Here is a 71,312-nt window from a genome sequence, read left to right as displayed (position 1 = left end):
AGGAAATAATAATAATTTTATTACCTTTTATAAGTCTTTAAAAACAGGAAACTAAATAAAAATTATGTGGCATTTTTATATTTAAAAATGAAATAAAAAATATTTTCTAAAATTTACAATCTCTCTTTTTTTTCTTGTAGTCTTTAATTTGAATTTCATTATATGTAGCTTAATTAAATAGTTAAAAAAATAACTTCATCATTGATAGTGTTTTACTCAGCTCAAACTCAAACATGATTTACTTCGCGAAAAGATTTACGTAATTTTGATATAAAAAAATGAATCTATTTTTCAAAAAGATTTGTTCTTTTTCTGTCAAGCGTGTTAAACTTCTCATGTCAAACGAGATCTCCCTACAAATTGAATTTGAGATTCTTTTTAATTGGGCCAAATCAGCTCAACAAAAAATCTTTGTCAGGCCTAATGGACCAGCCTCTGTATCGGATCAAACTACATGGGAAAAGTCGACCAGAGATCATCTCCTCGTATGTGATTTTCTAGTTAGGTACTCGATTCAAAGCATTTCATATAACAACGCAAAACTTACGGTAGCTGATCATTTCGTTGCTGCCTCCAACTTTGGGGGAATTAACAATTAAAACTACCCTCAGATTTCAGACAACACCATCATTTCCATGCCATGCAATGCAATGCATCCAATCATAAAGCCAAAACGATGTCTCTTACTGTTCCACAATCTTTTCAGATTCAGAATCACACCCAATTCTTCTCATCCATTCCCATCACTGCAACAACCGTTGAAACACGTGACCACTGATTCCACAGACCCAACAACATCTGTTCCTATCGATGCAGGTTCTTCTAACCGCAAACCCGTTTGTTTATGGCCAGGGAGGTTCCATTCCCCTGCCATACACGCTCTATGGGAAGCCAGAGCCTCCATTCGTCCCAATGGCAATGGTTATGGCCCCTCAGATCCCAAAACTCCCTCCCAGAGCAGGACTAGTATCTTTTACAACTTCTCTTCTGACTACATACTTCGCGAGCAGTATAGGAACCCTTGGAATCACATTAGGATGGGCAAGCTCGTTGAGGATTTTGATGCTCTAGCTGGAACCATTGCATTCAAGGTCTCCTTTTTTCTCAAATTAAATTCTGGGTTTTGTTTATTTCGTGCTTATAAATATTGGGTTTTGATTATTTCAATGAAACTGATACCAAGTTCTTCTTTTTTTTCTCCTTTGTTCTGCTAGTTGTAAAGTTCATTAATTGTTGTGTGTGTAACGGCTTACAGTACTCGAGAAGATTTTTTTTTGTAGAGTAAGCCCTGAGATCCTTGAGATTACATGACTCAGACATTTTAATATGTTAGTCTCTTGCTTGATAAAAAAGAAAAATCATTCATTTTGGTCTGTCTTTTTTTTTTTTTAACTTTACTTTCCACTGTCGCTATGTATTAAAAAAGACTAAGGTAAATACTCCCACATTCTCTGAAAAAGCAGTCTGTTTAGCCAATTTGGTTTTTCTCAAGTCACTTTACAATTTCAAGAATTAATTATTTTTTCCAATTTTATCCTTAAAATAATTATTATCTCAAAACTCATATTTATCTTCACTTTATTCATTTATTCTATAAACAAATTCCAAAACGGATATAATAAGAAATTTCATGATACTTTTAATAACAAGATAATTAAATACATTTATTAATTCTTATGCCACAATCTTAAGCGATTGTTTTTGAGATGGAGGAAGTATGGTTTTACAAAGGCAGGAACTAATGACAGATTTTTAAAATTCAAGATTAAAATGTCTAACTTATACCATCACAAGGAATAATATGAATGTTTGCTCATTTTTTGTATTTGTGAGTTTTGGATATTGAAGTTTATTTCCTCTGTTTTGAACAGCACTGCTGTAATGAAGATGGCACAACAAGGCCTCTTCTATTAGTCACTGCTTCCGTGGACAAGATGGTTCTTAAGAAACCAATTCATATTGATGCTGATTTCACCATTGTTGGTGCTGTTACCTGGGTTGGCCGGTCATCCATGGAGATTCAACTCGAATTGACTCAGTCGGCAGGAGGTACTAAAGGATTAGTACAAGTTGATTTTGCTTTCTTTAACCACTGTTTTTATGTGGGATTATGGTTTCTATTCTGATTATACTAGTCATTAATTGCTTAGAAGTTAGAAGCAGACAGAATATATATACAGAACTCTAAATGACCCTGCGTACTGCATATCAAATTCACTGTATCATGTTCTGCATATCAGGTTTTATTTAAAGGAGGTCTAGTAATAATAACGTAAAAAATGACAAAACTGCATGTACCACGTATTTGGTAACTGTAGACCAGATGATATGTTACTGAATGCATATTAGGATTCAAAAAAACTTGATAAGGGGAACACATGATAGCGATGGAAATATAGCATAGCGTTCGGGTTAGCTTCCATTATGATTGAATTAGATAATCTGACACAAGAGAATACAGCTTCTACTTATAGAGCAAAGGTAGTGAGAGCTAGTATTTGCCTACAGCTGGCTAACCTATACACACACTAAACTCACAACAATTCAGTTGCAGCAATTATTCACTTACAACTAAAATACATTAGCTACTAATTAGTAACTACGGCTATCTGTATGATTCTATAAATACATGTATTGGGTGTCATGAATTTTACATAATTTTCTTTGGGTGTGTCCATGATTTCTTTCAATGCAGCATGTATTGGTTATCAAAGTGTGGTATTGTAAGAATACAATATGTAAGAACATCAAGTCATCAACAGCTTCATAATTTGATCCCTAAATAAACATTGGCATTTTTTGTCACTATAAATATGGCTTACACCACGGACCTAATCAATAGTATAAAATAGTTGGATGTGTGTGCACTGCTAGTAAATAGTTAATCTGAAACATCAGAGTTTGGTTATAATTTTTTTCCATATTGGTGGTGCAATCCCTGCATAGAGGTAAATGTTTATTACAGATTCGTGTCTATTAAATTCCTCACCCTAGTACGCTGTCCTGTGTGGACATTGTGGCTTACTATTCTTACAAACTTATAAAGCTTGCTGAAAATAAAATAGAAAGAAACAGTATGATGGAAAATCAAATTCCAGTAATGGAATGGACAGTAGTTGAGCATTTTCAGTTTATACTGGATTGATCTCCTTGTCTCCTAATATAGTTCAATTTACTAGTAAGTAATAATTTAGTTCAATTGACTAGTAAGTAACAATATCAACAACATATAAAAATTGATTAAAAGCCCTTCATGATGTTTGAGTTTTATAAGCACAAATCATACCTTTTTAATGTTATGTCTCCTAATTCTCCCAATTCTGAATAGTACCTATTGGTCCCTGACCTGACACTGAAACTTGCTGACAGGGAATCCAAATATCTCAAACTCAACTGCACTTGTAGCTAACTTCACATTTGTAGCTCGTGATGCTGACACCGGAAAGGCAGTGGCAATTAACCAGATCTCACCAGAAAGTGAGCAAGAAAGATTGCTCTGGGAAGAAGCAGAACAGAGGAACAAATTTAGGAAAAAAAGGAAAGAAGAACAAAAACATGGAGAGAGTGGAGACACTGCTAGACTCAATGCACTATTGGCTGAAGGGCGAATCTTCAGTGACATGCCAGCATTGGCCAACAGAGAGAGCATTCTGATGAAAGATACTTTCCTACAAAACTCTTTTATCTGCCAGCCACAGCAAAGAAACATCCATGGTCGTATCTTTGGGGGGTTTTTGATGAGAAGAGCGTTTGAACTTGCCTTTACAACTGCTTATGCCTTTGCTGGTGCAGCACCTCATTTCTTAGAAGTTGATCATGTTGATTTCTTTAAACCTGTAAGTAGCCACCAAGGACACTATTTATTCCAATAAATAATGAACCGAATTTCTTGCACAGTATTGATGTTAAAATCAGCACTAACTTATTACTTATTTTATGTGATTTTCTTTTTCTAATGATTCTCTTTGTATACTTTCATATTATCATCACTTTGGAACATGGGCTGGGTAGAAATATTCAGTAGTTATCAGTAGAGAAGAACAATGATATTGAGGACATTCAACTGAAAACAACTTGATGATGCAGGTGGATGTTGGAAATTATCTTCGGCTAAAGTCTTGTGTTCTGTACACGGAACTTGACAATCTAACTGAGCCCCTGGTGAATGTGGAAGTTGTTGCACATGTCACGAAGCCTGAGCTCCGCTCAAGTGAGGTGAATACCAATATAATACTTAAAATTTCTTGGTGAACGTAAATTTCCTTCTACCCCAAAATTTTAGTAATGAAAAGATATCTCAAAAATGTTATCTTTTATAATTTTTTCACAGACACAGAGAGAAAACAATAAGCTAATACGAACGGATTATGTATATATGATTTGATAGAGTACAAAAAATAACTGCCTCAATTTCACTTCATTTTATGCTTGTTCTTCAAGCAGGTTTCTAACAGATTCTACTTCACATTTGGTGTTGATCCTGAGGCCATTAAAAATGGGTTGAGGATTCGAGATGTTGTTCCTGGTACAGAAGAGGAAGCACGAAAGGTTCTCGAACGCTTGGATGCTGAGAACTTGACTTTGGTTAAAAAAGATGGTAATCTTCATGTTATCAAGGAGAACAAGTAAATAGAGAAAAGAAATGTCTGATAGAATGTCCGAAGAACTTTCTTGAATATACCTGAAGTATCATGGGTTAATGTCCAATCAAGCACGGATCCACTTGCAATTTCTGCATTAACCGTGATTTTAAAATATGTTCATTTGCAATTCCAAGGCATGCCATTAGTTGTGGATTGAACTAGAGAGTGAATATGAGTTGCATGCTTTATTCTGTTTGAGTTAACAAGATAGTAGCTTCTCTTGATTCAGTAGGGGGATTAGAGACTAACGGCATTGCCTAAAGGTAACGCAATGCTCATATATCTGAAATCAATATTAAAAAATGCCACATTTTTTGTTCTCATATTTTAGCACCTCCAACGATAAATAATGTGTCAGAAACGCCTAAAGTCTTACCACTAGCTATGAGACAAGTTGTACACTTGCATATGATGCATTACCACTCGCTGTCGCCAGAATACACTAAAATCCAAACTCTAGACAAACCTATATTTCACAATATCGGAGTCTAGCTAGATCAGGGATCTGTTTGATACTATTAAGCAATGATATTCATGCATTTACGAAATATTTTCACCTCTTTTACCTTATTTCATTTCTTTCTCCTTCAGGTACATAGCTTTACTTATCGTATTCTATTTCACTTTTTTCTCTTTCCTCTTATCTCATGAAATATACACACGCAATGGACGCATGCATATATTTTTTCATTTTTACATTAATGTTCTCTGCTTGGAAAAGTCATGGTAAAGATATGACCTCTTTCCGTGAACTATAGACATTTAATATTGAACTTGTATCATGGTGCCACGTGCCTGCACAACTACTGTACAAGCTTAAACTTCTTAATCACTAATCACAATTCTGAATTTACATCATAGTTTAGAAAAACATCCAAAACTTCTGTCGTGGATCATTTATGAAAACGAATATAGATCAGCAGCCCACCTAGCATACAAGGGAGGAAAAAAAAATGTACTAAACTTATTATATAATCTTGGCAGTAAAACATATACAGAGCTTTTTAGGCAGGAAAAGAAGTGCTTCGATTGCATGAGCTTTTCATCATCATAGGTAGGGGTAAACCTTGGCTTCAGCTCAGTCGTATTTGAGTGAATATGCCACATCACATGATAATATTTGTATGATAAAAATCTAACCCATCAATGACCAAACATGTGCAAACTACCTCAGCCTGTTACAACTGGGTCAGATCGGATTTGGGAGGTTAATCAGATTCAGAGGAATCAGATGGATGCTTAGTAACAATCTCAGGGAAAAAGGTTGGTGGTACGGGATTCGTAGGCATTACATATTGACGGGAACCAACCAAAGTTCTCTCATTTACTTTACCAACTTCTTTGCAAACACCATCTAGTATTGAAAGGAAATCCCTCACAACCATAAAAATTCTAAATGGATGGGCCTCTTCCTTTGCTGAATTTCCATGGAAATACTCAGTTATCTCCTTTACTGAAGAGAGAGCATTTTTCCCTTGGCCTTGGACTTCAGAAATCTCTTGCTCTCCCCTCTCCAAGAAACCTTTCATTGCCTCAGAAAATTTTTGGTTAGTTTCTTTCAAAGGTGATTCCTCATTCAATTTCACAACTTGCACAACTTTCTCAATTCCTCTGGCAAGTTTAGCAACATCACTGGTGAGCATATCAGAATCCATAGCAGCAGCTTTTTTAACATTGGTGAGCTCCCCGCTCAAGCCCGAAACAACTTGCAGTCCAAGCTTCCTAAAGTCAACTTCATCTTGAAGAGTAAATTGGTTGACATTTTCAGAGGTATGATGGTTATTAGAACCGGAAATATGAGAACCCTCAGTCCTGACAATTTCCTGTACAACGAAATGCAGGAGTGTAGTCTTTCCATCTGTTCCTTTGATATCAACTAACTTCAAAAGTGTGTCCAGTTTGAATGCATGTGCATCACCGCGATTAGTGCCAACATTCATTCGATTTCCTGTTCTCAGCACGGCTTCAAGTATCTTCAAAAACATTCTGCTATTCCTTAATTCCTCACAAGCCACCTGTAAAAAGGATGAAATATTAGAGCCATGCAATACATGGGTACAAATTACAATCAGTCAAGTTGCAGTTACGCATACTCTCTCACCAATTAAACGAGATTACCGATAGATAGAACAATAAGTTGCAGTTATTAGCTGATGTTCAGCTCTATCGATACTGAAAGGTCAATTTGTTTCATAATATCCCAAAAATGAAAAAGCATTAAGCAAAGTGATCAGATTGAGAGAGTTGGGAGAAGAATATATATACCTCCAGAGTTTCAAAGGACTTCCTAAGGTATTCTAATTCTGAATCAAAATTAGCAATGTAGAGCATGGCATCCACTCTCTTAAATGCAAAAGGTATATCTAGCACGACTTTAAGAAATTTCTCAGCTGGGCCAAGCTTGAAGGGCGATTCGTCCTGAAACTTCTTCAGCTTACATTCTTCATCTTTGGTTGGAGCCATCTTTAGTAAACTTTCTAGAAGTTCTGTTCCCAGTGTATCACAATTGCCTGTAGACAGCAAAAGGAAGCTTCAATATTTCACAAAAAAATAGAGCCTCTTACCACAAGAGAAAGAAGATAGACAGTATTATTGTTCAACTTACTTATGAGAGATAATAGGACAAGATATAGTAAGAGAAAGTTTGATGTTGTATCATAAGGAGTTGACAACTAATGAAGATTGAAGAACACTACAGAAGTGTTACATCCTGTCCTGTGAAAGATAATGAAGTTTGGAATGGTACAATTGCAAATACATCGCAGGTAACAGAGATTACTTCTTTCCTTTCATGCTCGGGCCAAACATGGATACATAAGCAATAATACAATAGGCACATATACATAAATGTTAATTCTATATCACAGAATTCAAAATCGTAATGTCAATAAAGCACAAGGAAGGGCAGTATGTATATTAAAAACAGTTTTTCTAACGTGAGGTTCGTGCTCAAGTACACATTATCTATAGTAAGCTTTTATTAAAAATCACAAAATTTCAGAAGATTTAATGCATTGATAAAATTAAATGTTACAATTTCTAATAAAAGCTTACTATTAATTAATTTCTTACAGCGTATCCTTCGGCATGCGATATAAAAACAGTATTTTAATTTGTGACATCCTTTTTGTTTTCCTAGAAGCTGAGTGCATGGAAGGCAAAATAGATCATTACCTTCCCTGAGGGCTTCACAAACTTCGTCAATAGTCACATTTAGTGCCCTAAGCAAAATGGCAATGTTCTGAGACTTCTTAGGGTCAAGCACCCTATTTTCCGGTGGCATTAAAGATGTGGAATGAATTACTTGACGGCGAGCACTGTCTCTAGGAGCAGCAAGACAAGAACTTTCCTTTGAATTATTCACCATAAAAAGTGTCTCAATCATGTCCTCGTTCAACCTGCACCGCAGCTCCATTAAAATAAAACACAACAACAACAACAATAAAAAAAAAAACACAAAACAAAACGAAATACAATACAATATCCCAACAACATAACACACGCAAGACAAAGCTAAACGATGACAGTAAAAAATTTCTTACTGAAAAGAACTTGGTCTCAAGCGATCCCAAACCATGACCCTGTCCGAGCTGGCCTTAACTTTATCCCAGTGTAAAGCTTTCAACTTCGGCTTCGGTGTCTCCTCATTCCCACTCCTAACACCAACACCTTCACCCAATCCACCCACCACCGAAGCCTCCCAATACCGCGGCGGCGGAGGCGGAGGCGGAGGAGGAGGTGGCAAATAATTGTTCCCCTGAGCTGAAACATCCCATTCTTCTCTGGGTTTGGGAGAAGAAGAGGAAGAAGAGAAAGAAGAAGTGGGGTTATGATGGGGTAACGATTTGGTGCTTGTGGGGCTGACATTGAGAGAAGGGGAACAAGAGAGAGAGTTAGAACGAGGGTAAGAAGGGGTTCTAGAGGTGAAGCTTCTGCTACCGAATTTATCGACGTGGAAAACGTGAGCACTTGAAGAGGCAAGAGCAGAAGGTGAAGGAGGACTCTGTTGCTTGTGCCCAGAAGATCCTCTTGGAGAAAAAAACTGTTCCTCTTCGTCTTCTTCTTCTTCTTTTTCTTTATCTTCTTCCTCTTCTTTCTTCCTTTCGTCAATTTTGTTTTCACTCTCCCAAGCTCTGAAATTATAACGTGGAAGCGGCGGCAGCGGGTTCAGCTCCGGCGAGTCGCCGAGTTTCTGGTACGGTGGCCGAAAACCGCCATTGTTGCTGCAACTCGAGTTTGAAACTTTTGCTGTTGTGTTCTCCGAACCCGCCACCGTGCCGAGGTAGAGTAGCTCCGACGTTGGGCTCGACTTGACGCGGGGTTTCCGGTCGGCGCCATCGGAGGTGGCGGTGTTGGGAGGGAACAAGCGGAGGTTGTCTGATCTAGAGGCCTTGTCGTCGTCGTTGTCAGCGGCGGAGGGGAGGGGATGTCTGCGGCGGCGGCGGTGGAGGAAGGCGGCGGCAGCAACGACGAGGGAGAGAATGAGTAGAGAGAGGGAGACGGCGAGGGCGATGGCGGCGGCGGCAGGGCCGTGGTGGCGGGTGTAGGGGCGGGGGAGGAGAAGGGAGGAGATGTTGGCGGGGAATGTGGCGAGGACAGTTGGGGATGGAGGGAGTGGTGGAGAATGGTAGGAAGGGAAGAATGACTTGTGTGGAGGTGAAGAGAGTGATGGCGACGACGACGACGATGATGATGCAAATGGAAGCTTTGGTTGTTGTTGTTTGGGTTGTGGTTGAGGAGAAGATGTTGGTGGTTGCGTTGGAGGAAGCGATATTCTTGGGAAGAGTGGTTGGTGGAGGACACGGCGTGGTTCTGAAGATGAAGAATTTGCAAAGGAGAAGAGTAGTAGTGAAAAGAAGAGGAGAATGGTGTAGGTTGTAGACATGACGGTGATGGAGGTGGTGTGTTAACACACGAAGGTGTTGTTACTTAACGAGTGGAAGTGAAAGTTAAAGTGAAAGAGGAATAAGAGAGAATGGTAGGAGAGTGAGTTAGTTCAATGTTGTTGTTGATCTCTCTCTGTTCTGTATTGGGGTGGTACAGGTAACAGGTAACAGGTAACAGGCTACTACAGTGTTCTTCATTTGGAGGGAGTGAAGGGAAACTGTTAAAGTAAAAAGGAATCGGAGCCATGCCATGCTATCTATGCTATAATCATATAATGCTATTGCTCTCTCTCTCTTACAGTCTAATCTGCCTGAAAAGTTGTGATCTTTTCCTTGTCCTCTTTCTGCTACCCTCACTTGTGACCACCAAAACTTCCAAACTCTTTCTCATTGCATTTCCTCTGCTTTTACCAACCTAACCAATAATATAATCAAACTTATTGAGGGTGGTAGACCTTTCATATACGTATAATTTATATATTTACTCTGTTTTTAGAAAATCATATATTCTGATATCAACCTTTTATTTTATATAATCTAAGTATTTATTCATATTACTTAATTAGTATTAACCTTGCATATCAAACTTTCATTGCTTGTAAGTACTTTTTGTTTTTATTATATATTATCTTAATGCAAATTGTTACTCTAGTATAGTTTGAAGATCTATTATTATAAATTTATTTTTAAAAAATCATGTAAAATTTATGTTCAAAGTGGAAAAAAAAACACTTGCTCATCTGATTTAATTATTACTATATTTCCATATTTTTATACTTGTTAGATATAAATATCCTTTACAATAACTTGGAAATTAATAATAATTCATGCATATATTTTTTATGTTTGAGTGATATAAAAATTTATTTTTTATTTTACATATTAGAATAGATTCTTATAAAAAAAAATTATTGGTACGAGATACAAATGTTTACACACGTTATTAAAACAAAACAAAAAAAAATCAGAAATCCTTTACCTTCATGTAATGTGTATACATTTAATATTAATTTAGATATGAATATAATTTAGCAAAAATAATATTTTACTTTCATGAAATAGAGTTAGTGATTTATATAATTTATTTATTACTTTGTTACTATTGCAAGCTTGGGGAAGCCATTGTTTTTAAAGTAAAGAGAGCATACAATACATACACTGCTTTTTCAAGCTTGACAGGACACTGAAGGCTGCATACGAATCATTACACTGAAGAATAATAGTAACCATATTTTAGTATTTTTATTATTATCAATTAAAATTTGTATAGACATTTTTTTTAATAAATAAATTATTTAACTATTTATAATGATTTTGCCATGGCAACAAGTAATATTAACCAAGATAATCCTTTTTTTAAAAAATAAATTTGTTTACTATAATTTTTAGCCTATCTCATTTAAGAGTAGGTTGATTAACTAACTAAAGACAACAAAAATAATAAAAACTAAGATGTGAACTAGTAGATTTACGGCGGATTCACTTTAAAAAGTTCATAAGAATTAAAGTGAAAAAGCATTAAATATAAACGTTAACATTATTATAATTTTAATAAATGATGAAGAGTGATTTACATGTGGTTTTTTATATGAAAAAATAATATTAAGCGTAAGTGTCAAATTTATAGCAATCCAGAGAGTCAATAATATGTGAGAAAATGCACGTACGATGAGTCAATGGGTAACTATGTTTCACACTTGCACTCACTTGTCCAGAATAAGTTTTGGATTTCTGCTTAAATGGGTGGGTCATAATTGGTTATACTGCTATATAGCTAGCGACTAGTAGTTGATGATTATAAATATGACCACATGGAAGTATAATATTTCACTTTTTTTTTATCTAAATAATACACTTTTAAAAACTAATTTCTAAAATAAAATTTATTTAAAATTAATTTTTATATTTAAGTAAATTTTTTACCTTACCAGCACAACTATCAGCCATGCATATATAATAATATTTTTTATTATTATTTAATAGACTATCAGTCATCATATACTATCGATACATAATTAGATATGATAAATAAGAAGTATATTCTAATACTTATTTATCATTTTTAATTATATTATTTTGATTGATAGGTGGATTAAAAGTAATACACCATTTCATTGTTTGACTTATTCACTAAATCCTAAGTAAAGTTACTTAATTTATAAGTTTTAATTTATTTTAATTATTTGGTTATAGTGAATTAACTTTAAGTTATTGATAGGTATTATTGTAGCAATGGTTTAACGAAGCACGTACCTCCACATGTTGTGAGCGAACATATATTATTTCATTTATCTCATGAGAAGAAATAGACTCAATCCTAAGAGGACTGAAGATTTAGTTTTTATATATACAAATCTTCGATTTCTCTTAAAAAAGAATAATAATTATTATGAGGATGAAACCAAAATATGAGATATTGGTGGTGATGAGTGGGATCCATTTGCAGCAGTTGATATTATTGAAATTGCTACACTTTTCCTTTGAACTAAATTTGAAAACTATGTTTTTTATTAATAATGGAGAAGGAAATGAGCTTGACCCTGTTAAAGTGTGAATACTTAACTTTTTATTGTTGAGTATAGAATAATTTATAAATTTATATTTTTGTTGGAATCTTATTTGTTAAAATGTGATTCACTTTATATTATATCACTTTTAATGAATTGTTAAACAATTTTATATTATTTAATTATATTTATGTTAAATTTTATTTATTTATTTTTATTATATATAGACTTATCCATACCTTAATTTTTGAAAAATTCGAATACTCTCGTACCTGTATCCATAGTCTGTACCGGTACCATACTTGTATCCATGCAACGTAGCCCTTCACAATTTTTTTGTAATTTTATGTTGTCCCTTAAACGCAATCGAAACTTAGGATTATTGTTACGTTGTTATTCCATTCTGTGTGATTTTTGTTTAAGCAATCCACTCACTTAAATAAAAAATTATTTTTTTCACTTAATTAAAATTAGATTCACTTAAACAAAAATAAAATAAATGTCACGTTTCCACATAAATTAGAGATAATCACAATCCGTTTGCAAATTAATTTTTTTGGTATCCACTTTGAGTGTTAAATGTTTTTTAACATGTTAAATTTAATTCTCATGATTGAGAATGGAAAATTTTAAAAATCATATTTTATAAAAAAAATATTGTATTACATATGTAAAATAAATAAATATTTTTAATAATAACTTTTAACTACTTAAAATTAATTCAATGGTTAAAAATAATATTCCTTTTCATAAATTTAATTAATAGTTGTGAATATATTAAGTATCATACCATAGGTCATGTGCCCAATTTCTTCCTCAAGGATTAGGATATACTTCTTTTCATTTCTTTTCACCTGACTTTCTTTACTTCTACTTTGATAATTATACCTCTGTTTAAGGCTTTGCTTAACTCTTTTTTCTTTTTTCAACCTTTTTGTCATGGCCAATCTACTTCAATTCATTCCTCGTCGATCACAATTCACGTATCTGAATCTGACATTGAAGGTTGCTTCACAATCATCATTTTGATTTATTGTATAAATCATATTCTCAAATATATGATAACATTCATCATGTTCTTTCTTCATTTTTTATGCATATTTTATAAGCTTTTATATCAAATTAATTTTTTACATTCTCAATTATACAATTAACGAATTTTCTTATTATAGTTTTTGTAAATTCGAAAATTTACATAAATAAAAATGAAAAGTTTAAAAATTAAAATAAAATAAAATTATATTTATGAATAATATATACATATATATAATTAGTTTATTCATATAAATACACAGAAAAAAAAAATGAAAATAATTTCTTCTCCTAGTCCTGAGGCCCACTTCAACTTTATCCTTTGTGCTGGCTCGGCCACACCACTTAGAGCAGAATCAAACTGAATGAGGTTGCCATCAATTCTGAACAGTTCAATTATTAAGACAAGATGGTTTTGACTTTTATGTTTCTTTGATCCCAAGTTGATCCCAATGTTAATAAAAAGCGGTTCTGTGTGATTAAAGAATTAATAAATAATATATTTTTAAAAAATAATGTTAAAATATATTAAATTACAGAGATAAATGTATTGTTATATTTTTTAAAGCTATTTTAATTTTTTAATCATTATCCTAAAAACTTTTTACTAACATTATTTAATTATTTTTAATAATTGTGTATGGTTCAAATGCAATTTCATTGGATTGTTTATTTCTTACTAACTAGGAACTAGTGTGAGTATTAGATAAAAATGAAAAATATGGTATAACTATAAGTTTCTTTTTTTATATTTAAAATGAAAAATATTTTTATTTTCTTAGCATTTTTCGTTCTATCTTTTAACCTCAAAGACAACAAAAGAAAGCATTTGAGCTCAATCAAGCTCACAAAGTGCACAAAAAGAGGTAGATAATCAATATTGGGATTTTCCTCAACACTGTTCTAATCCGTCCCTAACCCATTAAAACACAAGATCGCACATGGCAGGAGATTAAAACTGGCTTTGTGATAATTCTCTTTTCCTGTCTAATCATTAAATCATAAGCTAATTAAAAAAAAAAAAACTCTCTTTCTTCCAGTAATCAAACTTGTTTCTAACAGTTAAAATTAATTTTTTAAAGTTTTCTAGAGAACTGAAAAAAGATATAAAAAATAAGTTAATAAACGCCTGTGATTTTTTCTTAGCCTCTTTCACATTTGGAGAACGCAGTACACAGTGTTGAGCATTTGTCACCTTCTTCAACGAAAGATTTGAATTGTTTTTTAGTCCATGCTTATATTTGGGGTCAGTGTTTGTTGATCTTTTGTTTAAAGAGGGAAAGATTTGTGCATTAAATTGGGCAAATGGAGACAAATAATTGCAAGACATGGTCTTGTGAGCTGATCCCATTTGTCTCTTTACTGTTTATGTTTGCATTAGTACCCAAATAATTGCTACATCGGTATCCCTTAGCCAAATATAGCACTTGATGTTGTTCATAAAATTTGATGTATTGTATTCTAATAAACTCATCTTAAGCATTATTTCATTTTGGAGGGGAATGTTTTCTTTATTCGTTTTGCATATTTTTTTATCTTCCTGATGTTGTTTTATTTACAATTTATCTTAAACTTTTTTTATATTTTAAAAAGTACAGATGTTGAATGACTTGTGAAAATAAATAAACCATTACAAACAAACTATATTTTTAAAATCATAATAAGTCCTTTTATATAGGATAACTAATCTTTATATACAAGCAACTTCCTATTTCCGATCTTTAATTATAATCTTTTATTTTTATTTTTATTAATATTTTATTTTTTTTCACTTTTTCATTAGAATATATATTATTCAATTATCATACATGTAAACATAAGTATTAATATAATATTATATTATAATTATAATATTAAATATAAATTAATAAAATATTTATTTATGATAAAATATTTATAAATTTTATTCTAATATAAAAAATATTTTATGACATTAATAATTCAAATTTTTTATTATATATTTATTTATATTTTTATGCAAGAAAAAAAGATAGTTCCATATATATAATTAATACATTTTTATATTATAAAATTAATTTTATGATTGTTTTAAGAATTGAGTATTAAATAATTTATTAATATAATTTTGATGTATTATCAGTTTAATTATGTATATATATATATATATATATATATATATATATATAATATCTATTAATTAGAATAAATAACAGATATATAATATCTATATATATATATATATATATGCTCAAATGAAGTGTAGATATTTTTCATCTAAAATTTTAAAATAAAAAGTACCTAATATAAATGATTAAATTTTAACATTATTATTATTATTATTATTATTTCGATAATCAATAAAGATTTTTTTTAAGCATAGTTTTATATAAAATCCAAAGTTTAATTTTTTTTTCTTTTATATAAGAACTTGAAAAGTAAAATAATATAAATATAAAGACCAAATGTTTGATTAAAGAAAAAAATATGTTATTGAAAAAAAAATCAAAATTAAGAAATATTTTGCCAAATCTACTTCAATCATCAGCATTTATGGTTATATCTGTACAGCCAACGAACTTATTGATGGCGATAATGAAATTTTATGCATTTTTACAATTCAGGAAGGAATTAAAACGAAAGCCCACTCACAGGTCACCACTACAAAAGCAAATATTTTTTGCACATAACTAGAAAAAGCACATTTAAATCATTTAACAAAAGATTTTAAGTATAATGTTTTCTTTTCTACTAGTTGTCCTTAGCAAAAGGGTTAAATTAACCACCATATTTCACTTTAAAGAGTAATTTTTGTTATACATTTATCTATAAATTTTTAAAGCTACAGATATGGTTTTAAATTTATGATATTATATTTTCAATAATACTTGATCAATAGCTATATCACAGAAAATTATTCTATGCCTTTTTTCAGTAATACTCTGTTAATATTTTGCATAAATAACATGCATGAAAGAATCTCTCTTTTATACATCGAATTGAATGATCCCTATTTTGATCGACACTGTCCCTGTCTTTGAATCTGCATATCTCTGCAAATATATTAAAGAAAAGCCCACAAGCCCTAGTTATCTTTTACTTGTCCTTTATTGCATGTGAAAAATATAATAAATATTCAATAAAACAATAAAGAAAATACGATGCTTTCCCATTTCATACCATTTATTATCCTATCAAAAGATAAGACCTAAACATGAGTATGAATGGCATGCTTGTTAATTTTTTTTAAAAAAAATATTTATTTTTAAAATATTATTGACATATTAAGACAAATAATTATTTCTCTAAAATAAGAGAAATAAAATTCATACTAAATATAATAATTTGCTATATTGACCAAAAAAACTTGGATGAAAACAAAGGAAGGAATAACTTGGTAACACGGAAACCTACATCCAAACATGAAACCTGTAATCACGTCACGTGGTGGTCTCTAATTCTTGAAAGCCATGCTTTTGTTCCTATTGTTGGTGCGGTTACTCGAGCCATGCGTGGCAAAATTAAAATTAATTATTTAATTTTTTTTTTCAAATGTGTGCGTAGCATACAAAACTTGCCCAAAATTTCCAGCAAATATAACTATTATATATCTAAAAGCTTTATCTGTTCTGACATTTACAAACTTCATAATGCCTCGCGAATATAACGTCAATTTTTTTAGTAATACGTATATTATATCAATTAATTTTCAATGTACAATGGTGGAGTGTAGAAACCTGAAATAGCATTTTAAAAAAATAAATAAATTAAAAATATATTGTATGATTATTTTAAATTTAATAAATTTAAAAATAAATAAATTATGTGATTGTTGAAAATAAAGTTAAATAAAATAAAAAAATAAATTTAAATTTTAAATAAAAAATATGTATATAATATAAAAAATATACTTGTCATGATAAAAAAAATAACTATATTTAAAATTGCTACTATTTAAGAATATTCTTAAAATTATCCTCAAATACTCTTAAAAATGCTATAGTTAAAAAAATTAATACCCACAAATTATATTTAAAAATTAATAACACATTTCATTTAAAACTATAATGATTTCATAGGAATATAAAAAAAGCCTTAAAAAGATGGTGCTAATATGTTCTTCTGGACCAATGTGTGGTTTAGAACTGAGTGTTTAACCTCTTTATTTTTAAGATTGTACTCAATTTGTGCAGAAAAAGAAGACAAAGTAGTAAAATATGAAAAGTGGGTTAGTGAGAGCTAGATATATAGTATTAGCTAGAGGAGGGGCCTAAGAGACTGGGAGAGGAAAATTTACACTAACCTTTTGTCTATTTTTGCAAGAGATTCAATCTATATAACATTAAATTAATCATTGGATATGATTGGATGATTATTTAAATGGTTACTCTGGTAAATAAAGTATAAAGTACTTTAGTCTAGTATGACAGAGGATATCTTTTTATCTGATATAGAATTATAGACGTTGTAAAAAATGTGGAAGTCATGGTCTCCACATAAGTTTCAAATCTTCTCATGGCAAGTGATCTTGGATTCATTTGCATAAAAAATAAATCTAATGAAATGTAGGGTGAGACAACTTGAAGATGATATGTGTGTGCTATGTGAAAATCATTCTGAAAATGCATAACATCTATTTCTTCTATACTCCTTCACAAAACAATTGTGGGCAACTATTTTGAGTTGGTTAGATGTTGAGATATCGCTGTCAACATCTATTGCTAGTCATGTTTCACACTTTATGGGTATGATATCTACAAAAAAGAGGTGGAAGGCCATGTGAGTCATTCGGTCTACAACAGTTTGAAATATATGGAAGATGTGGAACAACATTATTTTTACACAGGCAATTGCAGATTCAACATTGATATTGAAGCATATTAAACTCAAGACTTGGCAAATTCTAGCTACACATTTGCCTACATAAGTGTTCTCATTTATTTTTTAGAGTTTAGAACTAATGTAAAGCTTAAAATTATTGTTTTCTTAGTTGTTGGATCAACATATTTACTTTATTTTGGAACTTTGTGAGTAACTTCTAGTACTGGAGTGTGTAAGTGTGTGACTTGGTGTATAATATTATCTTTATGTATTATTTTTGAACATCTTTGATGATCCTTGATATCAATATATGAGCTTTTATATATATATATATATATATATATATATATATAAACTATAATAACTTTCATTTAATTTTATAACCTAAAACAAATTATTTAAAATTGATATAAATCTTCAAGTAATGTATATGCTTGACTTTTTAATAAATTTCTTTTATCATAAATAATTTTATCATACAATTTTTTTTCAAATTTATTCCCTTATAAATAATGACATATTCAATGGGAGTGTCAACTAAGTTTATAAACTGAAGTCTCAACCAAAATTTGAACATTAAGGTTTAGGGATGTTTAAGGGAAAGTAGAATAAGAAAAGGAAAAAATTTTATAAATAAAAAGATATATTTATAATATGTTATTTTGAATAAATAAAAATAAGTGACAATAATTAAGAGTATATTTGATTTCATTTTTAAAAACAGTTTTTTAATTTTTAAAAATAAAATATAGTATAAATTTATACTATATTTTACTTTTAAAAACTAAAAATTATTTTTAAAAATATAATCGAACATGTTCTAAATTTTTTAATTTTTATTTTGAGATAATTGCAATTTATCACTTATCTAGTTAGATTGTCTTGTTACATAATAATAAAAACAACAATAATAATAATAATACTTTTTTTATATATAGAATCTTTTTTATAATTAGTGGAATTTATTTATTGATGGATTGTTATTAGTAAACAAGAGATATTATTATAGCAAAAATAAAAACCCTATATATGACAAAATTGCCTTTGAAGTTAGCCTAAGTTACTTTACTTTTATATATAAAGGTTAAGATACTATATTTATTTTTTATTTTCTTTCAAGACACACAATAAAAATTTATGTCAATAATGTATATCGATTTTTAATGTTTGTGGTATATTTTTCGGTCAAAGCAACGCATAACCTTGTCCTGGATCTAATGGACATCTTAGAATATGGGCCTAGGAGTTTTAAAAGGCCCATATAAGGTTTGTGAATGAGAAGGGGGAAGAAAGGGAGATTGGGAAATGAAACCCCTAATTTGAACGAATGGAAAAATCGTTGCAATAATCTGCATCTGTATGATCATAGAGGAAATTTGTGTTGTAAGAAATAAGAATGGGGAAAAACCAAGCCTACAAAGCTATGCAGCGAGCCAGGCTGGGTGGTGCCTCCGCTGGCCCCGACGAAATTGAAGATGGCATGGTTTGTACCCTTTCATACTTCTCTTTAGATCTCTTTCTTCACTCTTTCCCACTTCTCCACAATTTCATAACTAAGATTTGTAATCTTTCTTTGATTCAAATGCTTGATTGTTGGATCTCTATCTTTTATACCGTTATTGATGAGGACAGTCGCAGGTGGATGGTTCATTTCATTCTCCAGAATGGCATGCTGCTCGTTTGGCTAGCCTTAACACCTCTCACACTATTACCTGGGAAGAGTTCAAACAGAAGCAAAAGGTATTTGAAAATCCATCCATTCATTCTTGTTTGCTATTAAGGATGAGTTTTGATACACAACTTGTTTTAGAACTTCTTTAGCACCCTGTTTTTCAACGATGAAACTTATTGGGATAAGTTGTTTTCAACTTATTTTGATAAGCTATACCAAGTAACTTATTGAAATAAACTTAAAACATTTTATGGGAGTCATAAGCTGTTTATAAGCTCTTTCAAACAGGCTCTAAATTTTTTCTACTCTTATCTGTTATTTCAATACATGTCATTGTTGGTTTAAATTGTTCATAAATGATGTTCCGCTTTAACGCCTGTGCATTACTGTCTCTGCATTTAACTTTATTGTCTAGAATCATCCTCTTGTACCCTGCTGTAAATTTTAGCGAGTTGTTTGGTATCTCATTACTCCATATGCCTGTTAAATATTTTCACATCTGAAAAACCTGTTACTGATTGTTATATATTTCTATATATATTATTTTAAAATGTTTTAAAGATTATAATTTTATGATTTTTTCTTTACAAAACTAAATTAGCTTTGTTAACGCATAATTGTAGGATATATATGTTGAAAAATATTATAAAGGAAATATAATTCGTACAGTGTGTGTGTGTGTGTATATATATTAGATGTCAAACTTAGATACTTACACTATTTAATAACTTTTTATAAAATACGAAATTTATGAATCTAATCGTTTGTTTGAAAGTTCTTATTACATAGATTAAATTTATAAAATTTCATTAAAACCAAAACTAATAAGCACTTTATCATGATACTTCATTATAATGCTCAATATGTTATTAAAATATAAGTGAATATCAACTGATAGATTGTACTTTCAAATGTCCATATTATGTGAAATTTCACATTTTATAAAAAGTTATTAAATAATTTAAGCGTTTAAAATTGACACCTAGTGTCAACAGATTTAGACTTGTATATATATATATATATATATATATATATTTCAACAACTTAAAAACTACTAGAATATTACATTTAGTTGGTAAAAACTACTAGAATATTCCAGTAACCTCCCCAGAGATTTCATATGACACACTGCCTGTTTTTTTATTTCATAATGCGACAAGTATCACTTAAAACTTTTCTGTTGAGCTCAGATTCAAGTCTCTTAGTTTGTTAATTATCAATCTTTTTTTCCCAAGGCACTACTGTTACCATAGATGTATAATATTACGAGGAAATTTTATTATTTCTAGGTACAAACTGGTCACACTTGACTTTCAGTTGTCTCTATATGACAGAGTTAATGGGCAAGGGAGGTCGTTGTCATCTGATAATAAACAGTATGTAGAAGCGACTATAATGTTAAAAATAATAAGGAAGGTCTTTGCATTTGGTCATAGCTCGTAACTAAGAGTGGGTCTAGTGAGATTTGCTCTAGCCACTAGAAAAGCAAGCCATTAAGGACACTTGCAGTCCTGCAGCTAAGAAGAACTTTTTATCTATTAAACTAATTAAAGTGGCCATCAGGTACAATCTTATGTGCTTTTAATATATGATATTTCAAGTCACTTCCTGGTTCTCCAAAAGCCATTTCAGATTGTGCTCATTCCTAAGGGAGACATTTGCTAATGACATACCTCTTTAGGTTAATTATAACGTCTGTGTTTTGTGGCTATTATATTCTGGATTTGCATTTTCCCCTAGTTTACTAGTTATTTCCTAAATTTCAATGGATGCTATTCTATGTGTCAATTTTCTAGGTCAACATCTCTGTTTTAATTTGTGCTTCTTCAATATATAAAACATTTTACTTGATTTGTATTTTCTTTACCAGGAAGAAGAAATGAGAAAGGGGGAGTTGGAAGCGGATGCAGATAGGATGATGAGAGAGTACAGAGCTCAACTAGATGCTGAAAGGGCTCGTAAACTCTCCCAAGGAAGAAATCACTCGAGTAGTAAGTCTAAACATGCAAAAGGTATGTGTGGTAAATTTGCAGAAACTTGGTGTGGTCTCCTACCACTTTTCCCAATTTTAGCTTCTAATGATGACTGCTTATTTTACTCTGCAGATAAGAGGGACAAAATTTCAAAGAAGCACAGCAGCAAAAAGAGAAAGGTGCTCTTGATTTTTAAGACATTTACTTTTTTCAAGAGATGAAATGAGAAGTTTCATGTTAAATTTGATGTTCCGTTTGTGAATTGAAATTTAATAACTGTGTAACTATCTCTTTAATTTTTATGTAAGTAAGAACTGATAACTGTATTTCCTTGTAGCTTTCAGCAATCATACATGATTTTGCACTAAATATAGTGCTCGTACAAATAGTTTGCATCCTGTTGAAAACTCTCGTATAGGTTTGTATTTTTTTTCGACTGTCATGCAAAGAAGTTTTAATATCCCATAATTGGGGCTGGAAGCAAGTCAAGAGCCCACAAGCTCCTCGACCTATATTTTCTGCACTTGCTTCTCATGTGACATATAGGACACCAAAACTAACAGAATTTAACATCTTTCATTTTAACCCACACTTGAAAGGGCTTGTGTCAAATGTATGAAAATTGAAAATGGCTGAAACATTAAGGAGGTTAGCTGTATTTACTCTTAATATCTTTTTTCACCTTGAGGTTTGGACTGGAGGTTTCGATGAAAATGATTATCTTTTATTGAAAGAAATCAATGTTACATAGTTGCTTCCCCTTGCTTAAAAATGTGAGGTTTTTCTTTTATCTTTTATAAGTTTGAATGGATTTGAAGTCTTCTCTTTTCCAAACCTTTTGCTTTATATTGATGACTTTGCCTTAACATTAACTTATGAAAGTGTGCATCTGACCAAGTCATTGTCAAAACCTTCAATCTATGCTGGAAGTGATTAAAATCTTTGTATTTTAATTAATCTCTAGCTTCCCTTGGGTTGTTTTTTTTAATTTTTCAAAACAGCCTTGTTGATTGTTGCAGCAAACTGATTCAATAGGTGCCTTTGGTTTTATGTTAAATTGTTGGTTGAATGATATTAATATCCAAACAATGTTGATTAACAGATGTTGTATCTGATCATTTTAGTTGTAAATGTAAATATAATATGCATCCTCATTACCTCTACTCTTGTAGCATTCAAGAAGATCTTCTGCATCCAGCTCCTATTCGTCATCCTCTTATTCCTCCAGTTGTGACGAGGAAGAAAGAACGTCAAGAAGATCTAAGTCCAGGTCTAAGAGATCAAAGAAGGAAAAGAAGCTCAAGTCAAGAAGCAAGGATTCTGGAACCGATGGTGAAGATGATGGTCCGGTTCGTCTGTCAAGATTCTTTGGGAGCATCAAGAGTTAAAAGTGCTTGAATACTTGGTCGTGTATCATAAAATTGTTTTCTGCAAATAGTAAATTGTGGTCAGCATTACTTTCATGATCAACGTAATTTTTATTTACAGATTTGTAATTTTGTATGTCATATTGTGTTCTCTTGCAAAAATATTATTTCGTCTTGGATTAATGTGTGGGAGATGGAGGGGCCATTTTGTGTTTTGACGACTATAAATAGAATAATCGTCTGAGGTTCAACGGAACACTCCTGAATAAAGAGGAAATCGTATTCGTCCTGGACCAGTTCTGCCTCTTGTGCGGAGAAAGTCGATTACATGCTTCTTGTGGACTGAATCATCCATTCGATAAAAAATAAATAAATTCAGATATATGCTATCTTTCACTTTGAATGAGATTATTTCACGCTAACTTGAATTGTCTGATCCTTTCTTGGGAAGTGTCGAAGAGGAATATTAGAATACATTAGTTTACACAATTTTTTTTATTATTCTTAGTTATTGATTAAATTTTATTCAACATTATCGAAGTACAGGAGAAATTAATAATATTAAAAGTAAGACTCGTTTTGTGTTTCAGCAAATTTAATTTAATAATAAAAACATGTTTGAAAGAATGATAGGATTTACTGTCAGCATTTTTCAATGGGTTGAGAGCCCCTGCTTAATTGGTATTTTCTTTGGTCTTTTTTATAAAAAATAAAATAGAATATTTTTTGTTTCTTATTATAAAAAATAAATGATAAATTTAAGATGCATTAATTGTTAAAATTTTTTTTATACTCTTCTTTTATTAGTATTATTAAATATATATATTATTAACTATATTATTTAATATTATAAATATTTTTAAAATAAAATTTATATTTATAAAAAGTATAACATTTAATTATTTTTCTTGATAGTATTATATTAACAGAAACCATAGCTTCTTTGGGAGAGAGCACCGACACCTTCCAGTCTATAACTTTGGTTCTATCGATTTTCTCAGCATAATTCTATAATCAATCAACAACGACGTCGAAAGATCAAATGACAAAAGAAAAAGAATTACGTTTTAAATAATGGTTCCTCAACTACCGACTGAACTACATGCCAAATTCAGCCAGTGACAAGCAGAGAACTAGTAACTACTATAAACAGCCCAATTCTCTGAAAAGTACGAAGTAGTTTTAACACACACAAGTTTAGACAAAAAAAATAAAAAATACACAATGACTAGTGATCCATCCCTTTATAGAGTGGGGAATGCTGACAACATTCTTAAACATTCTCTTTGTTGACGAAAAAAAAAAAAAACATTTTCTTTAACACACTTGTGATTATATTTTTAAAAAGTCAGTAATTTAAAAAAGTACACCAATCAAAAAGAGTGTCTTAAAAGACGAGTCCGGAAGAGTTTTTTACTGCTTACATTTCTGCTTCTCTTTTAGTATTGCTTATTTTCAGGTTTAGTGGTTGAACTATAAACCACCATTCTTTTCATTTCCACCGGTTGGACTTAATTTTTAATGTCAAGATTAAAAACGTATTATCAAATTTTTACATGGTAGCAGAACAAATAATAACATTTAACGAGGTTCCGTTTTAGAGGGAGAGAGTTTCAAACTCAAAAGCACAAATTTGAGACGAAGAAGAGTTTTATCAGTTGGCTTAAAGCCAATGAATTAGACAATAATATGAAGCAAATAAGCCAATACAAACACCTTATGATTGTTCCAGTCTACCAATCATGCCTCTGATGGAAATGATTCAACTCCAAGGTCATCATCTGGTTTCAGATGATAGATATATTTACACAATGAAATCTCTTGATCTATGGACACTGACATCACACGATCCAAACCAACCCAATGACAACATGACTATCACTACTGCTGATACTCGGGATTAAATGCTAGAGCCTCTCGGTATATCAGTTCTTTCATCTGTTCCTCAGTCAAAGCATGTTGTTCGAAGTCAAAGTTGAAGGGAGTCATGCACACTGGCTCATCACTGATGTCATGCAGAGATGTTAAGTAGGGGTGTGCTAATGCATCTTCAACTGCAAAACAGCGTAAATGAAGGAATGTGAGCATTAGGACAAGACTTGCATTTCAGCATTTGAACACACATGCCTATGCTTATGAGACTAGTATGAACCATTGCAACAGTCAATCAAAACAATACTACGGAAACTGAGCAGTACTAACCCCATTATCTTATCAATAAACAATATTTGGCATCTCTAGTTTAAAGGTTAATCTTGCATTTTCCATAGGGTACTTATAAGTTAGACTCATCAATTATAACTGGAAATCATAATCGTTGAAAAAGTGACTCGGAAGTACTGTTTCAGTTAGCAAGGATAAAATTTAACCCATTAGACTACATAAAGTGCTCTTCCCGTGCTTGATGCCTGTGCAACCAAGCCTAAAATTGGGAAGAATGACTTCTATTTTTTATGCCTAAATGTTCAATAGGCGAGGAAATTTGAAAAAAAAAAAAAGAGAGAACCCAAAAAGAGAGTGGGATGAACAGAGACTCCTGAAAGTGTCATCTTTGTCCAGAGCCTCCTGATGTTTTGTTCTCCTAAGTGTCAAATGACGAATGGATTCGACCTAAATTCTGAGGGTAGGCTTTCAGCACTCTACTGTTTCTAATATTGGGCATGATGAGGTACGCAAGGCAACTTATAGTTGTCCACAGTGTACAAGCAACTGTGAGAACTTAGTCAACTACGTTCCATACAAGGAGTCTCGTTGAAACCCAAAAATCAATAAGGACTCTTGTTTGTCTTTTGCTTAGAAAAAACATTAAGTCAACCAATCTGATATAAATTGGTCCTCATTTCAATATCTATCTCTTTAAAATTTGTATCTTCTAGTTTCAATTCTTATGGACAGAGAAGCATAGTTAATAACTTGATCTCAAGTAATTTATTTACTTAATTTTTGAAGAAAATCTCCCATGACAAGGAGAAAACAATTTTTTTTAATTGAATAAATGAAAAATAGATATTGTAGGTTGACAAAATGACCATGTTTTATAAGGATGCAATTGGTTTGTGAAGATATTTTCCATTTTTCTTAATAATTAGAAAAAAATTCTACGTTATTTTCCCTTTATTTCCTGTTTTTGAAGTTTTTCGTATAAGACATGGGGAAAATAACACAACTCACAACAAATTGTTGTTTTCACCATTTCTTGTATAAATCTCTAGAAAGAGGAAACAAAGTAGAAAAAAGGCAGTATTTTTTGTAATTACAGGTAAAAACAGAAAAAGCATTCACAAGAAAAACTGGCCCTAAGTTAGCTACTTCCAAAACTCTTATTGCAGCTATCAAAACTGAGGCTACATCTGGAGATAGCTATCATAAATTCATAATCTGAACTTGTAAGTTGTGAACATGCAAAGACAAGCGTACAAGGCCTAACCCCCACTAAACAGAACTTACACCACATTAGTTGATAAATTTAGCCAAAGATATGCAAAGCAGTGGGTTTGCAACGTGGCACATTGATAGATATGTTTAACAGATAAAATGATGCCCAAACAATTTCTGAGGGATATATATAAAAATCAATACAAAACTGGCATCCTGAAGCAAAACTAAAAGCATTTATGGGCAATGGATGCAAATTATCAACTCACAACTGATAATTTGTTATAGGTGACTTCTAACAAGTACTTGTGATGTCAAGAAGCATAAAAATTGTGAAGTAAGCATTTTGATATTATTATATCTTTAACCATATAATACATAGCCTCAGGCCTCAGGCAATGAAAGCTTACCAGTAATCCTTTGTCTAGGGTCAAAAGTTAACATTTTTTCAACAAGATCTATAGCTTCAGCATTGACACGCGGAAACTTTTCTTGGAAAGATTGACGGCGGTAAAGAGGCAGTTGCCTAATGTATCTCTTAGCATTTTCATTCAGAAACCCCAAATCAGCTTCGGAAGGGGTGCCGATCAGCTGTAAGTATGAAACATATCAGTTATGCCGATACACTGATTTCAATGAATACTATCGTCAAAGATATCACAAGGTTAAAAACAGAAAACATAACAAAGCAAATGCAGATTTGACATTAATTTCATCAATTTGGTTAAAGGGTCTGACTTTACTCAAGTGTGGACATAATGTATTGAACTTTAACCTGAATTATACTCCAGAATGATACTCTCATAGAATTTCAATTTGCTTTATTAATGTTAATTCCAAGTCCAGCAGGTTAATCATTTCAACCACAGAAACTAATGTTAATCAATTCTTCTTGAACTTCTTCAAATACTTAAGACTACCAAATAAGTTACCTCCATAAGTAGACGCAACTGATGCACATGATCTCTGCCAGGAAACAGAGGCTTTCGATCCATCAGTTCCATGAAAATACAACCAACAGACCATACATCAATTGCTGCTGTGTAATCAGAAGAGTTTAACAGAAGCTCTGGTGCACGGTACCATCTTGTAACAACATATTCAGTCATAAAATCAGTTTCAGAGGTGACACGAGCCAATCCAAAATCACAAATTTTCAAGTCACAGTTGGCATTCAGGAGAAGGTTGCTAGGCTTTAAGTCCCTGTGCAGAACATTTGCAGAATGTATGTACTTCAACCCACGGAGGATTTGATACAGAAAATACTGCACCAAGAAAAAGTTCATATTGGTGTCAACAAGAAGATTTAATAAATCCTTCTAGATATTGAGGGTCTTAGACCAAAAATGAATTCTGCAAACAAAAATAACTAATTAGAAAATCACCCAATCTCCCTCAACTCAGGAAACTCAAGAAGTCCTTTATTACCTAGTATCTCAAGTTGCAGTACCACTGCAATAGGATGTGAAAGTTGAACAAGTTTGTCGAAGGTAAATATCAGGTCAAGGAACAAGATATAGAAGAAAAACTTCCCTGATGACATCCTACATTTATATCTTTATTTTAAATATGCAAAACAATATTTGCCACCTAAGAAACTGTCAAGAAAAACTTCCACAGAATATACAGTAGGTGATAATGTGACAACATAGGCATATAGTTAATATAAACATAGGCATAATTTAAAAGGAGTACATTTAAATATGTACCTGACAGTGCTCCTCTGATAATGCTTGATTTGAACGAATGATTTGGTGTAGGTCAGTGTCCATTAGCTCATATGCAATGTAAACATCATTGAATACCTCTCTTTGAGGTGGTGGCACTATATCCCTGATTGCGACCACCTACATAACAATAACAATAGTGTCTGTAAATGACCTAAGAATAAGCACATTTCTCTCTGTTATCAGAACTACAACAAGACAAAAAGTGGCTCACAGCTGTAAATATAATACTTTTAACTGAAAATATAGAAAAGCGCTATGTTGTCACCCAGCACTCCACAAGCAGCAAATGAAATAAGTAAAATTTGTAACATACATGTTGGCAAGCATCAATAGTCAAGTGCTAAGTCAATAAAAATAATACCGGCATTAATACAGGACTGAAATGGAAAAGAACAGAATCAAGATTCAAGATTCGGGATAAAGTGATAAACTAATCAATGATTGAAGGATATGAAACAAACACAGGTGTTTATCATTGGTTTTCCTTCTAGACACAATTTCGCAGTGTGCTTAGAGCAGTTAGCCATTCAGAATAAGAATATCATATTACATCACAGTACTTGCAAGTTGCAACTTATTATCACCGACAATAACTTCACTAATAACCTAAAGACCAGCCACATAAATACAAAACACAATACTGATAGTTACATTTTGGTCTCAATGTCTCCTATAAAGTTTACACACCCCATCATTGAGCAATTATTATTCCGTCTAGTAAAGAGCTTTTAACACATTGTAGGATAAAACGGTTAATTAAATTTGAAGCACTGATAGACCTAACTAACAACCAAATGAATAACATCACAAAAAACAGAAGACATTCAGTTCATTGAAAACGAAAACAAACAAGAATAATAAAAAAGCAATCACTCACTAACGTTTTCATGATCCATGTGGCGAAGCAGCTTGATTTCACGGAGGGTCCTCTTGGCATCAATTTTGTTGTCAAACGCATTGGCAATCTTCTTGATGGCAACATGCTCATTCGTCTCCGAATTCAAAGCGGAGCTATTCACACACACAACACAACAAAACAAACCAAAGTTTTCCATTTTCCATTTTCCACTCCCAGCCAATAATAACAATAATAAAAAAACTTCTTTTTTTTAAATCTCCAAAAAGAAACGACAAAAGAAACGAACTTGGGGTTGGATTTGATTTGCAAAGTAATAAAGAAAAAAAGGGTAAGTGACGTACCAGACGATGCCGTACGCGCCTTTACCGATAGGCATGATGGGTGGTTTGTATTTAGCGGTAACTTCGAATATGTTACCGAATATGTTGTATTGGATAAACCTGCCACCGTGGCTCAGTGTCGCCGGAATATTCTCGATCCCCATCGTCACCGGCTGTTGCTGCTGCTGTGGGTCCTGCGGCGGCGGCGGCGCTGCGTCCGACATGACGGTGTCAGGTGGCGGAGCAGCTCCTCCTTCCATTCTTGCTGTGTCTAAAATTGGGTTTTTGTTTGGAAAAGAGAGAGAGAGAGAGAGAGAGAGTTATTAATAGCTAAAGGGGGTATTGTGAAAAAGGAATAACAAAGTGTGACTGAATATGAATATATAGATATGAAAATGTTATATGTTATGTGACGATGGTGGAAGTGATGCAATCGGTGAGTAATAATAAGATTAGAGAGAAGCAGCAGAATGGAATGGAACCTGATTTGTGTGTGAGGGGTTTTGGTCAAACAGATCTGTGCTCTCTCTCTCTCTCTCTCCCCCTAACTTCTGTAAAACTGTCATCTCTCTCCTCTGTCAACCTTTTTTTATTCTTCTTTTTCTTTTCTTAAGTTATATCAAAACTAATATTTTTTTTTAAATGGAACTATTTATCTCTAACTTCAATTCCTTATTATATGTAAAGCATTGTGTTTCACACCCAACCCTTTCCTTTTATAATAATCTTATGACAAATTAAGGCAAATGTTAAATACTACTATTTAAATAAGTAAATATAACAAAGGTTTACTGAAAATTTTAAACTATTATTTATTTATTTTTTAATAATATTGAGCATTTAATAAACTGTATTAAATGTTCTTTATTTAATGTTTTAAAAAAGATTCATGTATTAGTTCTTATTGATTATGAAAGATTAAATATTTCTAAGGTTAAAAGTATTAAATACATTTTTATTGAACATTTTTTGTTTTAATTCCATAATTAATTATACTTCAGTTGCCAAATGTTATTGGTACTTCTGTGGAACGATGATTAAAACTTTGTACATTGGGCATTTATATTACATTCCTTTTTTTTTTTCCTTTCCAAGACTGGGAAAAACGAAAAATTGGGATTTGGCATTTAAATTTTTTTTTTCATTAACTTTTTACCAATTCATCCAACACTTTCGATATTTTTAAATTAATTTTTTAATTAATATATTTACTTTTTTAGTTATAAAATGACATATTTATTATTGTGGTAATGTGTATTATTCAGAATTAAAAAAACACAGATTTTTTAAGTATGAACTTAATTTCTTAGCTAGAGTGAATGTTTTGAAAAGGAAAAAAGAAAAGAAAAAGAAAAACAATTAAAGGTCAGATTTGGCTCATCAAAACAGTAGAATATGCATAGAAAATACATATTACAGTGGAAACACACTCATCCATTAAGTGAGAAACCAATTTTGGGCTTATCTAATTGTGTTTTAGTTTTTTAAATTTATTTTGCAAAACAATTTTAGAAAATATTTTTTAAAATGAAAGAAATAAAAAATAATTGTTTGGCTAATTAATTTAAGAGTATTTTTTTTTCAACTTCCACACACCATTTCTCTTGTGTCCACTCCGTCATTCTTAAAAAAAACTACTTTGACTTTTGAAAACACCCTAAACATTTTTTTACAGTCTTTTAAAACATAATTTTATAACTTACTTTTTTAAAAAATAAAAGAATTTAAAAAAAATATATTTAAAACAAGCCCTTTTGCTTTTCTATTTTTTAATCAAAATATTAAAAAAAATCAATTTCTTAACTCTCCAATTGCCTCTAACAACATTCAACCTCTACAAACATAACCACCACAACAATTATATTGTTTCCTCACACACTAAAATAAAAGAAAAGGAAAAACCCAAACCTCTCTTTCTTCTCCTTATCATTACTTGTTGGAAATTACATTAATTTTTTTAATTTATCAGTGTGCCTTATTTGTGGTGAAGAAAATGTTGGTCTCTTCTTTCTTCTTCATCTTTTGTACTAATACATTTTTCGTTGAATACATCCATTTCGTACTTTCACTTTTTACTCTAAAAAGTTTCTTGTGAATTTTTTTATAAAAAAATATATAAATAGATCCATCACCTAATTATTTATCAAAATAGACTTCTTTACTGTAGCATATTTATCCAAATTGACTTGATTTTTTTTTTTGCGTTTAAATTTTATTTTATGTTTTTATATAATAAAATAAATATTATTATTTAAATTATATTTATATATTTATATTTTGTTAAAATAAATATTTATAATATGTTATTCTAATAAATATTTATAAATATTTTGTTAATTATATATAATAAAATAAGTTTTATTATTTGAATTATGTTTATATTTTTATATTATCTGAAAATAAATAGAAATAATAATAATATTTATTTTACATGTTTATTAAAATTTATTTTACATATTTAAGATGATAAATAATATTTTTAGAAAACAATAATAATTATATTTTTTAAAAATAATTAAAATAATTATATAATAAGTAAATTATTTTAGATAATTTTTAAAAATTAATTAAAATATTTAAATAATAAGTATATTATTTTAGACAGTAATATTAATGCTTAAATTATTTATACTTAAAGCATAATATTTATATTTTTAAAATTAAATAAATATATTAAATATTATTTTGTTTATTTATTTATTTAAATAAATTATTTTGAGTTAACATTTTTAAATATTAGTATGATAAGATGATATTTTAAATAAAAATTTTATTTTAAATAAATTAGTTTGTTAAAAAGTAAATAAAATATTAATTTATAAGTTAATTATTTATACTTAAGACAAATATTTTAAAATTAACGTTTTCATATTATTAAGGTAACATTGATGAAGATAAAGTGTATTAGTAAAGATGATAAAAAATTTATAATAACATTAATAATTAACTATTTCTATAATGGTGGCAAGTTTCACAACGAGGGCGACGTTTGTGACGTGGTGAGTTTCATCGTTGTGGTTGTTGCTCAGGAATCTCAGGATGAACTTGTAGAAGATTTGGATCATTATGAAGGTTTAGTTGTTATAATGCATTTGATGAATTACCAGGTTCATTAGCAAAATCCGGTTGGTAAAGAGACTGCATATAAGTTTATGCTAAAGATGGAGTTGTAAAATCAACTCCAAATAAGTTTGTAAGAAAATCCTCCGATGTTGTTGCAAACGAATGTCTTGTATTAATTATGTTTGCTTCTAGCGTAATGTTCGGAAGAATTGATGCAGTCTCGTGGTACGACAGTGTGGAAGTCGTACCGATTTCAAATGTGTTGGTAGTCCTTAGTTATTGATCGCTCCTCCTTGGATCTTGTAGTAGTGGTGGCACAGATATGAAATAGATAGAATTGACAATGTACCATTTTATGTATTCTTGTGGGTGACACAGTGGGCCTTGCATTGGATGACCCGTTATTGTCAGTTTACATTTGTTGTTCCATATCTCGATCTATTAAGCATGTCTTGTAACCTAATTTTCATCTTGTCTTCCTCTCATGTCAATTTTGTAGAGATTATTCAAATTATTCGGTGGAGAAGAGACTTCTTAGAAGAGACGAAACTATAATTTAACTCTATCTGTTTGGTGCCATTCAACAATTGCAAAACAAAATATGGCGGTACATGAAGTCCACAATTGGATATCTCTATATGCTTTCATTGGTATTGATGCTTGCAAGTCTTGATATGGCGCCCATAAAAACTACAAATAAATTTTACTTTGTTACTTAAGATGATGTGTAAAAGATAAGAAAATAAATATGAATTCAAATTTTTGTTATGAAGAGTTACCTGATTAGCTTGAATATGATCAAACATTGATTTGTACCCCACAACATCATTGTGAGGTTTATTTCAAAAGTTTAGTACTCTACCCTTGCTCCATTTGTACACGAGAGGGTATGTTGGTAGATTAATAGAAATTGACGCAATATATGGCATGCGATACCATGCCCAAGACATTAACAGTGATGAGCAACCACCCATTATTTTGCTACTAACTTCCGTGGCCCTGCATATTTCCCTGTACAACATAGCTTAACAAGCAAAACTCCAACTATCGTCTTGTTCTTCTAAGATTAGTTAATAAAGCAAAATACATAAGACGTACTTTGTTGCCTGTTTTGTCAGGCATCAAAATATCTCCAATTAAACTTAGTATATAAGTCCTACAGTGGGCGTGAACTTCTTCTGTAAATGATTTTTCTGGTAATGACAACATGTTGTCTCTTAGCCACTTCAGTTTCAACATAGAGCCAATAAGTGACTCTCCCTTGACTGGCACGATACCGAGATATGTGTCACACATTTTCTCCCAGTCAAATATTGTTGGAGCAATGACTGATAAATCATCAACTCTTAGCCCGAGTTGAAGTGTAACATTCTTTAGGGTTATGGTGCACTCCCTTATTGGAAAATGGAATGTGTGAGTTTCAGATCTCCACCTCTCGACCAAAGCTGTTATCAATGCATGATCCACCTTAAGATGCCTTAGCTTTGCTACCCCAGCAAAACCAAGTTGTTTACGTATAGGAACAATTAGAGGACTGAGTTCTGGCATTGAATGACAGAAAAATAAAATCATGTTTTCAGTTTCCTGCAGTTATTAACAAATTAGTAATATTATATGTAGAATATTGATTTACATATTCAGTAAATAATGGTAATGTATAAAATTTACCATTCTTTCAATGAAGGCGGACTTGTGTTCCTGTGTTCGTTTTGCTTCCACAACAAAATTTTTAGTAATGGGAACAAAGATAGAGAGAAACAAGAACAAAGATAGATGCAAGTTTGAATGAAAACATGTGGCCTTGGAAGAACATATTTATAAATAAACTTTGGTATGAAAGAGTAGCCTTGGATTCTTGAGAAATCACTATCTCTTGGTCTACGTGAATGTCAGAAGGCATCTTTGATTGAGAGGAGAGAAAGCTTGTTTGGAAATATACGGGATGACTTGAATGAGAAGAGAATCCAATGCTAGGCGTGACTGAGAAGTTACTATCTCTTGGTCTATGTGAATGGAGAGGTCATCATCACTCATAAAATGTGGTGAAGCATTGAATGACTGAGAATCTAATGTTACCATTATAAATAGTCATATTCGTATTCATTTTCTTCATTTAACCTTCTAAGCTTGTTCTTTGTTCTTGTGAACCTTCTCCTTCAAAACTTATTCATCATTCACTTTCTTTAATCTAAAAATATATTCAATTTATGTCATTGTTCACTCTAATGGTGCCATTAACCAATGTCCTAACACCTCATCATCAGCCTAATTGGTACATGTAAAGAGAGGATTGACTCTACAAAGGCTCAAGAAAGTCATCCACACAAAACTCAACCGAGACGAAAATGAAAGGGTAACAACCATATATTTTTGCTACCCAATTAGACTTGACCCAGGAGTTAGCAACTACACATATGTTGAGTTGAACAATGATGAAGACGTCGAGGCACTCTTCAATATCCACAATTCAAATCAACTTTAATCAGGTATAGAATTATATGTTATATTTGCTACAAACGTAACTTAGACACCACAACTTTCACTTTCACCTTCACCTTTACCTTACCAAACTTATGAAACCATAAATCCATCTTTTCCAACATATGATATGAATTTCGACCTTCAATTCTACACACAATTTTTAACTGGTCCATTCATGGACCTCAATAAAATACTCTTCAAATCATTTGATCAAACCCTACCTTCTCACCTCTTGAAGAAACCCCCATTGAAGAATATGTTGTTGTGGGTCTCCCAATCGAAGTATTTGATTCTTTTAGCGAGGACAAAGATGAAATCCTATCTCAACAGCAGGATGAAGAAGAAGACTCCCTCCTACTTCCAAATATTTCACCATCATAACTATTACCATTATACAATCCACCTTCACATTTTCTAGACTTTTCCAATGAAATACAAGAACATGACTTTGAGCTTGGCCATGTCCTTGATCGTGAAATGGCAGTTATCCGTCTGGAACACTATTTGTTGGCCAGCGCTTCCTAAAAAAGGAACAAGTGCAAGACGCCAAATAGATTTCACATTGTCAACCATTGCACTTACAAGGTGAAGACAAACACAATTAGGCTTGTCGTGGAATGCATTCACAACAACTGTGCCTGGAGATGTCGCGCTATATTACGCACCAAAGAGTAACACTAGGAAATAATGAAGCTTGAAAGGTGTCACACATGTGTTTCCCCACTCATTTCACAAGATCATAACAAGTTGAGATCATAAATGATTTCTCAAATCATTCGTGAAAGAGACTGATCTATCCACACCTATTGCAACCATCTTAGTCCACAATATGTTACATAATCAGCTATAGAAAGGGATGGTTGGGGAAATAATATGCCATTGAAAATATCTTCAAAAATTGGGGTGTCACACATGTGTTTCCCCACTCATTTCACAGGATCATAACAAGTTGGGATCACAAATGATTTCTCAAATCATTCGTGAAAGAGACTAATCCATTCACACCTATTGCAATCATCTTAGTCCACAATGAGTTACATAATCAGCTATAGAAAGGGATGGTTGGGAAAACAATATGCCATTGAAAATATCTTCAAAAATTGGGAGGAGTTATAACATAAGTTACCTAGACAGTTGCTTGCAATACAACTGTATGTTTTGGGGCTTCATCTAAAAATTGAGTACACAATCGGCATACAAGGGTGACTTGTTTGACGAGAGAAATGTTTTCTTCAAGAGGTTGTTTTGGACCTTTAAGTCATGCATTGATGATTTTTCTTTCTACAAACTAATTGTTCAAGTGGATGAAACATTTTTGTATGACAAATACAAAGAGACTTTATTAGTGGCAGTTGCGCAAGACGGCCGCAACAACATAATTCTCATTGCCTTTACTGTGGTTGAAGGTGAAACCAACTATGCATGATTCTTTTTATTTTAGAAACTTAAGGAGGTACGTAACCCTGCAAGAGGGGTTGTGCCTCATTTCGGATTGTCACAAGGTCATAAGAAGTACATACTCCAAAAATAGAAGTAGTTGGATAAAAAATAATTCTGTCCATGTCTATTGCATTAGATACATTGCACAAAACTTCATGCGATAATTCAAAAACGCTGCACTGAAGAAAGATGTCGTCAATATGGATAATTTTAATTTTTTACGTACTATATATTATCATTAATATTTTATACCATTACTTAGCTAGTTATATTAATTTAATTTGTAATATTTTTTTTCAGCATATGGGATGACTGAACTGAGATTCTTTTACTATTACAATATAGTAAAAGATAATAATCCTGAAGTTGCATAATGGTTGAACAACATCCCAAGAGAAAAATGGACGCTGACATGGAACAACAGACGATGCTGGAGACACATGACAACAAACCTAACGGAGTCAATCAATTCAATCTCGAAGAAAATCAGAAACCTGCCAATTTGCTCTATGGTCATGGCAACATACACCTGTTGCAATAAGTTCTTCATTGACAGAGGCAGGGAAGTAGATGCAATGATTAATGCTAGACATATGTACTTGGAGGTTGCAACTAAAGCAATTCAAGATGCACAATCAAAGGCGAATACTCATAGAGTCATCACCTTTGATAGAACAAGCACTAGATTTTTAGTCGAAGAAATGCAACATTCGACAGAAATTTGACCCGTAGTAAGATTTACAATACAATTAGATAAAATGTGGTGTGATTGTGGCAAGTTCCAAAAAGTTTACATCCTATGCTTGGATGTACTTGTTTCATGCTTACACACACACACTACAACTTTGACATGTACATATCTCTCGTGTATACCTTACAACAAGTTTCTAAGGTATATGAAGGTTAGTTTAGAGAACTCAAACATGAAGACTATTGACCAACTTATATGAACCCAACTTTGTATCCAAATCCAAAACTGAAAAGAATTTCAAAAGGTCGACCAAAGTCCAGTAAGATAAGAACAAAGATAGACATTAGATAATAACAAAGTCAGGCAAAAAATTGTTCTTATTGTCACATCCTTAATCACACAAAGAAGACATATCCAAATATCACTCAAGCTTCTAATTCCTACCATTGATTTATGTTGTTATTATTTAAAAATTTTCTTAATGTCATTTTTAATTTTATGAATGTCATTGTGTTCATAGATGTGAGTGTTGTTAAGTCATTGAAGAGTTATTGAATGAGAGATGAAAATTGAGAATTTCAAGAAGGAAGATTGAGAGAAGGGGGAAAAATTGAAAGTGTTATTATTATAATCATTTTAATTATAATATACATTTGAGATTTGTTAACATGATAGGTCATGTTAAATTTTTTTTAAAAAAAAGTAAAAGAATTTATTCTTCATTATATTTAATGTTAATTGAAAAAATTTAACCATTATTTAAATATTAAGGAAACTAGAGTTTTCTTTTAATTGCATAATTAATTAATAATAATTTAATATATAAATTTGTAAAATATGTATTGACAACTTGAGAAAGAGAAGATGTAAAAAAGTTGTCCTGCTTTCAAAAATAATAATTTAAATTTATCATGAAAATATCAATGTATTTAAGATATGGAGGTGTATGTCTGAATATCTAACCTTTTTCTTTTCTTGGATAAAATATTACTCACCTCTCCTTTTTCCTTTAAAACAAATATTGTGAATTTTAATTGTGTTTTATTTATTTTTGAAGTCAATTTATTTTATAAATAGATATAATTAACTTTAATGGTATTCAATTGATCGTTAAAATTTATCGTTTTTATATATAAATATATACTTTAAAATTCACTTTTATTCCAATTGATTCTTAAAATTCTGATCCTTTTTACAAGTAGTCTCTTCTGTTAAAACTTAATCATTTAATATCTTATTTTCATAAATCAATGTTATAATTATTAAAAAGTAATAACATTCGGAATTTAAAAATTTAAATAAAGACTTTTTGGGTTGCTTTTTATTATTTTCTCCTTTTTTTATGTTTTTGATTCAAAAATTTATTAGGTTTGCAAAAAATTATAACAAAAACTGATGAATAGTAAAGATTTAAGATATGTAAATGGTTAAGATTTCTTTTTCATTATCAATTTAACTCTAACTTAAAAGCAGAAACTATTGGCAGAAAGAGTAAAATTTAAGAATTAATTTGGACAAAATTAAAGGTCAAGGTGTATATATATAGTTTAAGATTTAATTGTGATAAAATTAAAATTCAAGATGTATATTTATAAAAAAAAAAGATAAAATTTAAGAATCAATTGACATAAATTTATAATTTAAGTATCTATTTATAACAACAATAAAATTTAAGAGATTGAATTTTCTCCTTAATTTTTTGTTCAGATACCCTTCTTCTTTTTTTGCTATAGTCAAGATACCCTTATAGTTGAAGATTTATCACCAGTTTGCAACTAGCACTAAGTTGTCAACTTATTGTTGATGACAGTTATGCAGTTAAGTAAATTGTTGTTAATAAGATTGAAATAATATATTTTTTATAAATTTTTTATTAACTTACTTTTTGTAAAATATTTTTTATTTAATTTTTCTGAAATAATTTTTTATATTTTTAAAACATTAATACAATTTTTATTTGATATTTTTATGAAATAATAAAAATATATTGTAGAAAATGTAACATTATTCACAAGATTTAGATGAGCAACTAAGAAACAGTTACAAGGGTTAGTTTAAATAAATTTTGGGATAAATACTCATTGAAAAAGAAAATAAAGAGACAAAATAAAATTTTGCAACTTAAAATTAAATCATACATTTTAAATTTTATTACAGTTAAACGAGGATCTTTTAAAAAAGTAAAAGAATATAAAATGAGTTAAAAGAATGAAAATATATTATAAATAATAATTATCTTATTAAAAAATAATTATTAATAATAATTATTATTTTTAAACTTTTAAATAATTTATATTCACAATATAAATTTACCTCTTCTTTTGCAGTTATTTAATATATTTAATTAGTTGTATATCTAGTTTTATCAAACAGCAGTAATGTAATTAACTTGTTATGAACTATAAAATTTAGTTAACATGTGAATTACAATCAATAATTTTTCAATTAATTTTACTAAATAGGACAGTAAAACGTATTTGAATTGTCGTTTAGAGGCTTAAAAATGAATCTGCACACGTTAATTGATGAACGATTATAACTCTTACAAAAGTTGTATTACGATAAATGAATATGAAAAAAACAAATTTATCTTTATTAAAATCAAAGCACGTTTAAATGGTATTGATAATTTTTTTTTTAAATTTTCAGTGAATTGATTTCTGTTGCGGTACAAATCGGCCCATAGTTATACTAAAGCACTTTTTTAAAATAAAAAGTGTTTTAAAATTGATTAGACAAAATAAAAGTGCTTTTCAACATTTACATAAAAAGACTATAAAAGCGCTAATGACATTGTTCCACGTCCGCAAGCTCTACCTTTATATATTATAAGTTGGAAGAATTTATTTTCGTCTTTTTTTTAATCAAGGTTTTTCTGTCATAATCAGAGACTATTTAGAGTTATAAATTTAATTTTGATATATTTTTTAAAAATAAATTTTAATATAAACTTATGAATTATTTAATTATATATATACTAATTATATTTAATATTTTAAAATTGATTTATTGAAACTAATTTTATTTAATTTTAAAATAAGTGTATCCTAATATACCTTTCACAACAAAATTTAGGACCAATTAAATATCAATTGTGTCAAAATTTAAGAGGAATGAGGTAATAAATCTTAATCAATATATTTAAGAGCACCAATTAAATATCAATTATGTCAAAATTGATTAATCAGTAGAAAGGAATTTAGCATTAGGCATACTAAGCCATGATAGTATTTGCAAATTATTGATTTTTTAAATAAGAGAAAATAGTAACAAAATAAATACAAATTAACTTTTAAAAATAAAAATTGAATTTTTCTTTGTCTTTTTTTATTTTAATTTTTTTTTTCCTCTCATTTTCATTTTACTAGGTAAAATAGAGAGTATGTATTTAGGTATGGTTGAATTCTAAAATATAATTACATTTTTAGTTTAATATTTTATTATTACTTATTAGAAAAGTTAAATTTAGTATCGAAATTTACAGAAGAAATAAAATCAATCTCCAATCTAATAGCATATGAAGGGAATCGAGCTTTTTTTTTTTTCTTTTTTTTTTAATTCTCATATTTCTCAAATGAAATACACCTTGCCCTTATTAATATATTCAAATAAGATTACTTTTACCAAGATCAATTCACATTTAACTCAGTTTTAATCATGATTAATTCTACAAAATTAAATTAATTTGAAATCAATTTTATAAATGTTCATTGAAGCACAAACTTAATTTACTCTAAAATCATGTTTCCTACTTAATAGAATTAGACGATAACTCAACTTGTTTTACAAGATATTTTAATCCTCAAAATTAATTATATTGCAAATAAAATTATTTTAAAGTGAAAATAATTTTATTTATTAAAAAAGTCAGTAAAATATTCTTTTAAATACTTTTAAACACATTTTATATATGTGTTTTAATCTTAAAATAATTAAAACACTAATCTCATAAATTTATCATTTTAAAAAATATTTTTAATATTTTAAAAACTGATAAATTAAAAAATATATTTAAAAGAATATATTGTTAAAATTTTGTTTTAAAGTAAACAATTAATTCTAAATGTAGGAGTTATACCAATTCTTTTCCAAAAATACTTATATTTATTCTTCAAAAGTAACATTGTTTTTATTATTTTAAACAAAATTAATATTTTTTAAATATCAGTTATTTCTAGATTAGTTATACTAAAATCTAAAAATGCTCTACGTAATTGCTGCAGCAAAATTGCTGTCGAGCATATCATAGGAGGATCTTCATGATAAAGCCATAACATTGGATGTATCAATTTCAATATCACTGTCAATGTCAATACAAGATTAATTCGAAAATTATTTAGCTTTTATCATCATTTATATTAAAAGCAGTTTCTTAATAGCACAAGGAAAGCCAGACTAGCCTTAACCATTACTCTTTTCATTCCTTTTTATCTATTATTTTATGATTTTAACACACAACTAAAAATAAATAAATTTTATATTTTTGTTTATATTAAATTATCATTTAATTTTCTATTATATCTTTTATCTTTCTTATTAATTAATTACACCTTTATTTTAAGTTAATATAATTAATAAAATAATCAATATAATCTTAAACATCTAAAAGTAACAAATAAATAAAAATAATTTTTCCTAAAAAAGTGACAAAAAAAATAGTACAAATTATCTTTACACAACAGTCTGTACTTCGTACCAATGGTCAATAAAACAAAAATGCAAAAAAAATAAAATAAAATTACAGTTATATAAGTGTAGTCGTTCAAATTCCTTAATATGATGTTCTACCATGTGAATGCGGACAACACATAAGATGGATAAGCATCATATTTCGTTGCAAGCGATTGCACAGAAGATGAATTTGCAACTTCTCCAAAACCATGAAGTCCAAGTTCAGTTGCATGAATCCCACCAGTGATAAAAACTGATTTGATTCCAGCAGCATTAGCACCCTTAATATCATGATGAAGAGAATCGCCCACAGCAATACATTCAGAAACATCTGAGCCAGCCATGGCCATTGCTGATTTGTAGATTATCTGACAAATATCAATGTTACAAATAATGTCAAGAGAACACGGAGTAAGGATGGATATGCCAATGCAACAGAAAATGATACCCACAGAGATATAATCATGTTATTATATGCAGCCAAAAAATTATATACCCTGGGTATGAAAGGATAATATCAGTTAGGGAATAGATGAAAATGTATTCTTCCTTGTACCGTCATGTGCATGAAATTTAAGTAGTCTAGGTACAAACAAGAGTAGAATACACATAAAAGAAAGCAACTATCAAAATGGAAGTAATTATTCACATAGAAACGGTTCCATCACCTCATCAGGTTTGCCCATCCATTTCACTTCACCTCCAAGTTTTTCATACTTAGCTGCCAGGGTACCTAGTAAGTTTTTAAAATATACACACAAGATATTGGTGTCAGCCTATAAGGTGAAACTGTAAACAAGGAAAAGAAGAAGCCTAATCAACAAAATTTGACATGATACTAATTGCAATGTTATTTAAAGAAATGTTATGCAGCAACTTTGGATGAAAAAGTAACTTATAATTACTAGTTAGGTGTTAAACTTTTAGAATGAGTTAAAAGGAGAAAGGAGAAGACAAAGCAAAATCACCAGGCATCACACGCAAGTCTCTTGCTTCAACAGTTACATAGTCTGGATTGGCTACCACCATAGGAATTCCTTTGGCAGCACAAAGCTCCAATATTGTCTCAAGGTCTTCAAGTTTCATTGAGCGTGCACCCCCATCAGCATTCCCCAAGGCTTCAGTACCATGAGCCAAAACAAATTCAGCTTCTTCAACATTCTCCACAACTTGCAAGTCTAAGCCCTAGATGAAGTTATTAATATACTGTAAGATTTTAAATCCCTTGATGTATATATATTACTCTCTCAGTCTCGACAATCATCTATACATTATTTAACTTCAAATTTATTTACATATATCTTCCTTAGATTGCCGATAATTGAAAATAATTTCACTTAGATTTGGACAAAAATAAAAAAGACCTCGGCAATCTAATATTTAGTGCAAATCAAATTCCTAAGTTCTTCCAATTCCTTCAATCAGTCAGAAGAAAGGAAACCCACGTAAGCAGACCAATTGATTCAACTAATAAACCAGGTAACTGCTTAATTTACCAAGAAAACAATTACTCCAACAATCATGGCATGTTATAATGCACAAAGTAATCCATATTAAGGAAACAGCAACCAAACACGGTGAATATCAGAACTCAAGCTAAAACACATTGCTGCTCTACACACCTCAAGAGATATTGCTCCCCGGCCATTCCAGGTGAAATGAATGCAAGATCTTCCCAATGCTGCAAACCAAGGATCATCTCTCCTGTTTAAAAACGCAACAATTTATATAAAGAGCGAAGAGGGAATCAAAAAAATTGAACACGGAGAGCAAGGACATATGTTGTACACACATGTAGTGTAACAAACAATTTATAGTTATACATAACAAAGGAGCTTAAATCATGCAATGAAAAATAGGAATAAGGGTATTTGTTCTGAGATAACAGTATGAGAGCAGAACCTTTGCAAGTACTGATGAGTGAGCTCTCCACTAGTTATGGCCCCAAGAAAAAGAGAGGCATCAAAGCCAAGACCCTTCACTTTTTCAATAGTCACTGAGGATCGTCTTGACGAGTTGCTTATGATCACCATCTTAGCACCCGTCTTTGCTATGTTTTCTACTAAGAAAAATCAAATTTATTAAAAGAAATCATAGACATGATTTGGATAAGACATAACATAGGAAACAGGAATATAGGAATATAGGATGGTGTCTGATGTAACAAGCAAAAACTGAAAACAAGGAAAGTGTAGAATAATAGATACATGTTGAGATAGCGCCAGGATAAGGTTGTTTTCCATCGTGGAGGACTCCGAATTGGTCCAACAACCATACCTGTAATGGCAGATATTCATTCATTCATTCACTGGTCAGAAAAAAGGGAAAATGGAAATGAAAGAGGGACCTTGAAACGACGCGTTTCGACGAGTTCTCGGAGACCGTTTAAGCTCTGAAACTGAAATGGACGAATCTGTTGGGGCGGAACAGAGCATTTGGCCATCATTCTGTGCTTCGCCTCCTTCACCCAACCCAACGCCCTCACCCTATACTTTTTTTTTTTTACAGAATATGTTTTTAATCATTTTTTCAATTTATATCTCAGAATAAAGTTTTTGTTTACTCAAAATTATAATATTTAATATTATTAATGTATAATTTTATAGTTTTTAATATATATATATATATATATATATATATATATCTTTAAATATACGTTAAAAAAAATATAATTTTACAATTATACATAACATACGTTAATTTTCCCTTTTCTGTTTCCTTTTTTCCTTCTCGTTTCTTTCAATTCCCGCATGGTACTTATGTTTTCTCACGAGTATGATTGTAAAATTAATCCTTAGGATCATTATTAGGTGATTTTTTTTTTCAGAATTGCAATTCTAGAATTAAAACTCTTAACATATAAGTCTATTTGATATCATAATTTATTTCCACTGTGATAAACTAATATTTGATGATACTTATGTTTTAATACATATTCCGTCAAAAGGCTTTTTCTTTTCAAATGGGATCAAGTCTTTAGGAGAAGTCGATGTTAATAATATGCAACAGTCTAACATGTGCTTTCTAATTAGATTTTTTTTTCCCTTAAAATAAGAACATCCATGGTTTACTCAATAACTACTAAGCACTCTATTAACGTATGGGTATTTTTAAATTTAAGTACGATTAAAAAAAAAAGAAACATTTTAAAGAGAAAATTATGTAAATAAAATTTTAAAATTGTTTACACTTGTGGAGAAATGTATGATTAATAAAATAATATTTATACTTAAAATATGAAAAAGGAGAAGGTAAGAATGAAGTATATCACATTTTAAAGGACGTAAAAATATATGAGTTGCTAAGTAATAATTGCATCTCCCTCTTAAAAATGTAAGAGTAGATAGAACTTAAATAGCAGACGGTAGTGAATGGATCAAGGATGAGAGGATATAGCATATCAAGGACCACTTTGAGATGTTTTTAGGGTTGACAGAAAAAACAAGAGATGCTTTTAGTAACAAAATACTTTTTCAGTCTCTTAAAATCAGTGGTTTAAAGTTATGACACAAGAATTAAAAAATATATTTATTTATTTATTTTATTTTTATTAAGTATTATAATTTTTTATTATATCCATTATAAATTTTGTCCTGCAATAAATGAATACAGAGGAGATTGAAAATGAGTTTTTTGAGATAATAATTATTTTACGAGTAAAATTATAAAAAAATTAATTTTACTTTAAAATTGTAAAATAACTATTATTTTGAAAATAAACATAAAAAATAGTTAAAGAGACTATTTTTTCAGACAGGGAAGAAAAAAAGAGAGCAATCTTGGTATATAATTAATGGCAGCACGAAAATTTGAATTTATAGTCCCCAGTTTTCTCTTTTCAGTGGCTTTCAAACGCCTTCAAAAAAGGTCGTGGGGGAGTAACCATCGTGACATGGTTCAGTAATAAACGCACCCACTGTTCATACTTAATATGACCTCTTGCAAAATATTTGAGTTGTGATGGAAGAATAGGAACACAGATAAATTTAACTAGGAATTGTTCCCCCTCTTCATTTTAATTTCTTAATTTGTTAAGAAGGGAAAATTAGAATGGTCAAATGACACCATCTACCTTGTCAGATGAATATCCTTTCACTTCATAAAAACTGGTAAGCGAAACGATCTTATTTAATTGAATGATAGTAGTAATACAACAATAATATCAACCATTCGTAAGTGACAATAGAAAGGTTAACATTAGAAACTATTCAGATGCAGGAGGAGGAGGAGGTGGTGGTTGTGGCTCTTTATTGATGGGCTTCCCTCGCTCTCTTAGCTCGGCCATTGCTTCTTTCATGGCTTCTTTTCTCCTCTTGCTAGCCAATACTTTTGCCTGAACACCGCTCACATTCGGATCCTTTTTCTCCTTCGGTGGAGGCGGTGGAGGCCTTGCAGCAAAACTTGCACTTTGCTCATCACTCAAACCCAACCCCAACAGTAACGTACCACTCAACCCCATCAATGTCCTGCATGCAACATTGCAATACCAATATGCACGATCCATCATGTCATGCTATTACTTTGCTTGTCAGCTATTTAATTTAATTTATATCGTCTTATTAGGTCCATAAAAGAGTATAACTATTATAATAAATTGATAATAATGATAATGTAAGCCAAAAGGTTTCTTATTTTAACAACTTAAAAATTATGGTAATGCAGCTGATGCTATATAAAGGAGATACCTGCGACGCAGAGAGTGGTCATCCCCGGGAGGGGGGAGTTGATCATGATCAGAGATTGTAGAGGCCTGATACTGAAATTGGTGGCCAACGCAGCACATTTTCGGAGTTGGAAAGTAACCATTTTTCCAAGAATGGAGGGGGCTCCTCTTCCGGTTCCCGACCCTAGTCCTAGCAGAGATAGCTGTTGCGGCAGTGGTAGGAGCTTGTCCCAGCAAATGAGCCATCGATTTCAACTTTGAAATGAAAAACAGAAGCAAACAGCCGCAGGAAATGTACGCTTAGTGAGAAAAAATAAATTTTTTTTGGTGGTTATCTCGTGTCACGAAATAGGAAAATACTCAGTCTAGCGGACAAGAACTAGGAGTCGATATTCTTTAGAACAAGAAATGTGTGATTTATTGTGGAAATTCATTGGCCCGTTCCCGATAAGGTTCCATCGCTTTGTCTATTGTGGACCCTCCCAGCCTTTGCCTTTACTTTGTATACACTGCTTAAGATTTATGTATTGAAACGCAACGTTTTCTTTTACGTTGCCAAACCATATTATTAAATGAGCCCATAAAATATCTATAACCATTATCCATCCTCTCCCAAGAGGATCATGAAGATGAAGGAACGAGAAGGGTACACACACAATGTAACAGGATAAAGAGAAATTATGCTATATGATCAAGTGTTCGTCAGCTTGCCAGTTTCGATGACATAATTGAAACCTCCTACAACGTAAAATATTTCAACCAGAGCCTATCTCTTGTACTAGATCTGTAAAAATATTAAATAAAAAAAACAAATACATTGAAGATAAACGAGTCAAAAATGAATTTCACTCTTAGCAGACTAATGAGCTCCTAAAATTGAACCTCCAACCAAAATCAAAACTCCCACCTTTCCATGCTAACCACAAGTGGCCAGAAATGCATTACTAATGTCCCTAGTAGAATAATCCTACAATATTGTTACACCAATGAATGAGCTTTACATACCATAATACAACAAAATGTGAAAACTTGCACAAACAACCAATGTAATAACCAAAGTACTGACGTGTAACTAAACTGCTCCCAGGCTAGCCCATTTCCCAAGGTCATATGGATCAGCATAGTAATACAGCTTAATTCTATTGGACAAAGATAGTCCTACTGCCAATGGAGAAATTCTAGTACCAGAATCATCTTGTTCAGATGGGTCATCCGTAAAAGCTGCAACATCTCCAAGCAGTTTGAATGAAATTCTGCGAGTTTGTATCTGCTTAGGGAAATCAAAGTACATCGGTGTTCCAGCCCTAGCCTCAGGTAATCGGTACTCACCAACAGTTACCATGCTATGGTATTCCTGCAATCAAGCAAAGTACATCAGGTTGTTTTCACCCCATCAAACAAAGTACAGATTAAGTGTACAAAATCAGAGGTTTTCGAAAACAGCAATTCATGGAAGGAGAGCCTCCATGGCTATACCTAAGCAAGAGAAAACTAAGTGACAGAGCAGTATGACAATGTTCCAGTAAATACCTGGAGAACAGATACTTGTATATACAATACAGCTGGAGTGATGTATCTGTCATCCAAAAGGGATGAAAAATTCTTGTTATGTACATCAGACAAAGGAGAATGGGTAACCCGAGGCTTGATTGCGCTGAAGGCATCTAATCGAAACCCCGCAAGCAAGGGAGAAGCAGGAGACAGATACTGCTCCAGGACAAGATCATTGTCCAACAATCTTTCAGCCTCAATTGGAACCTATGAAAATGAGAGGTTAACCAATGTTTTTGAGACAGATAACTTCAAAAACAAAATAGTTATCACAAAAGGATAAACAAAGCATAGATTTTTACCTTGAATCTATTTAGCTGTGGAGCTCTTTCCAACCACCCTGTCATGGTCACCTGGTCAGAGCTTTGTTGCTGCTTAAGATCAATTTCCTTTCTAATGGGGCTTCCGACCACTAAAATCCTCTTGGCATGAAGACAGGGTTCACTTTCAGCAGATCCTCCAAAAGATGCACGCCGAGTTTCTTGTGCAAAAGGGTTCTCATCTAGAGACAACAGATTGAAGTCATTTCCGATATTTATAGAACTAGATCCAGGTCGCTGAAGGCGTAAACTTATCCAAATTATGCGGCATCGAACGGAATTCTTGAAGGGAAACTTCACATGTCTTGGCACTTTATGCTCTGTTCCTGCCTTTTCAGGGCCATATAATTCCGAGGAAGCTTTAATCACAGATTGCAAATCCCATTTTCCCATTAAGGATCTTTCTTCCTTGTGTATTTTGTTACTTGCCCAAATTTGCACCTGTGCCGACATAATCCTAGTGTTAAATTCTTAATTCAATAAGTAATAAAAAGGAAAAATAAAGCACAAATCAAATGATAAATGGGTACTTACAATTGGAACATCAGCCATAGAGTAGCCACATGGGCTGACTATCAATATAACCCCACTAACATCAGAAATATTACCAAGGACAATTCCAAATTCGACTGAGGTGACACTAGATGGAGCTTTCCAATATGATAATCGCAAACCAGAATTAAATGGGGCAAGCAATGACAAAAATGGAGCAGAATCTGCTGCTGTTTCAACCTGCAATTGAATGATACAATGGTTATTTGTAACATATATATAGGTTTCAAAAATAGGACTAGATCTCCTGCATTTGAAGGATCAAAATCATGTTGGTGATTTGGCTCCCCAATGTAGCAAACACTTATTTTCTTTTTGCTACATCATAACATAACACAAATTACCCCCAATAATGCTTCACTTAACATGCAATTAGTACAAACAAGGGGATAATCAAAATCCATAGTTGATTAAATCAATGAAAATAGTTCAACATTCATGTTAGAAAGCTGCCAATGAAAATAGTTCAACATTATTATGTTGTCTGGATACATCACTTAAAAATCTTCAATGTTGCTCTAGTGGTCTAGCAAAAGGAGACCATGTAATTGTACCTGAGAATTTGGCTACGAAAAAAGATATACACAATTCTTTCAATTTCATGGTTAAAATTCATGTGATTCTTTGAATGGAAAATTAAACCCAAATTTGTTAACAAACCATTAAATATTAAAATTATTTCGATAATTGCTAGTAAACCCATCCGGCAATCTGTTGATATAAGTCATATAACATGGATTAAACACATTTTTGGTAGAAAAAACAGCATGTGCATGATAATTCACATAAAAACACAAAATAAAATGCAGCAGTGCCCAAAATGAGAATACAATTTTGAGTTTAAAAAACATACCGGGTGTAAAAAGCTGGCTAAAGGAAATTCAGCCAGGGATTCATATCCGTTCAGCAACAACTGTACTGCTTGGCTGGCAGACTTGCAGTCAGAGGCCTGGTTCTTTTCTAAAAGACCATCCCAAGATGATCCAATGATTTGCTTCAAAGCATTGTAAGCAGCCTTTTCCACACGTTCTGTTCTCCGTAAGCTAATCAGAACCCTCACATAGTCCAAAATCAATGCATGAAGCACAATATCCTGGCAGCACCGTTTACAAATTATACCATCCCGAGCTAATAAACGATTTACAGGTAAGTCAACTTGGCCACTTTGGCTTGATGCACCATTGTAATTCATAACCTCTCTTGAGTTATATCCTAGAAGCAGAAGTGCCCCTCTACCAGCACAGCAAACTCTGCAAACCTTCCTTTCACATTGAGAACACACGAACACAGGTTCTGAAGGACCAGCCGATGTCACGTTAGATGAATGAACTGCCTTTTTAGTTTCAGCACGCACCTCACACTTGCCACCATAGCAGGTTTCCCCAATTCTGATAATATTCCAGAAATCTACTGGATTATCATCAACAGTCCCAAGACCAATTGCAGCAACAAGTTTATCTTCAAGAGAAGCTTCTCCAAGCAATGCAAGATTACTTGCAACTTTAGATAATCTTCCCATGTAAGCTTCGTCAAGCAGTGTATTAGGATTTATGGTTGCAGGATCCATTCCAACAGATAGCAGGGCTCTATCCCTTTCAGCAGCAGAAAGATTCAACTTAAGGCGTTCAATTTCAAGTTTCATGGCTTCAATGAAGTCAAGCTTTCTTTGCTACAAAAATGTAATATGTTTAAATTAATGATACCAAAATAACAACTATGTAATATGTTTAAGAGCTACAATATAACTTGTATTTTTAGGTTGGGGGAGGGGGGTTTTAATTTCTGAAAAGTCAGCCAAGCCACCCCAAGGGAACAGATTAATGATAACTATTGAATCAAGTTTAAGCAACTGATTAACCACTCACTATTAACCAGTTACATCCACAGACAACATTGGCCAATTTTTTATAAAATAATTTTATTTGGGAGAAATGAAGAAAGTACATATCAGCAGAAAAAAATCCTCTAAAACAGATGAAGAAAAATCAATAATGCATCAAGGCTGTCTAGTCTCTCTGCATATCAAATAGCCATGAGTACTAGACAGAAGCCATAAACACAACTCATATATCTCAAACAGGGTAAACAAGTGTTACATTTTTAATATAGCTGATAATTATATCATTTTACTATCATCATTGTATTACTACTGATCTTTAACCTCTTGAAAAAATAATTAAAAATACATAATCATAATCAAATTTAATTAAAAATATTGTATTCAAGTTATGATAATAATATTTTATTATCCAAAAAAATGTACATTAAGAGATTCAAAGATAACCCAATTAAGTTTTAATACTGAGGCAGCTGTATTATGTGCATATTGAGTAACTGGTACAGGTACAATTCTAATATATTGCCAATTTTGATGTATTTGTGCACGTAAGATGGCACAGATAAAAACCAAATTCAAACAAAATTGTCTTCCACAAACAATAATAATAGAATAATTAAGGAGTGAAAATTTTATCACAAGAAAAGAAATGTTTTGGGGAAAGAAAATTCATATCAAATCTAGGAGTTGATTGTATTGGACAAATTAAACAAGAAAACTTATAATGGTTAATAGGAACATGGTCAAATTGATAACATACCAAATTTGGCCCTGCGAGAGTCCTCAAGCATTTTAAATATTGTTCAGCATTAGTATCTGAATGTCTTGCATCTTCAGATGAAACTTTACAATCACTTTTGGCATTATGATATTCAACACCCAGGTCCAAGAAATCAAGTGGGTCTCTTTCCTGGCAAACAACATTTGCAAGTGGGTGCGGAAGTGGTTCCTCCCCAGACAGGAGGTCAATCAAAAGGTCACCAGAAGTGCCTTCTTGCATGGGTGGTGATACTTTTTCTGTGGATGAAGGGTTAAATGGATTTGAATCTGAATCAGATAAAAAGGGATTGAGCTCCTCTTTAAACTTCTTGGCATGCTCAATTAACCTTGTACCAGGGCCTTCATTAGTAAATATGTCCCTCCAAGGCAGAGGAACTCCAAGGATTTCAATCTATAGCCAAACCACATCATCATATAGCAGCAATTTAAGATTTAGATAAAACCCAAATTTACATCCCTAACTTGAAAATAGAATTAGAGGAACAGACAATTAATTAAACAATTGAAATAATAGACACAAAGATAATAAGAGTGCATATACAAGTAAAGCATTGGTCTAATAACAAGTGGAGGGAGACTGAAAATCAAGTTGCATTTCATTTGGAGCGCACATCCTGATTTAAAATTTTCAAATATAATTTCAAGAGCTAAAGATTTTAGAAAATATTTCTGGTTCATGAAATTGAAAATGATTTGCAGAAAAAAGGAAACAATGAAAATATGATAGTAGTAAGTCATTTCAGGAAGGAAAAAGTTTTCATTATTGTTGACATACAGCCAAATTTAACACCCACAAACAAGTATTCACTTAACTAGAAACTTTAGGATTAAATGCACAAGATATTTTACCACCAGTAGTTAAAAACAAGCAGCAGAAAGCGGTCAATAAATTTTACTTCAATTTCGTCATGGATTTCCACACAATACATTATAAACAAAAAACATCCAAATGAATCTAAGTCATATTTACAAACATTATCCAGAATAAGAGAAGAAAGGGATTTTTGCAATTGAAAATAGTTGCATGAAGAATTTCAATTTATATTTGTGGATTATCAACTCACCTATTCATTTAAATTATGTACCACTGTTGCACTATATTGACTTTTTTCAGTCGCAAGACAAAATAGAACATTCATGCATCCAACATTGAAAATCAAAGATAACAGCTAAAGAATATTATAGTTAGTCAAGCCATGACTCATCATCAATTAATGATATGTTCCAAAATTTCTACCTCACCAAGCGTTAGTGGATTTCTTCCAGAAACAGTTGGATAAAAGGTTAGTGCAACCACACGTGTAAGGAAATCCCACTCTCCCTCAAGTTCCTCAAAATCATACAGTAATGACAAAGGTGATGCATCTTGGGCATGTAGTCGAGAGTTTGCTCCAGTTATAGCCATGTCTTCAGTATTAACTACCCCAGGTAAGGGTATTAATAAGTTGGTCCCACTCGCACAGAGTGGTATTGAAGCACCCTGCCAATAGATGTCATACAGGTTCAGATGTCAGATCTACATTCAAATAAGCTCCAGAATTCCTATCACTATTCACTACAGCTACATACATCATGATTTATTAAAATTCAAAATTTTGCTTTTATATTGAAGCAGATATCACCTTATATAATCATAAAGATTTCAAACAGTCAATAATATCATAAGTTAATGTCTTTCAAACTGTTCCTGCTAGAAATTTTTATCATTTTGCACACAACATAAATGAGCACAAGCCCTCTTCCTATTCAGTTAGCATGATAAATACAACTCTTTCTGCAGTATTATGCATACATGGTTATTACAATGTATGAGACATAGAGAGAGCAAAATACAGACCTCTAAGACCAGTTTAAGCCCATCTAGATGGCATCCTGTCCGTACATCAACTGTTGATGGATAAGTTGAATCATCTGCACCATGGGATATTGTGAGAAGAAGCTGACAAACATGGCAAGGCTCACCAAGATAAATAAAGATTTCAACTACATCTGCAGGCTGTGGACAAATCTGTGAAAGGAAAAGGTGTACATATTTTTGTAAGACGAGATACATAAAATTTAGAAGTTTTTCAGTACATATTATTTAAAAAATCATACATGATAGAACAGTCATAAATTGTACAGGATTATCCTTCAAATGGAAGGAAATATTTAACATACCCAGACTAGTCCTTTTCTTTTGAAACTCAGAAGACTAGCTTCACCACCAGAAATGGGAATTAAGTTTGCAATTGGTTTGATAACAAAACCAGACGGCCGAGATGGTACCTATGATGATCAGAGAGCTTAGTTACTGTTAACATTAAAAAGAACTCTACTGTATTAACTGGCATTACATGTCAACAGTTTGCAGTGAACTTATCGAAAGTCAGACATGAAGAAACAAAAATTTGAGAGAGAGATATGCAATATAAATTAAGGAGTTCTTAAAAGAGAAAGAGGATGCGATTCAGTAACTAACATGAAATGAATTATGAAACTGCAATTGCTAGGGACTTGATGTATAAAAAGAAACAGAAAGCCATCACTCAGTTAACTTTGACAGTTGACAATTCACATACATGTAGAGGTTGAAGAGAAATTGATGGAAGATGCTTGAAAAGCCTCATTCCAAGGAACATTTCTAACTGCTTTTGACGAGAGCTATCCACAACTGCATTCTTATATCTTCGTTGCAAAGTGATTTTCACATTCTGTGCAGCAGAAAACTGTTTAAACTTTCCTGTTTCTTCATTGAATATGCTAAGTATCTGGCTGTGCATTGCTTTAGACCCAGTGTAAAGAGTAGCATGAATATCCCCAGCAAGTAGAAAAAGGTCAGCAAGCTGAGATACAGGAGACAAAATTGTAGACCGCTTGAACTCCTCAAATGTCATGTCAAACCTCTTCCATGGTTTGTCAGGACATGGATGCATCCATGTGGTGGTTCTTGTATTATGATCAATATAATATGTTTTTCCTGTTACTGCATCAGATCGCTTCTCCCACCCAGGTGGCAGTGGAGCAGTATATCCACCATAATTATTATTCATTGACTGATAACCAAATGCCAGATCACTATCAAGTGATATCCCTAGCCGTCTACATTGCTCCATGAATACTTGAAGGCAACCAAAAAAACTAGCAGCATTGGTCCTATCCAGAGAATCAGCACAATTAAAACGTACTATCCCATTTTGATGTGTTCTTAAGCAGAATGCACCTTCAAAATCATCATTGTAGATAACTTCCCCTCTGCAATCATTTATTCTCTGTCGTGATGGCAAATAATCCCCTTCAGATATACCTATGGATACAGTGGGTGCTTTTAGAAATTTCCATAAGCCTTCAATTGTTTGTTGTTCACCTTTTAATTTTATACTGGCGTGCCAGTCATAATTTATCAAATGGACCCGAGTATACGGAAGCTTCCCAGTTGATCTAACAAAGTTTATAGACTCTTCAAAATGTTGAACCAAAATGGACTCGGACTTTCCTTCTCCATTTCGAAGCAAATTAATGCATACAATTGGAACCAGAGCTTTTCGGTTTGAATTCTCACCGGCACGTATATCTATATTCCGAGCATCATATCTCTTACTCAATCTTTGATAATATTGTACACTTCCTTTATAAGGATCACAATCTGAAACATAAATTTCAGCTTCAGCAGCTGTGATTTTCAGTTCTGCACCCCACCAGATAGGAATAGTGCCTCTTCGCCACACGTATGTGTTGAAAGGTACACTTTGACCAGTTCGTTTGGGAACCCATACGAGTTGCTCACACTCCACTTCATTCCCTGTCAAATGGAACCTAATAAACATTTGGCTTGTGGCAATATTAATGCACATTTTTACCGTTGAAACAATGTTATTTGCAGTTTTTTAGGAAAATTTGTGATTTCATCCCCATTTTCTAATGCATTTTTTTGTTTTAAAAACATGAGGATTTAAAACCATTTTCCTTGACCATTCACATAAAAATTTAGCTCTGTTTTTACCTTTGTTCCTTCCCACTTTACAGGACTATTTTTTTCCCTGTGTTCTGCTCATTATTCTTCCTTTAGACATCTGAGTTCATAAATTTTCATCTAACTTGTATGTTCTTTTTCTACTAGTCTCACCATCATCTTTCATTTATTGACTTCAGTATTCTTATTGATCCTAGATTACTGGTGATTGTGTGTGTAAACTGTGACTAATTATTTATCATGAGTTTCTTTAGTTTTGGTTTTACTTTTTAATATGTGATGTATACGTGTAATATGAATTATTTAATTGTACCATAATATTAAAATTGAGGCCATCTTGCTTCCTGCCATCCCGCTATAGCATTATCAAAGTTTGTTGGCATGCACTGCTATTTGGGATTGATAAGTATAATAGAGTAACATAAATCAAAATGAACATGAGTTAAATAGTTCGAAGCTTAAGTTTGAAAATCATAATCAATCAAGTGAAGCACGAACACCTCCATCCAGTGGAGTGTTAGGGTGTCCGACACTGGTGCGACACCAACACCGGCGCGATGCTGCTTGGACACATGTCAGACATTTGTCTACAAGTGTCCAAATTTAAAAATATTTTTTTGCAGCTAGACACAGCTTGACATGGCGGGAAACTATTTCAACACCAAAGATTATATTTAAAAAAAATTAAATTGGTTAAAAAATTAAAAGATGTTTCCTCTGCAAGTTTACGTTTCAGCTCCAAAACTCCCTCATTTAATTCCTTTTGCAATGGATGATGTTGTCTTAGACCCTTAGCATTACATATGTATGTATGTCTATATATATATGTGTGTGTATAAGTGGTGTCCTATATTTTGGACATCAGTCATGTCCAGGTGTCTGCGTCGCGTCGTGTCGTGTCATGTCCGGTATCTATGTCAGAGTCAGTGCTTCATTTTCAAGATTAAGATAAATGACCTCCTTAACAAGCCTGATTGCTATTTTTATGGGAGTTAATCACTCAGTTCATTATAGGATGGAAAATTTTAAGTTCAACACTCAATGATAGGTCTCTTCACCTGTACTAAAACATGAATTTAGCCCCCTTGCCAAGTAACGAGTACCCGGGTGTAGCCTGCTCCGACGAGCGGTGAGAGCAACAATACCTTCTAGTTGACCTGAGCTTCCAAAAGTTCGACATTCTGCAAACCCCTACACATCAAGACCAAGTGAACCAACAGCAATCACGTGTGAATTTTAAATCTTAATTGCTCTATATATACATGATCTTTGGCACAGACTGCTACAAAAATTGAGACAGAGCCTGTTGGACCTTTTATTTGTACATAAATTCCAAACAGAATGAAAACAACAAAGAAAGAAAACTTGGAGCCAAAAAAAAAAAAAACAATCAACATATACTTAAACCTTCAAAATGGCACACAAAATGTTTGTCCAACTTCACTTTGTGTAAATATTGTGATGTTAGCAACAAAGAATGTAAATGAGTAAATACACAATTTTTTTTTACGTGTGAATAAACACATTTTGCTTCCTGAAAGATTTTACTTGTTGCATTCATCTCTTAAAGTTATTGTCCATACAAATCAGTCCCCTACGTAGTTAGACAAACGGTATGTTTGGACATACAACCTAATTAAGCACTTATTCAATAAACTCAAATCACATGAAAGGTTATGACATAAATTCAATTATAAAACTTATTCAAATAAGTTAAAAAGAACTTATTTTGATAACCTACACCAATAAACTTATTAAAATAAGCTAAACAGAGTTCACAAGCATCAAATTATTTTCACAAGTTCTCAATAAGCTCTTCCAACCACCCCAAAAACTTTAACATAGCCATGCAACAAATACCATTTCTCAGAAAGCAAATTGCATATCTCTTCATTTAAATTCTCCAACGCTGTCACACAACAAACTATCAACACTCCTAACAAACTCACCTCTCTCCAATCAATTCATCCACACAAAAAACTTTCAGCATCCAACGAAAGCAACACATTCCACAAGCACTCAAAAAACGCAAACAGAAGAGATCACAAAACCTGCAGGAGAGTGACGCAATGGCGCGGCAATCCAATATTAACAAACGGCGTCGAGAACCATCCATTCCAAACAAACTCCTGATCCGGTTCGTGCACCGGCAAGCGACTCGGAAAAGGGCGAGTAATATCCCTAGTCTCACAGAAATAATGCTTCCCATCAATATCAAGTTCAGTCAACTCCTGAACATTCTTCACCTCTCCTTTCCCCTGCACCAACGCGTTCTGCAGCGAAATCTTGACCCACTGGCTCTCAGCCACCGTGTAAATGCAACCTCCACCAGGCAAATTGGGAACACTAGGAGTTAACCTAGTAGCCACAAGGAGCAACGCGAGGTTACCGAACGCGGCGTAACCTAATATAGCCCTAGCATAGGTGCGGCTCTTGCACCCGAATCGCGACCCGTTGGTGATGAAATCCAAAGCCTCCTTCTGAGACTTGAATAGATCGAACCCTAACTTGGCTTCGTAGCGAAGTGCACCGGTGGTTGGATCCACGTAGATTACCTGAGTGTCCGTTCGGGTGCAGAGGCTCGCGATGATGTAGACTTCGTCGGAATCGAGCGTCACCACGATAATTGAGGTGTCCTTCGCAGCACCTGAAAGTGAAGCGAATGTGATGAACAAATGGAAATGGTGAAACGGAAATGATGGATCGGTGCAAGTGGAAAAGAACCTCACCAGGTGATTCCATCGGTTACCAATGAAATCGATAGCGTTCATAAACAGAATCGCTTCCGATGAGAGACGATTGATTTGATTTCTTCGAGTTTTTACTTTCTAATATTCTTCTTCTGTTAATTCAACTGCCGAAGGTGAATCGAGTTCGTGATCAATGCTTCCTTTTCGACCATGAAAATGATGCGATGACTACTCCGTCGTTTCAAGCGAACTGTTTTATTTTATGAATAATGGGTTATAAACAACCATGAAATTGTTTGCTTTCCTTGTACTGTGTATCTTTTTTGGGTGAAAATTCTTGGTTAACTGACAATAACAATGTTTTTTTTTTTCATTAGTTATTTTGCAAATTGAATTGAATATAAATATATAAATATATTGTTATTTAACGCCATAAATGATGTTCTAGATCTTATCTAATATTATTTTTGTAATTTGATTTATAATAGTAAAAAAAATTGTATATCAGATTTTATATAAGAATTATTTTACAACGTTAGCTCCCTCTTCTAAATAATAAATTACTTTTTAACATGATATATTTAAATTAATTTTTAACTCTTATACAATTTTTTTTATATAATTTAGTCTTTATAAGTCAAATAATTTAAATATTAATTTTTATATGAAAATTTATTTTTAGTTGTGTCTATGTCATAATAATAATAATAATAATAATGTCTTCATAACAATATCAAGTAACTTTTTTTTATTAATTTTACCGAAATATTTTAAATTCTTTAAAAGGCTTCATAACAATTTTTTATATTTTTAACTTATAATGTTGAACTTTATTATATAATTTAACGTATTTTTGTTTCTAATTTATGTAAAAATTATAATTTAATTTGTATTTATATGAATATTACTTTTAATATTTTTATTTTAAATATCACTATTTATCTATTTCATTATATTATCATAATAATCATATTTTTTTTATCATCCTTATTTTAATGTTATTTTTTTTAATATAGTCAAATTGTGGTTGCAAAAATGAATAAAAATATAATTTAAAAAGTAATTCTGATTTTCTTATAAATATATCAAGGATATAGAAAATGAAAGTTCTTAACTTTGGATATGACTTAAAGGGACATAATCAAGATTCAAGATATTGAAATAAAAATAATAAGAAAAAAATGATAATTATAATGAGATATGATGAAGTATACAAATAATGATATTGGAGATGAAATTATTGAAAGTAATGCTCATATAAAGACGAATCAATATATAAAACTAGACTAAAAAATGTTAAACCAAAATATGAAATTTATTTAAAAAATTTGAAATACCACTCTAAAGATAGAGACAAAATTGAAAATAAATTTTTGCATTGAGATTGATATACATTTTTTTTTTCATAAGGACTAAATTACAAAAAAAAAAAGGTATTGTATAGCAACTAAAAGACAATTTAAACCTCTTACTTTGAACAATCATTTGCCATAAAAGAGAGATGGCTAACATTGTTATAATGTATCGTAATAGTAGGGATGAAATTAAAAATAAATTTTCATATAGAGATTGATATATAAATTTTTACATATAGGAACTAAATTACAAAAAAAGTTCTTGTATAGAAACTAAAAAATATTTATCCCTTATTTAATTATAATAAGATTATGTATGTTATAAAAAAAGTATAATATATAATAACTTTTTTAATAATACTTGTGATATATCTTATAGATATGAATAATTAAAGAAATTATAATTTTTATTAAAAAATATAAAAAGATATCAAAAGATATCATTCATGAATATTTTGTCAAAATATAATTGTCTCAATTTTGTCGGAAACAAAATTTGCACTTTTATTAACCTTTCAAAATATTTGCTTCATTTAGTTTAGATAATATTTTGAACTAATTTGTAGCAAAAACAAGTTGCAAGACAAAACAAAAGAAATAGAGAGCAAACCACTTAAGAAATCAATTTTGTAATAGAAAGATGAATTTAATCATTATTAATAATGTTAGTATGGTTAAGTATGTGGTTTAATTTTGTTAAAGTTATTGGAAAGTCTTGCTATTAAGTTGAAGCCTATTTCTATAGGTGTGGCAAATTGAACATATAGATTTATTATAAATATTTGTTGCATCTTTGTAAAGAAAAATGAAACATTCCTTTAGTGTAATTTTGAGTTTAAACACTAAAAATTTTGGATATACTCTTTAGTGACTACTATTGTAGTAGGAAGAAGTTTCACTAATATCTCTTGTATTTTAATTATTATTTGCTAAAAAAATTATTTAATCATTTAATTATTTTGAGTACCCTTCCTCTCATATTCATTAAGTTGTTCACATGTATGGAGAATATTTAACTCTGATTTCCTAATAAGTGGTATCAAAGACACTTAATTTGAAATATCAATATCAAAATTTAAAATGGAGAAATTTGATGAATCCAACAACTTCAACTTATAAAAGTTGAAGTTGTGAGCATTGTTAGACTAGCAACGTCTGACAAAGGCATTGGAAGACATTGAGAAGTTATTAGAAAAATTGTCTTCTAATAAAAATGAGGAGATAACGACCAAATCATGAAGTACAATTCAACTAAGCCTAACAAATAACGTGTTGTTAGAAGTTATGGAAGAAAAGACTACAGACTCATTATGAAAGGCATTAGAAGAAAAATATTATGTGTAAACTTTGTCAAACCAACTCTATTAAAGAAAGAGATTGTACATGTTCAAATATTCCAGAGAAAAATCAATTAAAGACCATATTGACAACTTCAATCGGATGATCACTGATGTGCAAGCGGTTAGACTAACATTTGAAGGTATTGATCTGACTATGATCTTATCAACTTCATTACCTCTATCTTATGTTAATTTATGTAATACCATAATGTATGGTAGGTCTTTCATTACAGTTAAGGTTGTCAAAAAAGTCTTTGATGATGAAAGAGCAATAGAAATTAACATTTGGATCTAGGGTTGATAATCCTACATATGAGTTGTTTGTGAAGAAGACGTAACCAAGAAAGAGTATCATGAAGTAAAAGGAAGAATAGATCCAAATCTAAAAGAGATCAATCCCTAAAATATTTTCATTATCACTAAACAAGACATATTCGAAAAAAATTGTCTTGAAAGAAGAAAATTATAAAATTTTGCCAACATAAATGTTAAAAGTTTTAAAGATAATGATGTTGATTTTCCTTTAACAATTACCAATGGTGACATAGGGAATGAGTGGATCTTTAATTCTAACGCATCATTTCACAAGACCCCTAATAAGCATTTTTTCTCCTCGTAAGAAAAAAGAAAAGGGAAGGTTAGATTAGGAGACAATATAATTATTGGAGTTATATGTGAAGGAGTGGTGCAAATCAAATTGGATAATGATACTGAAAGGACAATTCAGGCATAACATGTATTGAATCTTAGGAGGAACCTAATCTCAATGAATGCTCAAAATAAATGAGGGTACAAGTTAGTTGGAGAATATGATTTTTCGAAGGTGACTAAGGGTGCAATGGTGGTGCTGAAATGAAAGCTATAAGGAGGGATCTATATACTGCTTAGAAGCACAATAATTGGGACTATTGTTGTTTTATCCTCTGGAAAAGTATATGATGATATCACACAATTGTAGCACGAGGCTAGAGGTGTCAAAAAGCCTAACTGGCCTAGCCCTAACTCTAGCCTATGTGGGTTAGGGCCAAAAGGCCCAATAAATCAAAAGCCTTATGGACCAAAAAGCCCATAGGGCTAGGGTTAGGGTTAAGGCTTCAAGGGCCAAAAAATTCCAGCAATTATAAATTCTAACTCAATTTTAATTTCATTCCTAAATATCAATCATGCCAAAACAACATATACACTCTCTTAATAAGCAACTTAGAGAATTTCTATAAATAATTAAACATGCAAGATACAACTAAATATTTCATAAGCAATTAAACATTAGTGCAGTAATATAATTTCTATAAATAATCTAAATTTACATAAAATCATCTATAACAAAAGAAAATCAGTTCAAGTGCAAACAAAACTAATTTCAAGGGCTCTTTTGTCTTTTTAGCAAAAATAAAAAGCAAATAACAACAAAATTCACAAAGCCAATATGTCACTGCAAGACTCATCATTATCTATTGTAGAATAATGTTGAACCCATTAAAATTGTCAAGTGTCAATTTACCTTTGTCATTTACTCTCTGAAAGAAACAAAAATAAATGATAAAGTAATTAGTAAAAAAGAAAACTCAACACATTAATTCTTAATAGATTTATACTCCACCTGCTTGTTACTCTTCAACGGCTTGTTGCATACTAGACTCTGGTGTTTTTGTTTCATCATTATCTAAAATTCAAAAGTAACAAAATTAGAATTATGTTTGTACAAATTATATAATAATCATAAAAGATTATTACAATAAATATTACTACTTGGACTTTTAACAAAGTCATGCAACCAATTCTTTGTACAAATTAACATTTGTACATTTTCTGAAAGTGTTGAACTTTTATATTTAGTGAGAACACGTTCACCAATGCTAAAAGCAAATTCTAATGCTACTGTAATAATTGAAATACTAAGCACATCTCGTGCTAATATAAAAAGTATTGTAAATTTCTTTTCATTATTCTTCTAATAATAAAGCACATTAAATTCTTCAGTATCATCATAATCAACTTGTGACTCATCCAAATACAAATTCAATTCACTCTTATCAATGGTAGACCTAGTTTCATTTTGAAATAATTTAAACTCCTACAAAATATAACATAATAACCCTTTAAACAAAATAAAAATAAGAAACACACCCTAATTAAAATGATATAAAAGAACATACATTAAACAATCTTGATTTCTTTGACCTATTTCCATCTCCATGTGACTTTGACAACAAATTGGATTCATTGGAAGGTTAAGAGCCACTTATAGCATTAAAATCGTTTGCATATTCTCCATAAAGTTTATCAAACTTATCCTTCACATTGTTGACCTTCTCATGAGAAGTTAAAGAAACAAGTTTGGTGTAGCAAAATCTTAAAAATTCAAGCTTTAAATAAGGGTCAAGAATAGCTTCAAAAGCTAACAATACACAATAATTCTTCCAATATTTTTCAAATTTTCCTTTCATTCTTACAGCCATATCCTTTATAACATCATCCTCGTTCAATAAATATTCATTCAATAAACATTCAATCTTTCAAACTTGCATAAAATATAAGTTTGAAGTCAGATAACAAAAATCAGAAACCATATTTTATAGTCTCATAAAATGGCTCTAAAAATTCAAATAATTTCTGTCATTTACTTCTTTCCTCTATTCCTAATATGATGGACAATATTTATAATTCATATCAACCACATGAAGAATATCAAAAGCTTTTTCATACTTGATTGCACTCTCAAGCATTAAGTATGTCGAATTTCACCTAGTAAAAACATCTAATCTTAACCCAATTATTATGTCTATTCCAGAATCTTACACACAATTTTAAAATTTAACCATCCTTCTATTGGATCCTCTCACATATTTAACATTCTCTCAAATTTTAAAAAATGTTTCATTAGTTATTTTTATACCTTATTGTACAATCAAATTAAGTATATGAGCAAAACAACGCATATGAAAAAATTTTCTATCACACAACAAACTATTCTGCACATGAAGATGATTTTTCAAAACATCTTGCATATTATCATTGGCAGAAGCATTATCTAAGATAATAGAAAAAACTTTTTTTTTTTATCAATTCCTTATTGCTTCAGACAATCAAATAAAGTAACTTCTAAGTTAACTCTAGTGTGAGGTGGTTTCATTCGACAAAAATTAAGAATCTTACTTACTAATTTCTAATTCTCATCAACAAAATGAACAGTTAAGCAAATATAACTCTCACTCGTAGCTGTTGTCCAAACATCAAAGGTGAGACATACTTTGTTAGGAATATTACACATGACTTCTTTGAGTTTTTCCTTCTCTCCCATGTAAATTTTTTGAACATCTAACATAACAATATTCCTAGAGGGCATTACAACATTATTATTCACATAATTAATCCACTCTTTGATCATATTATACTCTGCAAAGTTGAAGGAAAGATCATGTTTGATTATGGCTTGTGCAAGAATGTTACATTAAGTCTTTTGGTTAATCTTTCTCGCACCAAAATTTACATCTTCAGTAAGAACTGCATCTACACTTGAACTTTGAATGTTTTTACAAACTGAAACATGGTGACTTAAATGTGAAGTTCTATAATATTTTTTATCTTGGAATTTTTTCAATAGCATAATCATGGCCACAATATTTGCACACAACTCTTTCAACTCCATCCTTATTTATACCAATTTTAGTAAAATATTTTCAAACATTTGAAAAGTGTAACGTCTCGAATTTCGGTAATATTAATTATTGTTATTTATATAAATCTAAATGCATATATATGTGTATAAGCGTAAAAAGGATGTTGAAAATTTGCATTGGGTGTATGATGATGGTGTTTTGTGTGTAATGATTATGAATATATGTACATATATGTATGTTGTGGATGAATGTATATATATATATGTGTGTTTATACATGACTGGATAAGGCTGAAATGGGCTAAGTGCCTAAATGTAGGGCATGATACTGGGCTGATCTCGCTGCAACGAGAGGATTTTTGCAGTAGCGAAAGGATTCTCGTTGTAGCGAAAGGGCCCTGGGAGGAAGGACCAGAACTGTCGCCTTCTCGCTTTAGCGAGAGACATCTCGTTGTAGCGACAGAATGACAGTTTGGGTGCATTTCTGGATGCAGTCTCGGTGTAACGAGATTCTGCAGAAACCAGAGTGTAGTTTCCTCTAGTTTTTTTGCTGTAGCGAGAGGGCGTGTAGCTGTAGCAAGGAGACCTCGCTGCAGCAAGAGTGTCGCGACCAGAAAAGGATTTAAAGGGGTTAGGGTTCGGGGAGAGTTATTTCTCCCTCTCCCTTCGATCCTCTCATTCTCCAAAGCCTTATTCCACCGATTAATTGCTTCCAAAGCCGTTCGGGAGCTTGATTGAAGGTTAATTCTGTGTGGGAAATGCTTGGAGGTGAGTTTTAATGGTTATGGTTCCGTTTCTCATCCATAATTCTCTGTTTCTCAGTTTCTTGGGGTTCTCATGGAGTTCTTCGATGGGTTTTAGGCTGCAATCTGTGTATGGAGCACGTCCGTAGTTGAATCCGAGTGTGGGCCTTCAATCTAAGGTAAGGGGGACTCTATCCTACTCTTTTGTTCATGAATTGTTATTGTTTTGCTAAATATTGTATTGTGGCTAAGTTAGTGGGTAGGAAATTGCTGAGAGATGTAATGTGGGTCAAGTGCCGTGATGTGTGAACATTATGTGTGTTGACCCAAAATTGATGGATTGTATGTAAATGTTGTATGATAGAATGAGGGCATGTATGCCGAGTGTTGTGAATGGGTATGGGCACTTATGCCGTATATTTGAATGAATATTGTGGAAATATGGGTCCAAGGGCCGTGTAATATAAACGATAATTGTAGGCTATGTGTCGTGTGCTGTGAAATGGAATGTGGGTTGTGTGCTGTGTGTAAATATGATTACTGCATGCGTGAATGGAATTTGTGTGATTAGGCGTATTAGCGCCGTTGTAATGTGTTGTGAATGGTTCAGCGATACACTGGAGATGTGGAAGATGAGGACGATAGAAATACCTTGGGGAAGAGGGAGTGGTGGTGACACTGACTGCAGAACGGGTGCACCACAGGCCACACACTTTCTTCCTGACTAGACCTCTGACTACTATCTTTACTGAGCGACCTGTGACTGCCCACATGGTATCCGTGAGACGGGGTAACCGGTAACCATTCATGGTGTAAATCTGTGATCACAGTGCTATAATGAGTGTGGCTGTTGTGCGTATGCATGAGTTTGTGTATTGTGCTTGTGGGTGTGATAATGCTGCTTGTACTTACATTTGTATAAATATATTGGAAATGAGTTAGAGGTGAGACTCTATGCTTGATTGTGGTTTGGTAGTGTAGGATACTCACCCGTACATTCATTTTCAAGTAATCAAGACGATCAGCACCAGACTCAGTAAAGGAGTGGATGAAACTGCTATAGGACTTACGATATTATTTTGGAAAACTGTTGTATTTGAATAAGTCCTGTAGCAATTGTTTGATATAATTTGTAACCCTTTTTTTCTATTTGTAATGGTTGATGAAACTTGAATTAAAAATAAAAATTTTATTATTTCAAAAATTTGTAAAATTTCTTATTTATTGAAATTAAATTTAAGGTGTTACAAGAAGTGTTTCTTAGGTGTCTCGACACTTCCAGATAATACAGGAAGAGTTTTAGAAATAATTTCATCATCTATATTCACAGTCTTATTCATAAAATCCATAATATAATTTATAGTTCTTATACATTCAAACAAACATAAGATAAAAATTAAAATAAACACATTTAAGTATTATTTGATAAATGTATTAAAACAAAATCTATTATAAAAACTATATCAGTAGATTATTATTTTATGAAATTACTAAATTATGCTAAATCTATATCTCTCCTAATAAAAACTAGCCTAAAAATTTTTATCAGAAATTCATTATTTAATAGTCCCCTGTATCATTTATGTATATTTCTATAGACTATTATTTTGATGTCAAAACATTGACACTTAAATTACAAGATGCAACTCCAGGCTAAAACATAAAATATATATGATAATTTATCTTGTATTGATCGTATTACATGAGGGGCAACAATTGTTTAACATGTTATACTAAAAATTATTATTAAGACAAGTTATACGATATAATAAACACTATCGAACATTATCAATTTTAAAATATTAATTCAACGTAAACAATTAATGTACAATAAACTTATTAATCAAATAATATAATAAAAACATGATTTTTTTTAATATACTATTAATGTAAATGTCTTTATACACAGATAATATCAAAATTAAACTCTTAATCAAATTGTTCTTATACACAAAAAATGATAAACAACTTTAATTAATCTAGTGAGTTGAGATTTGACTAGATTGAATTTTAATTTATAAGATCATGTAACAACTTTCACATTATAATTCTAAAAACTTCTTCATTACATATCATAGAGCCATCAAGTCATTTGTTCGCACCTCTTATTATGTTGGTCTCATAACGAGAACTATCTATTCTAACACATCATATAACAACTAATATTAAACACTCCAAACTAAGAACTCAGATTCTGAATATAGTAGAGGTAAAAATCTACATAATTTTTCACATTGTTGTTACTTAACATTATTGTTGACTTTAATAATAGTGCATGACATGACCACAAAATGGCCAAGGATAATGTACTTCTAAACAAAAGCAACCAATGTGTAATAACTAAAAGATTTACCCTAATGTTTATTAACTGTCATGAATTAATTAGAGTCTGCCCAAATCTTAGCGAAAGCTTTTTCAAGAGCTGAACATGATATGCACATATATAATACAACAAACTCAACCAATTTTGACCAACCTATTTACAAGATAACTTAGTTATTTCATGACTATCACTTCAATCTTTAACCTATGTGAAACATTTAGAAGTACCAAGTTCTTAATTGACTGCTAAAATTTCCTTAATTATATGTGGATCTACAGGTTAGCTTTATTTCTTAGTCTATGATTTCAGGGAGAAATTTGTAGCAAGTTCTCGTGTGTTTGTTCAAGAAGAGACCTATGATGAATTTGAGAAAAAGTTGGTGAAGAAGGCAAAATCTTAGGTCATTGGAGACCCTTTTGAACCTAAATCACAACAAAGGCCTCAGGTAAGGACAATATATATATATATATATATATATATATATATATATATATATATATATATTGTCATCTTTTCTAGTCACTATCCAAATATCATAGTTCAAACGTTATATATTACTTGTAAAAATAGTCGAATTAGGATTCTACTTGATTACGTTGGAGTTACAAAATCACACTTTTAATGAAAAGCATGTGTTCCAATATAATCATGTTACTCAAATTAATTTATGCACACATCATAATCATGTTCAATGATTCAAAATTAATTTTATTAAAATCAATTATACTCAATTTTCATTCAAAGAGACATAACAATAATTTTCTATTTCAGGCTGACAAGAACCAATTTAAAAAAAAATATTGTCCTATATTGAGCATTGAAAAAGAGAAGGAGCCACTATTTTGATCAGAGGGGAAAACAGTAGGCAGCAAGTGCTACTACATTAAACTTATAGTTTTCTCCAACGTAAAGATGAATTCTAATTCTATCAAAGTGTCAACTTGAGCATTTTTAGCATTGTTTGATAGCTAACCATCGTGTTTTCCTTTTTCTTTTCCCTTATAAAAATAAAAACATGTTTAGGAGGACATGCTTATAGCACAGGATGAAATATTTGGCCCTGTAATGGTGCTAATGAAGTTTAAGTAAGTTATATTTTAATTTTACAATTTTTGTTGTTTCATAAAGATATAGCCAAATAATTCATTAAAAAATAGAGCCAAAATATCTCATCCTTGTAAATTAGTAGTCTAATTCATATTATAGATTTTACCTCAATGAATAGACTTAGAAAAATATCACACTTTTGAAGGTCTCCAATGGAATTAGCAACAACAGTTCCAAGAGCATATCTACCGCACACAAATGTCACGCCTACAATATATATTATCTTTCTGATTAGTGTTTAAAATTATAGAAAATGTCAACAATTCACAAATGTACTAGTGTGACTTGAAGAATGGTTGATATGTAGTTTATGAAAAATTTGAATAGAACAAAGGATTGTCAAAAAGAGTACCTTAGTTGGAGACTGGGGTTTGGCTTCTGCCATTGATGAGGAAGAGAGAGACGAAAAATAGAAATTGGATTTTGGATAAATAAAATTGTAGATTACGTCTTCAAGCTACATATTATTGTTGTGAGCACACAGATTATGTCTTCAAGCTGCATATTATCTTTGGGAGCACACGGTGTTTGTGCTGCAGGAGTTGAGAATATTGAGAAAATTGGGATTATGGTTTCCTGAATAAAATTTGGGAGTATTTCTTGGGTCAAGGCCAATGTCACAAAAAAATTAGAGAACTAACTAGTAAGTGTACTAAGTAGTTGTAGCAAAACGAATTTGGAGTGTTTTGAATTATTTAACAAAAAATAATAATAAAGTGCAGAAATTTGAAAAATACAGTAAAATAGAACTACAAATTTTGTATTAAAATGTTATATGAAAAATAGTTAGGAATCACTTCACCAGATTTTCTATTGCAATGTAATAATGTTCTAGACTCTTAAGAATTTTAATTGATTGATAATCAATTTCACTTCTTTAACCAAAGGACAATTCCTTGCCTCATTGATCCTAATATCTAATTAAACCTCCCTAATTCCTTAGGTGAAATTCAACCAAATATTGCATTAAGTTCTGGAAATTATAGGATTGCTAGATTATTATACTTATTCCTAAGATCTTAATAACTTAAACCTATGATTCAGATCTGAAAAATAAACTCAATTTTTATTGATGAAGATTTCTCTAAGTTTAATTGAATGAAGGATTAATTCACAACTGCATTAAGAACAAAATCACATACTCAATTTAATTAAAACCTCAAGGTCTAAATTCAAAATTACATCCTAATATCAAATTTGGATCCATAGATCCTTAATAGAAAGAAATAAGTACATGTTCCTAAAAGAAAAAGAAAAAAAAGAAAGAGTAGAAAAAGAGGAGCTACAATTTTTTTTTATAAATTCAATTCCTAGCCTGATTCCTCAAGGTCCAGAGCTTGGAAGTCGCCCCCAGTCTTCCTTCTAACTCTCCTAAGGTATAGAAACGAAATGAAAACAAAAAATGGCAAAAGACTCCCAAATCTGAACTCTTAACAACTATTTATAATTTTTTTCGCCACCTTCCATGTTGACACTTTAATCACTGAGAGTAATAATGTGGAAAGCCTTCCAGAAGCTTCAAAGGTTGAGATAGGAACTTCAAACGTCCAAAATTGACACTTAAAAGTGATTTTCAAAATTCTGGTATTTTGGGTGGACACTTTAAGGAGCAAGAGTGTCCATGCGCATGTGTTCTGTGCAAATAAGCCTTGCGCGTGGCTACTTTAAGTAACCAGAGTGTCCATGCACAACTTTGAGTGGCTACTCTTAGCAGTTAGAGTAGACACTCAAATTTGCGCAGGCTATTCATAAATTTTGTAGTTAAAGTGTTTACTTTCAGTACTTAGAGTTACTACGCATTTGATCTTTATGGATTTTATTTTTTAAAGTGTTAACTCTATGCACCTAAAGTTGTTACTATCAGCACCTATCACTTTATTCTTAATCTTTTAAGCTCAAATCTTTCACTTTCTTCAATTGAATCTTCTTCAATTCTTACCCTCAAGACTCTTAGCTTAGAATCTCCTGCAAAACTAACAAAATTATATCAGAATTCTATTAAATTCACACAGTTTGAATTATTAAAGACAAATATTGACTTTATTGAATATTTATATATATATATATATATATATATATATATATATTGCAGTTTTCACTTTTCAAATTACATTTTCTATAAAAATAACCTAGAAAACTACTTAAAAACCTAGTAAAATTTGCATTCAGCAGCCAACTCATGGGTATCCTTACCCTGATCGTTATGTTATGCGCTAAATAACTTAGGGCTAAATTAATTTTTTTAATTAATATTAGAACAAGGCTTAGTAAATTATTCTAGGCTGGTCCAAGAGATTTGGCTCTTTTTGGCAGCTTTACATGAGGCTTAGTCATATCAGTGAAAAAGAAATGAAGATACTTGTTGATAGATGTTTGAAGAATTGTAAACTCAATTATTGTGAAAATTGCATATTGGGAAAGCATAAACGAGTGAAGTTAGGTTATGCAAAATATAGTAGCAAAGGGACACTATAATATGTTCACTCGAATGTTTAGGGTCTAACTCCTGTTAACTCATTGAGAGGAGTTTGCTATTTTTTTACTCTAATAGATGATTATTCTATGAAGATCTAAGTTTATTTCGTAAAACACAAAGATGAAGTATTCATCAAATTCAAGCAATGGAAGACCATAGTCCAGAAGCAAACCAGACAGTCAGTCAAGACACTAAGAACCAATAATGGTAGAGAATTATGTTGAGTGTTCCAATATTTCAATATTGATTAGTCTAAGCCAATTAATACTCCTTTTTCTACACACTACAAGTTATCATTAGTTGAATGTTCGAGAACTGAGAAAAAGGTGGAGCATATGACATATATACTTTATTCTAATGCAACTAATTGTCTCATGTATGTCATGATATCTACTAGACTAGATCTTTCACATGCTAAAAGAGTAGTAAACATGTTTATAAGCTAAGTTGAAAAGGTATATTAGGAAGCTATGAAAGGGATCATGCGATATTTGAGAGGTTTTACTTATGTTTGT

The 71,312-nt window shown here is 31.5% G+C and overlaps 7 protein-coding genes across 10 annotated transcripts; 2 read left to right on the top strand and 5 right to left on the bottom strand.

Annotated features, from left to right (window-relative positions):
- The first annotated feature begins 385 nt into the window (after positions 1 to 385).
- Positions 386 to 5,187, top strand: LOC113857958 (acyl-coenzyme A thioesterase 9, mitochondrial-like). Its single transcript, XM_027490311.1, has 5 exons — positions 386 to 1,091; positions 1,872 to 2,049; positions 3,370 to 3,836; positions 4,087 to 4,215; positions 4,444 to 5,187. Exons 1-5 carry the CDS (start codon positions 636 to 638, stop codon positions 4,627 to 4,629), a joined length of 1,416 nt encoding a protein of 471 aa, XP_027346112.1. The 5' UTR covers positions 386 to 635; the 3' UTR covers positions 4,630 to 5,187.
- Positions 5,188 to 5,588: 401 nt separating this feature from the next.
- LOC113857957 (formin-like protein 2) lies at positions 5,589 to 9,592 on the bottom strand. Its single transcript, XM_027490310.1, has 5 exons — positions 8,843 to 9,592; positions 8,186 to 8,764; positions 7,818 to 8,041; positions 6,909 to 7,153; positions 5,589 to 6,658 (listed from the first exon to the last, which is right to left on the bottom strand). The coding sequence occupies exons 1-5, from the start codon at positions 9,526 to 9,528 to the stop codon at positions 5,852 to 5,854; spliced, it is 2,541 nt and encodes an 846-aa protein (XP_027346111.1). The 5' UTR covers positions 9,529 to 9,592; the 3' UTR covers positions 5,589 to 5,851.
- A 9,552-nt stretch (positions 9,593 to 19,144) lies between these two features.
- Positions 19,145 to 23,057, top strand: LOC113857478 (zinc finger Ran-binding domain-containing protein 2). Of its 2 annotated transcripts, none has more exons than XM_027489421.1 (5): positions 19,145 to 19,330; positions 19,486 to 19,587; positions 21,390 to 21,531; positions 21,625 to 21,671; positions 22,665 to 23,057. In XM_027489421.1, the coding sequence occupies exons 1-5, from the start codon at positions 19,244 to 19,246 to the stop codon at positions 22,878 to 22,880; spliced, it is 594 nt and encodes a 197-aa protein (XP_027345222.1). In that variant the 5' UTR covers positions 19,145 to 19,243; the 3' UTR covers positions 22,881 to 23,057. The 2 variants fall into 2 exon arrangements, with proteins under 2 accessions (XP_027345222.1, XP_027345221.1); XM_027489420.1 differs by having other exon boundaries at positions 19,480 to 19,587.
- Positions 23,058 to 24,496: 1,439 nt separating this feature from the next.
- Positions 24,497 to 29,723, bottom strand: LOC113857477 (mitogen-activated protein kinase homolog MMK1). Of its 2 annotated transcripts, XM_027489419.1 has the most exons (7): positions 29,626 to 29,723; positions 29,165 to 29,414; positions 28,846 to 28,975; positions 27,944 to 28,081; positions 27,167 to 27,499; positions 26,645 to 26,825; positions 24,497 to 24,913 (listed from the first exon to the last, which is right to left on the bottom strand). In XM_027489419.1, exons 2-7 carry the CDS (start codon positions 29,401 to 29,403, stop codon positions 24,741 to 24,743), a joined length of 1,194 nt encoding a protein of 397 aa, XP_027345220.1. In that variant the 5' UTR covers positions 29,404 to 29,414; positions 29,626 to 29,723; the 3' UTR covers positions 24,497 to 24,740. The 2 variants fall into 2 exon arrangements, with proteins under 2 accessions (XP_027345220.1, XP_027345219.1); XM_027489418.1 differs by lacking the exon at positions 29,626 to 29,723 and having other exon boundaries at positions 29,165 to 29,606.
- An 11,707-nt stretch (positions 29,724 to 41,430) lies between these two features.
- LOC113859008 (acid sugar phosphatase) lies at positions 41,431 to 43,989 on the bottom strand. Of its 2 annotated transcripts, XM_027491824.1 has the most exons (7): positions 43,837 to 43,989; positions 43,697 to 43,766; positions 43,392 to 43,551; positions 43,112 to 43,193; positions 42,458 to 42,674; positions 42,158 to 42,222; positions 41,431 to 41,857 (listed from the first exon to the last, which is right to left on the bottom strand). In XM_027491824.1, exons 1-7 carry the CDS (start codon positions 43,933 to 43,935, stop codon positions 41,603 to 41,605), a joined length of 948 nt encoding a protein of 315 aa, XP_027347625.1. In that variant the 5' UTR covers positions 43,936 to 43,989; the 3' UTR covers positions 41,431 to 41,602. The 2 variants fall into 2 exon arrangements, with proteins under 2 accessions (XP_027347625.1, XP_027347626.1); XM_027491825.1 differs by lacking the exon at positions 43,837 to 43,989 and having other exon boundaries at positions 41,585 to 41,857; positions 43,392 to 43,548; positions 43,697 to 43,748.
- Positions 43,990 to 45,582: 1,593 nt separating this feature from the next.
- LOC113857605 lies at positions 45,583 to 46,526 on the bottom strand. The gene is made up of 2 exons (XM_027489677.1): positions 46,175 to 46,526; positions 45,583 to 45,955 (listed from the first exon to the last, which is right to left on the bottom strand). The coding sequence occupies exons 1-2, from the start codon at positions 46,396 to 46,398 to the stop codon at positions 45,694 to 45,696; spliced, it is 486 nt and encodes a 161-aa protein (XP_027345478.1). The 5' UTR covers positions 46,399 to 46,526; the 3' UTR covers positions 45,583 to 45,693.
- Positions 46,527 to 46,718: 192 nt separating this feature from the next.
- On the bottom strand, positions 46,719 to 58,062 carry LOC113857604 (probable phosphoinositide phosphatase SAC9). The gene is made up of 13 exons (XM_027489676.1): positions 57,874 to 58,062; positions 57,196 to 57,791; positions 56,203 to 56,335; positions 53,754 to 54,973; positions 53,353 to 53,460; positions 53,030 to 53,200; positions 52,430 to 52,672; positions 51,173 to 51,583; positions 49,429 to 50,244; positions 48,558 to 48,755; positions 48,006 to 48,464; positions 47,683 to 47,910; positions 46,719 to 47,506 (listed from the first exon to the last, which is right to left on the bottom strand). The coding sequence occupies exons 1-13, from the start codon at positions 57,884 to 57,886 to the stop codon at positions 47,225 to 47,227; spliced, it is 4,878 nt and encodes a 1,625-aa protein (XP_027345477.1). The 5' UTR covers positions 57,887 to 58,062; the 3' UTR covers positions 46,719 to 47,224.
- Positions 58,063 to 71,312: the final 13,250 nt, after the last annotated feature.

The sequence above is a fragment of the Abrus precatorius genome, unplaced genomic scaffold (genome assembly GCF_003935025.1).
Source record: "Abrus precatorius isolate BTA unplaced genomic scaffold, Abrus_2018 Scaffold2, whole genome shotgun sequence".
Classification (NCBI taxonomy): Eukaryota; Viridiplantae; Streptophyta; class Magnoliopsida; order Fabales; family Fabaceae; genus Abrus; species Abrus precatorius.
The sequence above is the reverse complement of the archived record's forward strand: the minus strand, read 5'-3'. Positions and strand labels throughout refer to the sequence as shown.

What these genes read in the sequence shown, in the direction of transcription:
- LOC113857477 (XM_027489419.1), bottom strand. Translation starts at nt 29,403, where the DNA reads ATGGAAGGAGGAGCTGCTCCGCCACCTGACACCGTCATGTCGGACGCA. An exon ending in GGCGCGTACGGCATCGTCTG is followed by an intron (nt 28,976 to 29,164) that starts GTACGTCACTTA and finishes GTGTGTGAATAG; the next exon opens with CTCCGCTTTGAATTCGGAGA. An exon ending in GCCACATGGATCATGAAAAC is followed by an intron (nt 28,082 to 28,845) that starts GTTAGTGAGTGA and finishes ATTGTTATGTAG; the next exon opens with GTGGTCGCAATCAGGGATAT.
- LOC113857604 (XM_027489676.1), bottom strand. An exon ending in CTATGGCTGATGTTCCAATT is followed by an intron (nt 48,465 to 48,557) that starts GTAAGTACCCAT and finishes ATGTCGGCACAG; the next exon opens with GTGCAAATTTGGGCAAGTAA. An exon ending in TACAAGTATCTGTTCTCCAG is followed by an intron (nt 47,507 to 47,682) that starts GTATTTACTGGA and finishes GCTTGATTGCAG; the next exon opens with GAATACCATAGCATGGTAAC.
- LOC113857957 (XM_027490310.1), bottom strand. Translation starts at nt 9,528, where the DNA reads ATGTCTACAACCTACACCATTCTCCTCTTCTTTTCACTACTACTCTTC. An exon ending in AATGGCGGTTTTCGGCCACC is followed by an intron (nt 8,765 to 8,842) that starts GTACCAGAAACT and finishes AGCTTGGGAGAG; the next exon opens with TGAAAACAAAATTGACGAAA. An exon ending in TTGTGAAGCCCTCAGGGAAG is followed by an intron (nt 7,154 to 7,817) that starts GTAATGATCTAT and finishes TGCTGTCTACAG; the next exon opens with GCAATTGTGATACACTGGGA.
- LOC113857478 (XM_027489420.1), top strand. Translation starts at nt 19,244, where the DNA reads ATGGGGAAAAACCAAGCCTACAAAGCTATGCAGCGAGCCAGGCTGGGT. An exon ending in AGTTCAAACAGAAGCAAAAG is followed by an intron (nt 19,588 to 21,389) that starts GTATTTGAAAAT and finishes TTTCTTTACCAG; the next exon opens with GAAGAAGAAATGAGAAAGGG. An exon ending in TAAGTCTAAACATGCAAAAG is followed by an intron (nt 21,532 to 21,624) that starts GTATGTGTGGTA and finishes TTTACTCTGCAG; the next exon opens with ATAAGAGGGACAAAATTTCA.
- LOC113857958 (XM_027490311.1), top strand. Translation starts at nt 636, where the DNA reads ATGCCATGCAATGCAATGCATCCAATCATAAAGCCAAAACGATGTCTC. An exon ending in CTGGAACCATTGCATTCAAG is followed by an intron (nt 1,092 to 1,871) that starts GTCTCCTTTTTT and finishes TGTTTTGAACAG; the next exon opens with CACTGCTGTAATGAAGATGG. An exon ending in ATTGACTCAGTCGGCAGGAG is followed by an intron (nt 2,050 to 3,369) that starts GTACTAAAGGAT and finishes ACTTGCTGACAG; the next exon opens with GGAATCCAAATATCTCAAAC.
- LOC113857605 (XM_027489677.1), bottom strand. Translation starts at nt 46,398, where the DNA reads ATGGCTCATTTGCTGGGACAAGCTCCTACCACTGCCGCAACAGCTATC. An exon ending in GACCACTCTCTGCGTCGCAG is followed by an intron (nt 45,956 to 46,174) that starts GTATCTCCTTTA and finishes TGTTGCATGCAG; the next exon opens with GACATTGATGGGGTTGAGTG.
- LOC113859008 (XM_027491824.1), bottom strand. Translation starts at nt 43,935, where the DNA reads ATGATGGCCAAATGCTCTGTTCCGCCCCAACAGATTCGTCCATTTCAG. An exon ending in TCCTGGCGCTATCTCAACAT is followed by an intron (nt 43,552 to 43,696) that starts GTATCTATTATT and finishes GATTTTTCTTAG; the next exon opens with TAGAAAACATAGCAAAGACG. An exon ending in AGACTTGCGTGTGATGCCTG is followed by an intron (nt 42,223 to 42,457) that starts GTGATTTTGCTT and finishes AAAACTTACTAG; the next exon opens with GTACCCTGGCAGCTAAGTAT.